Source organism: Cibotium barometz, chromosome 35 (assembly GCF_041138505.1).
Source record: "Cibotium barometz isolate CiBa-2024 chromosome 35, ASM4113850v1, whole genome shotgun sequence".
In the NCBI taxonomy this organism is placed as follows: domain Eukaryota; kingdom Viridiplantae; phylum Streptophyta; class Polypodiopsida; order Cyatheales; family Cibotiaceae; genus Cibotium; species Cibotium barometz.
The window spans coordinates 46,307,827-46,379,915 of record NC_141080.1 but is presented as its reverse complement, the minus strand read 5'-3'; positions in this window follow the sequence as shown (position 1 = coordinate 46,379,915).

The window sequence follows — 72,089 nt, the reverse complement described above, 5'->3', positions numbered from 1 at the left end:
GGCACATACAGAGTTAGGTACAATTGAAAATTCATGAGCTTTGCTCGATTTCAGGTTCTTCACTCACAAGGAAGATACCTGTTCTTCTAGGGGTTTACATCGCGAGATCCTTCACAAGGTACTATATTAAAGACCCTATGGGCTTCATCCATATACACATGCTTGCTCACGGAAGCCATGTAGTGTCTTTTCAACGGACTATAACTCTTGACTCCGATCTTCGATTAGGGCAATCAAATATCTACAGAAAACAAATAATTCAAATTTGCAATTAGAGTATAGAACTGGATTCTCTATCAAAAGATATTGCAGTTCAGGGAAACTTTTTCGGGCGTTTCCACTTGTCTTCAAGGTTCTACTTTGATAGGTAATTCTTGGGTACCTGAATTGAAGATGGCCTGCCTTAGGAGAAGGCTAATCAATGGTCTTTCACCCCACCAGCCCTAGATTGATTTTGATAAGTGGTTTGGTCGGTAGAGTCAACACAAAACCCCTCGGATAGAGGTTTCTTAGTACTTTAAGACCAGTACCATGCAAATGAGCATGCAATTTGAGATCTTTAGATAATGGATTTGACAATTACAGATGCCACGAGGTTAGAATGGCAGCAATAGTTTGTGAAATCTATAAATCTAGCACCTACGGCTGAGATTTTGAGCTCTCTATGGCTCGCACTTTCTTTCTTTAAAAGAAAAGCTATGGAGTTTTGGTCTCTTCCTTTGAAAGACCATAGCAATCTAAGCTTCTTTTCTAAGATATTAGATAAGAATGAAGGGATATATACACCTCAAGCTCTAGGATTACCTTGAGGCTACTTGCTGCCTTCTTACAATTTTCCCTGTGTAGAGACCCTGACAAAATCAGCAAATTGTTTCGGCCATAACTCTCTGATTAAGACTTTGAATATGGTCATATAACCAATTAAAATAATCGGAAGATATCTGTTCTACAAGCCAGCGCACGTAGAATAGGCAAAAACGTCTGTATATAGCAATAAACGCGCTATCTTTAGAAACGCATTGCTTTTCCATATTTTTAGTATGCATAGACTCTAAATATATAAAATTACTCTAAATATGACCTCTTATCACCTAAATTCAAATTTCTATTTTTGGAGATACTTATCTCTTAATAGAACTATTCTTATCTTCTTATTTCTTTTAGGATTTTTGGAGCTAATATTTTTATTCTAACACTTTCCTAATGTTTCTAGCCTTATTGTCTCACTCTTCTCTAAGTGCACTCTCTTTCCTTCTTGAAATCTATATTAAAAGAGACGCACACATACGTGGCTTCTTGGGAGGGACCTTACAATCTCCCCCACTTAAAAGATTCGATATGTCCTCATCTCACGAGCTGGGGTAGTATCTAAGTAAATCCTCCTGTCTCTTTGAAAGTATTTTTCCCACTAGGTAGAAATCTTCTTTTAGGCACTTTACATATTTCCCTGTTTGCTTTTCAACCAAAACTCTGAAATTCTGAAAGTGAGTGAACACCTCACTCTTCTCCTTCATGAAATATACCCACACTTTCCTTGTGTGGTCATCAATGAATGCCACATAATACCTGCAGCCTTCCATAGACATGGTCTTCGTAGGACCCCATACATCTGAATGCACAATATCTAGTGCATTTCTGCTCACATATCTGTTACGTGGAAATACATGCTTTGTTTGTTTTCCAAATTGGCATGCTTCACATATTCTCTGCATACCTTCCACTTTAAATTTTGGCAGCCCTGTCACAATTCCTTTTGTCTGCATAGACTTCATTCTCTGCACATTCACATGTCCAATTCTTTTATGCCATATATCTGTGTCTGCAACAATTCCTGAACCATTTGCAAACATTGCAGCACTCATTTCATGCATGTCTACATTCAACGTAAACATTCTGCCCACTCTGTTACCTTTTGCAACCAACTTGCACTTGTCTTTAAAGTCTTCAACATAACAACCATCAGGGTTAAACAAAACCTGCAAACCCTGCTCAATCATTTGGCCAACTGAAACCAGATTTTTTGTTATGTTCGGAATGTGAAGTACATCTGCAAGATACTTCACTTTGCCATCCTGCATAGACAATGGCACATCTCCAACATGGGCAATTGGATGAGCAGTGTCATCCCCTGTTTCTACAAAACCTGGTCTTTCCGGGTTTTTCATCTCCTTGAACCACTCCCCATGACTTGTCATGTGGTTTGAAGCACCTGAATCCACATACCATACATCATCTTTTTGTGCTGCATCAACATTTTTAGACATGGCATTCACAACATGCTGCATAACAAACAACCTTTCATTATCCTCATTATTTCTGCTTGAGGATGCATAGTTGTTTTGCTGCACTTTCCCATTTTGCATGTCAGCCTACTTCTTATAACATTTTGCCTCACATGTCCATGCTTACCACAATAATAGCATTCACGTGCATCATTATACTGCCTTTGCCAATTTCCATGGCCTCTTTGACTCCCCCTGCCTCTGAATTTGCCTCTTCCACCTGCGTGTTGTTGTTGTTGTTGTTGTTATTGTGTATTCTGGGACTGTTGTTGTTGCTGCTACTGGCCATAATTCTGATTACCTGTTCGGCCACCTCCTTGACCGCATCCACGACCTCCTCTACCTCGTCCTCTTCTTGATGAACTTGTGTAGAAGGCCTGTTGCTCTGAACTGTTTTTGTTTTGTGAAGACTGTTGGTCTTCACCCAAGCTCTTCTCTTCTATAATCAGCATAGACACCAAATTTGTAAAGTTGGGAATGTTTTTCCGAGTCTGAATAGACGTCTTGAACGCCTTGTGTATTGTGGCCCGAGACCACGTAGATAGACCTCCACCTTATCATCATCATCTACTGACACACCAATAGATGCAAGGGATTCCACAATACCCTTTATCTTCAACGCATAGTCATTCACAGACATGCTCTTTTTCTCCACAGTATGAAGTTCATTCTTCAACTGTATCTTACGTGCCTTGGTATTTGTTTCATAAAGCTTTACCAAGGTGTCCCACGCCTCCTTGGGGGACTTGGCATCCTGAATGTGCCCAATCATGGTGTCCTGTATACTAATGGAGAGCCAATACATAACTTTCCTGGCTCCTTGGTTCCATTCTTTAAACTCTTTCACATCTGTAGCAGTCAGATTTATGTCCGGTATCTCCGGTGCCTCTTTATGCTCACCTTCTATGTAGTCCCAATAGCCCTTTCCCATCAGGAAATTCATCAACCTGAACCTCCAAGCATGGAAGTTATTCTTATCTAGCTTCTCAGCCACCATTAGGGGAAGGTTGAGGTCTATAGGGGCCCTTTAAGATGCCATGTGATTAAAAGGTTATTAAGCAAAAGGGCCAATCATGTGATGCCATGTATACAAAAATGTTGGGTGATTAAAGGTGGTCAAAAGATTCTCTAGAAGATGCCTTTTTGTACTTTTCATTCCCAAAAAGTGGAGGGGAAAGTTTTTGAAATTTCGGACATCCATAACTTCTACATATGAGCTCAAAATTTGTCGGAGATTAGAGATCCAGAATCTACTCACTGAGCTCTTTCCATAGATATGTCACATGATATGGTTTTTCCCACTCAATTATAAATTCAATTTTGGCGAGAAACTTTGAAATTCAAACTTCTAGCCATTTGAAGAATAAGAAGGTATCTAAAGTCAAAGAAACTTAACATTTTAACAAAAAGTCATTAAAATCATAATATGGCAGCTTAAAGGGCCCCTATAGACCTCAATCTTCCCCTAATGAATCTGGGTTATCCCATCATTTGACATCTTGCCAAACACACAATTTTACCAGAAACAACACTCTGGTTTTTCCTGCACAAACTGCTGTATTTTCTGCAGCGGTATCGTAGTACTCTCAAATGTCACCAAATGTCACAACCAGTGATTTACATGTGCATACATACACCCAATGGCAATTGTTGACCTCTTTGCAGCACCCACAGTGTCTGCACAGTCAATCTGTCTTCCTGCAGTTCTTAAAACAGAGTTCTGCAGAAAATCGATGACTTACCCGTAGTGCTCGAAATCGCCTGCTTTCTAAAAAACGGAGGTCCAGACGCGCCTGAAACACATTTTCGGCCCAGGAAAAAATCTGTCCGATAGGAAAAAATCTGTCCGATAGGACAGTAAAGTTGCCCTGTAGCTTTACTCCCGCGAAGAAAGCTCCTCAATTAGAGATCGTTTGCCGGTGCCTCCCGTAGAGCTCCCGAGACAAGGGTGTAGTCACCAACACAAATAGGGAAGAGTAGTTGAAGCTCTTACCCTCGTACCGCTTCCTGTGGTTCTCTTGCTTGCAACTCAGTCCTTAGCACAAACCAGGCTCTGATACCATGAAAAGATGCAGGGAGGAAGAGAGCTTGAGCTCTTGCAAGCACACACACACTCACAAAACCCTAATAGAGTACACACAAGGTGAGAGGCTGAAAATCTTCTTCTTCTTCACTCAACACTCAACACAACACATATACAAAGATAAGAGTACACATAATATGAAAGGTACTCAACCAATACATACACGGGTTCTCTATAGTGTGAACCCAACTAAATGAGCTGGCGCTATAACTATGCCAGTCTCTAGAATGGCTGTCACACAGCCTGTCATCCCACTGGCCGCATATCACCCAAGATCTCACCAACCATGCCAGTGGTGTAAGTGTGGGGCCTATCCCCCAGGCGGGTCATCAGTGTCCACCGCCTCACTAGACGAGCTCGATATCTCAACATCAGAGACTCGGTGTGGTACCTAATAATGATAGCATTGAAGAGGCATTCTCTTTAATAGTAAAGTTGATGTCTCGACCTCTCTACCTAGCTGGTATACTTGTTTGACTCTGCCTCTTGCATCGACTACATCGTAGTCCGGATAAAGCTTTGTGGATTCCTCAGCGACATGTAAGGCACTTTCCAAGTCAACCTCATGTTTTAGACACTCAATACGTTACTCAAAACTTATTTGATTTAATGGTGTGATCCTCGAGGGTGGAGGTTGAGGTCCCAAAACTAGTGGAGGTGGTTGAGAGTAGTCTCTAGTCAAAATCTAGTTATTGTAGTGTAGTAGTGCATTTTGGGAGTGTAGATAGTGTTTGCATATGTATTGTTGACATTGGGTGTATGTACATGTACTTTGGTCAGATCTGGTGACCTACAAGTCATGTTGAAGTACTGTTGTAGCAACAATTATACAAAAGAGTCTGTTGTGTTACAGGTTGTATACAAAAATTATCTGTTTGCAGGTTTTTGATTGTTGTAGACAAACAGGTTTGACAAACTCAATCAGATTGTTAGTGAAAAGCTGAACAAGAATAACTTCCATGCCTGGAAGTTCAAAATGATCAATTTCCTAATGGGTAAAGGATTTTGGGACTATATCGAAGAAGACAATAAGGAGCCTCCAGAGTTGTCTGAAGAGAATGCCACTCCAATAGATATAAAGGTAAATGGATTGGAATCAGGGTGCAAGGAAAGTCATGTGTTGGCTTTTAATCAGTGTTATAGATACAATGATAGGACACATATATGATGCCAACACTCCAGCAGTTGCATGATAGAATCTAGTGCAGATGTTCCAGATCAACACAAAGGCAATGAAATTATAGCTAAAGCAAGAGCTACTTTCACATGGAAAGAAAAGCATGTCTATAAATGAGTATGCTTTAAATATCAAGGGAATCATTGAATCCCTTTTGTCCATCAATGCATCATGGGTTAGATGATGATTTGGTGAGTGTCTGTTTGAATGGGCTTGGCAAAGAGTACAAGCCATTTTGTGTTTTTCAAGCTGGGGTCAGAGACGACCATGCTCGTCTCTGAGACTCGAGTAGAGAAACGCTTTGGACGAGTCCAAGCCCATTTTGTGTTTTTCAAGTTGGGGTCAGAGACGACCATTGGCAAAGAGTACAAGCCATTTTGTGTTTTTCAAGCTGGGTCAGAGATGACCATGCTCGTCTCTGAGACTCGAGTAGAGAAACGCTTTGGATGAGTACAAGCCATTCAAGGCTTCCATTGTAGTTAGAGAGAATACTCCCTACTTTTGGGACTTGGTGTCTATGCTGATAATAGAAGAAAAGTATCTAGGTGTGAGGGATCTTCTTCAAAAATCAAGAACACATCAGAATAGGCCTTTTACTCTAAGTTAGGTATAGGTAGAGGTAGAGGTCCACCGGTCAAGGCCAAGGAAATTAGAATTCTAGACAATAATAGTCCAATGATTTGTAATAGCAAGTATACACAGGTGGAAGAGACCAGTCTAGAGGGAGAGGAGCCAAAGAGGCTGAGATGGTTGGAAAAGAAATCATAGTGCAAATAGCATAGAGTGCTATTATTGTGAAAAACTAGGGCACATGGCAAAGGACTGCTATAAAAAGCAAAATGATATTAAAAGTGGAAAGTTATAGCAAGGCAACTATGCATCATCTAGTAAACAGGGTGGTGATGAAAAAAGTGAGCGGCTGTTTGTGATGGAACACATGCTCATCAGTTCCACAAATAGGAGATGTGTTAGGATCTCAAGATATATGGTACGTGGATTTTGGTGCCTCTAACCACATGACCAGTCATGGTGAGTGGTTTAGAGACATGCAGAAAATAGAAAAACTAAGTTGTGTAGAAACAAGTGATGATACTATGCATCCCATTGCACACGTTGGTAAAGTGTCATTGTCTATGTAGGATGAAAAAATGAAGTACTTTTGGCAGATGTACTTCATGTTTCAAATATTACAAAGAACCTGGTTTCTATTGGATAGATGGTTGAGCAGGGTTTGCAAGTGAGGTTTAATCCTTAAGGATATTTTGTGGAAGACTTCAAAAATTAGTGTCGCTTGGTTGTAAAGGGTAATAGAAATGGTAGGATGTTTACTTTGGTTGTGATCATGCCTGAGGTAAAGGCAACCAAGTTATGTAGAAATAGGTGATGATATTGCACATCCCATTGTCTATGTTGGTAAAGTGCCATTGTCTATGCAGGATGGCAAAATGAAGTAAATTTGGCAGATATACTTCATGTTCCAAATATTACAAAGAACCTGGTTTCTATTGGATAGATGGTTGAGAAGGTTGAACTATAAGTGAGGTTTAATCCTTAAGGATGTTTTGTGGAAGACTTCAAAAATCAGTGTCACTTGGTTGCAAAGGATAATAGAAATGGCAAGATGTTTACTTTGGATGTGAACATGCCCGAGGTAAAGGCAACCATGTTTCATGGAACATCACATACACGTAGGCTTTGCTACTATCAATTAGAGCTAGGTGTTGGCTAAATAAGACAGAACTACACACTCAATGTGGTTAGAGAGGACAGGGGGGACATCATAAGTTGGCCCAAATTAATCATTACTGATACCACAAACTAAAAATACATTGAATCTAGTGTTATCCACAATGGCTCTCACTCTCTCTCTCTCTCTCACTCACTCTCTCTCTCTCATATCATGAAAATTTACATTATTCAAACTTTATGTAGAAATTATGTATAAAAAACCCACTTGTATTAATAAAAAGGATTTACATTGATTGTCAAACACAATATCTATGATAAATTTTCAAGCTAACTCATAATGTTCTTGAGACGCCTAGCTACAGTCTTGCACCTCTTCTTGCTAAGTGGAAGGGTCCTTTGACAATATGGCATTGACGCCACGTGCAAGAACTTTAGAAGAGTAACCCCCTTGGAAGGCAGCGTATGCTATAGCCTTGTTGATGAGCACTATCTTGTCAGCGTTTCTTGGAATTGTTGACAAGCATAGGACCTTGCTAAGTACTTTGAGGGCTAACATGTAGAAGCTTGCCATGGGGCTGAATGCATTATGCACAACAACAAGGTGTTGAGGTGCAAAACGACCCATGTAATGGGCCAATGCACCATCTCTTCCAAAACTCTCACGTGTGCCACCTTTACATTGAGCCCAAGCATCTACAGAGACTATATGCTGCACACAAGAAAGAGGATTATGGAATTCTACTAGTATTATCAATTATATTTATTAGATTCATACATAATTTATCTTACCGTGTGTTTGAAATCAGAGCTAACCACCTCAGGCTTGCAAATTTTAATGGAGGGCTTGTGTTCCTCCAACAACACTATTGTAGCGTCCTCAGCCTCTCTCGTCGGTGCCAATTGTTCTTGAGCTTTTCTAAACTCCTCTTCAGTCATCACAAGGCTTTGATCAGCCTCTAAAATTGATGATTTCAGGATCATCACACCCGACTCATACACACCACCCTGCACCGGAACAAGTCCTTGTTGCAAAGCCTCCGAGCCCTTGTTGTCGATGGGAAATTCATCATTCATAGCTAACAAGGAGAGGCACTCGGCTTGGTTGAGCTTATAGACCTTTTCTGGGTCATGTTCGTACCTAAGTATGCTCTCATAGCTTCGCCCCTGACTAATCTTCTCAAGAAGAATATCCCGTTTCAATGGTCTGCCAGGTGTCTGAGCACTTTTGATAAGTTGAAGACCACCTTGGTAACCAATCCTGTTCGGAAATTGCCAGATTTCTCTCTACCCTTTGAGATAGTAACTGATGCCAGTGTTTTATGCATAGAAAGATGCATAAAGGATTTATTTTTATTTCAAAAGTGTTATTCTCATTAAAGTTGATGCATAAAGAATCTTTATATCAAAATTAGAATTCTCTTAAATTCTATGAATAGATGTGATGAGATGTGATGTGAAGCAGATAGATGTGAATGAATGGAGTGATGGGATGTGATGTGAATAGATGTAATGAGATGTGATGTGAATCAGATAGATGTGAATGAATGGATGGATGGATGTGATGTGAATAGAGGTGATGAGATGTAAGGTGAATAGTTATGATGAGATGTGATGTGAATCAGATAGATGTGAATGAATGGATGGATGGGATGTGATGTCAATAGATGTAATGAGATGTGATGTGAATGAATGGATGTGAATGTATATGTGAAGAATGGATGTGAATGCGTATGTGAAGAATGGAAGTGAATGTGTATATGAAGAATGGATGTGAATGTGTATGTGAAGAATGGATGTGGATGTGTATGTGAACGAATGGATGTGGATGTATGTGAAAGAATGGATGTGGATGTGTATGTGAAAGAATGTGATGTGACAAGAATGTATGTGGATGTGAAGTGATAGATATGAATGTATGGATAGATGTGAGTAGTCGTACATGTGAACGATTGGATGGATGTGGATGAATGAGATGAGATGCGTATGAATGAGATATGATGTGGATAGAAGTGATGTGATATAATGTGGATAGAATATATGTGATGGGATGGTTATGAGAATGAATGTGGTGGAGATGAATGAATGAATGTGATGGATATGAATGAATGTGATGTGATGGATGTAAATGGATGTGATGTAAATGAATGTGATGGATATGAATAGATGTGATGTGATGTGAATGGGAATACATATGAAATAAATGAGGATTGATGTGGAACAATGTGGGAAGACGAGAGTTCGTTACAGAAATTTGGTCCTTAGTCCACTCGTCATCTTATGTGAGTATTTACTCATTTTTGGGGGGTTTTTCTTTATTTCTTCACTTTATCTCCTCCTCCCTACATTTGGATTAATCTGATTTCCCCTCAGAATCTTAATCTAAAATTTTCAAAAAATATGGACCCTTAAGCTAAGATCTTTTTAGCATATTATAATTTATTTTAATGTACCTTAGGAAATTCTTTTTAAACTTCTGTTTTGGGAGAATTTTTTTTAATAAAAAAGGATATTTTTCCATCCAAAGATATCTAAAAATTGAGTTACCTCTCTCTAGAATATTTTCTCTCTCTAGGCCAAAACAACTAGAAACAAGATCTTTTATTATTCTGAAAAGGGGATTGATTACAGGGGAAGATACTGGACATCTTGAGGGGTTGGGGAGGAATCTTACATTCTCTCCCACTTGAAAAACGCGAGATGTCCTCATCTTGCAAATTGGGGGTAATCCCGCATGAGTTCCGCTTCTTTCTCCTAGGTGAAGTCTTCAAAAGGATAGAACTTCCATTTGACTAAGAATTCTCTCAGAATTCTGTTCTCCTGAGAACCTTTTCCAAACATCAAGGATTTCTTTAGGTTGGAGTTCCATCAGCCCTTGGGTTGAAGAAGTTAAGAGTTCATTATTAAGCACATGATTTGGGCTCGGTACATACTTCTTAAGTAGGCTGACATGAAATACATTATGTACTTTGAGATGAGGAGGCAGAAGAAGTTCATAGGCTAAATCACCTACTTTCTTTGTAATCAAATATGGCCCACAATATTTGGGGGATAACTTCTTGTACTTCCCAAGAGATAAAGAACTTCTTTTGGGGCGTACACGAATGAAGACCATATCTGCTTCTTCAAACTTTTTGTCTGACCTCTTCTTATCTGCATACTACTTCTACCTATCCTGGGCAGCTCTTAAATCTTTGCGGATTGACTGTATATGCTGCTCCATGTCATCAAGCATCTGTCTGGACATCTCGACCCTAATCAATGAGTCGGACCAAGTTAATGGTGTTAGGCAATCTTGTCCATTACAGAGCTTTGAAAGGGCTCATCCCGATGCTTCGGTGATAAGAGGCATTGTAGGCAAACTCGACTAGGTGCAGATAGCTTAGCCACTTCTTGGGTTCTTTGCCCCGCAGAAGCAGGACCGAAGTATATCTTCAATTACTTGGTTCACCCTTTCTGTTTGACCATCGGTCTCGAGGTGGTAAGCTGTGTAGAGATCCAAGAAAGTTCCTACTGCTTCAAAAAATGCAGTCTAGAATCTTGATGTGAACTTTGGATCTTGGTCACTTACTATTCTCCTGGGTAGGCCATGCAATCTGAAGATTCCCTTGAGGAACAATCTGGCCACATCCACTGCAGTGTAGGTTTCTTTTACTGGAATCAGATGGGCAACTTTGGTTAGTCTATCAACTACCAAAAAGATGAAGTTATAACCTGATTGCACTGAAGGTAGTCTAGTAATAAAATCCATATTGATACATTACCACTTCATGTGGGGGATGTCTAATGGATGTAACTTCCATGTTAATTTTACTCTTTCTGCTTTGACTTTCTGACAATTCAAGCATTGACGTACATGATTAAGTACATCTCTTTTTAGTCCAGGCCAAAAGAAGCTTTTCTTTACAGACATGTAGGTCTTGATGAAACCTGGATGTCCTGCAATCAGGCCAATCAGGCTGTCATGGGCTTCATTCAGAATTTGACCTTTAGTTTTCTCGTCATTGGGAATGCATAGCCTGCAATTATAATACATAACTCCATCATCCAGGTCGTACTCTTGAGCTCAGTTCAACTCCTGATGAGTTTTGCTTTCCTGCATAAGTAGGGTAGCAATAGGGCCAAAGAATCTATCCTCTATGATCTTCTCTCTTGCTTCATTTATCAATGGATTTGACACCACTGTGATTGTTGCAAGCAAGGATGCTTTTCTGCTGAGGGCATCTGCTACCACATTTTCTTTGCCTGGGTGGTACTTGATTTCAAAATCAAATTCCTGTAGGGTCTGCATCCATATATATGTTAAGCCTTGATGAAAAGTCTTCCGCCTTCTCTTCATCATTAAGAATTTCAACCTTTCTTTATCCTAAAACGAGTAACAAATAAATTGAGTTAAACTTTTCCTATTGATTACTCTTTAGAAGTGACAAAATAATTAGATTAGAGTGCTTTATTTCATCTTGGGATAAATTTTAAAGTAAATTTAGAATGTAAAATTTGAGAAATGGTCAGCCATACAAAGGAGGTTATGGCAAAATTTTCTTAAATTTTATGGAAATAGGTTTTATCTTTATGTTATTTAAAAAGAATAATCCCCACCGTTTGTGCATTCTAAAAGAAATTCTTTTAATTTAAAAGTGTTTTTCTTATTTTATGCATAAATAGATGTATAAAAGAATTTTCTTTTATTATAAAAGTGTTATTTTCATTAGATTCAATTTCTATGCATAGAAAGATGCATATTGGATATTTTTTTATTATAAAAGTGTTATTTTCATTAGATTCAAATTCTGCATAGAAAGATACATATTGGATATTTTTTATTATAAAAGTGTTATTTTCATTAGATTTCAATTATATGCATATTGGATATTTGTTTTATTATAAAAGTGTTATTTTTATTAGATTCAATTTGTATACATAGAAAGATGCATATTGGATTTTTTTTAATTATAAAAGTGTTATTTTCATTAGATTCAATTTCTATGCATAGAAAGATGCATATTGGATATTTTTTTATTATAAAAGTGTTATTTTCATTAGATTCAATTTCTATGCATAGAAAGATGCATATTGGATATTTTTTTATTATAAAAGTATTATTTTCATTAGATTTAATTTCTATGCATAGAAAGATGCATATTGGGTATTTTTTTATTATAAAAGTGTTATTTTCATTAGATTTAATTTCTATTCATGGAAAGATGCATAAAAGAAATTATTTTATTATATAAGTGTTATTTTCATTAGATTTAATTTCTATGCATGGAAAGATGCATAAAAGAAATTATTTTATTATAAAAGTGTTATTTTCATTAGATTTAATTTCTATGCATGGAAAGATGTATAAAAGAAATTATTTTATTATAAAAGTGTTATTTTCATTAGATTTAATTTCTATGCATGGAAAGATGCATAAAAGAAATTTTTTTATTATAAAAGTGTTATTTCCATTAGATTTAATTTCTATGCATAGAAAGATGCATAAAAGAAATTTTTTTATTATAAAAGTGTTATTTTCATTAGATTTAATTTCTATGCATGGAAAGATGCATAAAAGGAAATTTTTTATTATAAAAGTGTTATTTTCATTAGATTTAATTTCTATGCATGGAAAGATGCATAAAAGAAATTTTTTCTATTATAAAAGTGTTATTTTCATTAGATTTAATTTCTATGTATGAAAAGACGCATAAAAGAAATTTTTTATTATAAAAGTGTTCTTTTTATTGAATTCAATTTCTATGCATGGAAGGATGCATAACAGATCTTCTTTTTATTTTTAAAGTGTTATTCCTATTAAATTGATTTTATGCTAAATAGATGCATAAAAGGATTTTCTTTTATATAAAAGTGTTATTTCCATTGAAGTTGGATTTTATGCATAAATAGATGCATAAAGAATTTTTATATCAAAATTAGAGTTCTCTTTAATTCTATGTTTACTTTCTATGAGTATTTGATAAATAAATAAGTAAATAATCTAAGAGAGAAATTTCTATCATTTTATATTCACTTGGATTGTAATGGAGAATTCAAAAAATCTATCGAAGTCGGAATTTCAGATAAATGATTAAATTATTCCTCATAAGTTTCTACGAGTATTTGATAAATAAATAAGTAAATACTCTAAGAGAGAAATTTCTATCATTTTATATTCACTTGGATTGTAATGGAGAATTCAAAAAATCTATCGAAGTCGGAATTTCAGATAAATGATTAAATTATTCCTCATAAGAATGATTAGTTTAGAAATCAGTTAAGTGAATATTCAATGAATGAATTTCAGTAAAATAGTAAATGAAATATCCCCCCCCTTTTCGAGAAAGATAGTTTAGGAAGAACCTGATCAAACTCGAAACCTGAATCAGACTATGACCAAGACCAAACTCTTTCGTCAGTTTCAAGGAAAGACGATGTGACCAGTTCAGAAAAATTCAATCAAATCTCCCACCAAATCTGAAACTAAGTTGAGACCCTTTGAATTGATCTGAGGATCAAGGTTATAGAATTCGAGGAATTCTGTTTTGGAATTCACACCTATGATCAAGAAGTTTTGGCGACGCGGATTAAAGATATACTCATTGTATTCAAAAGAAAATCAAAACTGAAAACTTGCATAGAAACCCTGTTTTCTTAAAGGACTGACTTACGCCAGAATGCTAGAGGGAGCATTTGGTATATGTGTTTTTCTAAGGGAAGTTCGGTTGCAAACAGCTGGCGAGGAGTGTTCAAGGATAGCTCACACGGCAAAGCCTGCCCAAGTCTTTTGACCAGCCTTGGTACGGTTAAAATGGTGCGCTTTCCAGTACGATGGACAAGGGCCGACGAAGCAGTCCCTTAGTGAAGTGCCAGGACACCTAAGGAGGATCCTGGAGGGTTCTGATCAGGCGATGCACGGGCTTGCGGTGCCAAGGATACCCATGCGTATGTCGAGGAAGATATTGTATGATGGACCAATGTTTATTGTAATCTGTTTTACTAGATCTCGTTGCTGACCAGCTGGTCTCAACGGAGAGTCCAGAGTGATACTGTTTTTGTTGAGAATCAAGGATTGGATGGAAATTTTGAGTTATGACATCTGTAACCAATAATTGTTTGTCAATGGATTGTTTTATAAGTTAAAGTTTAAAGAGGAGTGTGTGCATATCTGTATTCTAAAAAAGCAAAAGTTAAGAAAGGCATTCAGTTATGGGTGGGTGAGTACTTGTCTGGCTCTACTAATTCTAGTGGTTGGGCAGTGGCTACCCATGGGCCGGATGGGGTTAGGCTGGAATCAGTAGAGTTTTAATAATAAAATTGATTAATAGGAATATGCTTAGAACTCGAGTAGTTAAATAAAAGCTTGAAGACTTCTTAAATGAATAGATCAACCGCTGTGCCTGATTCAATTAGGAAAAAAGCGTTGATTTCTTCAAGTTAAGTCTGTAATAGTTTTCCTTCTATCTGGTTTAATCAAATGAAGGTTAGTTTAGTCTCTTGACCCCGTTAGAAAATTTGTTTGGAAATTCAAAAAGGTGTAATCATCCGCATTTTTCGAGCAATGGAAATTTTCTCGGTTTCGGTTTCGGAATGACCACAAGATTAGTCTCGTGCCCGGACATTCGAGGGCGAGGCCCCGAGTGGGAAACCCTGCCCCGTGCAAGAGGAATCTACTTCCGCTGCTACCAATCGAAAATTTTGGTGCGCAAAGGGGGTAGTGGGATCTCACAGCTTGTATCAGAGCGCTGTTGTAAACTTATGAAACAGCAGCAGAAATTGCTTGAATTTTTAAAGTAAATCTAGGAAATAATATTTTCACTTGCTAAGATTATGTTTGAAATAAATTCATAAATTGAAAACATAAATTGAATTGGATTTTTAGATGGATAGCCCAAATGTGTCTAGCATTCTTGGACTTTCCCAGAGTCAGGGTATGATTGCCTTTGCCTTCGATCATCTCATCAACTCTGCTACAACCTGAGAAAGCAAAGCGAGGCTCGCTCGTCACATTGAGGATCTATACTTCCCTGATCCTGTAGAGCGACGTCAGCACATGTGGTTCTCTGGAGGGCGATGTATTAACGTCAATACCAATCAGCTTCAAAGACTCTGGCAAAATATCTCTCTAGCCATGATCTTGAAAAGGCTAGGAGTTGTTCATTATGTCCAACTCTTTAATTATTCGCCCCAAAATTTAAGAAATTCTTACTGAGTTTTTAGACTTTTGAGTCGCTTTATTCCTAGAAGTGGAATTACGGCACCCTTATTAGTGATGGATCGTGTATATCATAGCATGTCTCCATCGCAATATCGCCTACTTATGCATACACGATTGAGGCAGTGACTTTTGGAGCTAAGATGCTCTGTATATATCAAAAACTTTTGATAATAAATGATGTTTTGCAAAAGATTCCAAATTGATTTTGTAGTTGTGAATATTGGTTAATAAAATTATCAGAGTGAATCTTGTTTTTAAGAATTATGATGGGGGTTTAAGAAAAAAATCTCAAAAATTAAATAATCATAAATCTGATGCCAAAGTTAAGCTGACAAAAATCTCGTTTTGTCAGAATCATGAGGCGCGTGGCCCCTGCTAGGCAACCGGATCCTCTTACCGACATGATGAAGAGTTAGATCCGGACGTTCTAAAGCCCTGCACTGATCCCAACTTAGTCTATTTAAGGGTGAAGGGAAACAGTTAGGAGATGTTGAAATTTGAGCATAATGATGAGCTATGGTGGATCAAACACTAGAATCAACATCATTAACAAAGTGATTAAGAAATAATTAAGATGTAATTAGTGGGTAATTAGCAAATAGATTAATGTAGGCATGGATACTCAAAAACCAGCAAATTCTCATTAGGGCAATGCCTCAATTTATAGAGTTTACATCAAGCATCAAATCCCACTAATTTCTCCATGATTCACTCCACCTCTTTTCCCTGATTCTCTCCACCTCTTCACTTTTCCTAGAATATCTCCACACTTCCTAAATCTTCTCATGCTACCCTTTATTCTCTCCCAGTAGATTCTTCTCACCTTTTCATAGGTTCTTTCACATTTACTCATCCTCTTTTACAGCCTCTAACCAAGGGCTTGTTCCCGCACACACCCTATTCACTTGTATTTTCAACACCTCCCCTCAAGTGAATACTCCCAGTACACCTAGACCCTATACCAAGTTTGCCTCCCCTTACTTGGTAGTCCGCGACCAGTGTCTACTCCTCCCCTCAAGTTATCTCAGCACACTTGGACCCTGTATCAAGTTTCTTTCTTACTTGACAGTCCGCGACCAGTGCCTCAAGTCTCTAAACTCCATAGTCCTTGACACTCTCTCTCTCTATGTGTCCAAGGCTACTATAAGTGCCCGTGACCTTGACTAAAGTGCTCACACATTCATCTACCACATGGCCTACATCATCGGTGGCTCAGAGGTGGTTTTACTTTATTGGGGCAGGTTACATTGGGTTGTGGGGTCTCTCTCTCTCTCTCTCTCTCAGAGATTTTCACATGGCTCCTCACTCTTTGGAGCCTCACATCTTCTCTTTTCTTCAGTCTTCTTGTCGTGGCAGCTTCTCTCCATGCGTCCGTCTCTTCTTTCAGTCTTCTTGGGGCAGCTTCTCTTCTTGTGGCAGCTTCTCTTCTCGTGTCCATATCTTCCTTTAGATCTTCTTGGTGTGGATCCTCTTCTTGGAAAGAGATATTCTTCTTCTTTTATGGCTGGGGCCATGAGCTCGTCCGTCAGGTCATTTTGCTCCATGTGAGCAACATGTTTCAATGTTTTGCTGACAGTTCCTTTGGGATTTTTATGTTTATCTTGTATCATTATGCAATGCAAACCCAAATTTATGCGGGAGGTCTTACCTCTTGCCTTATTCTGGACAAGGGCAGTGTCTGTTCCCATTTTTACACTGATGCAATGTGCCCAATACATAATGCGTATAGCATTCATTCTCATGCACATTCCAAATGCAACTCTGGCTGTGAATAATCTTGAATTTGAGTGAGATTTATAGGCATTAACCAAGGGTTAAATGCAAAATGATGATTTTCACAAATTTATCAGCACAATTTTCCCAGAAATTACATTAAATCAAGGGTAACCAATTTGTACGGGATGGTTGGAGTATCAAACCAACTCCGAATTGCAATCTGAAGTTATAGGGATCTGTATCCTAATGGTTAATTTGAACCCTCAATTACACCAAAATACAGTGATTAGCACTGATTAATCACTGATCTGTATCCTAATGGTTAATTTGAACCCTCAATTACACCAAAATACAGTGATTAGCAAATTAATGCTCTATTTTATGTGCAAAAAATAGAGTATGCGGGGAGTCCAGATTTGGTGCCTTCCACTTCAAATGAGCTCAAATGCTTTCAAAGGCATCAATAGCAATGAGTCTAGTAGAGGATTAAGCCAAGAAACACAAGATTTGACCAAATATTGAAAGCTTAATCTCTGTTTTACCAAAGTCACCTGCATATTTGATGAAGAGCGTGGATCTCACTGTAGACTGGATGAAATTGAATTCTGTCTTCACTAGCTTGTAGAGCATGCTTGAAAACACCTTGGGCTAGGAGGAATTGAATCAATTTGATTTGAGCAAGGAGAAATTTGTAGTTTACTCAAAAAAAATGCACCGGCCAAAATGTCGATTTCTCCCGAGTTTCTTCGCGGTTTGCTGCGTCGTCTAGATGAGCATGAAGCCAAGGATGTTAGCTACCATATGGTAGAAGCTTGTGCCCTAATTCTATGTGTGCAAGGTGCTAGAGATCCTCCACTGGCTGGGGGTGAAGGGGAGAAGTGAAAACTCACTAAAATTTTGATTATTTGCTAATTTTCTACTAATCTTAATTAATTAACTAATGGGCTCATAAATCTGATGGATTCTAGGCATGGCTCTGATACCATGTTGAAATTTGAGCATAATGATGAGCTATGGTGGATCAAACACTAGAATCAACATCATTAATAAAGTGATTAAGAAATAATCAAGACATAATTAGTGGGTAATTAGCAAATAGATTAATGTAGGCATGGATACTCAAAAACTAGCAAATTCTCATTAGGGCAATGCCTCAATTTATAGAGTTTACATCAAGCATCAAATCCCACTGATTTCTCCATGATTCACTCCACCTCTTTTCCCTGATTCTCTCCACCTCTTCACTTTTCCCAGAATATCTCCACACTTCCTAAATCTTCTCATGCTACCCTTTATTCTCTCCCAGTAGATTCTTCTCACCTTTTCATAGGTTCTTTCACATTTACTCATCCTCTTTTATAGCCTCTAACCAAGGGCTTGTTCCCGCACACACCCTATTCACTTGTATTTTCAACAGGAGAAACAGTGGAAAAATGGATTGAGGGCATGGAAGAGTACTTTGATGTAACTGGTTACAATAAGAGGAGCAAGATGGCTCTCGCCAAATTAAGGATTGTGGAAATGGCCAGGGTCGCATGGTGGAACCATTGCGAGACAAACCGTCTCGACAGAAATACCCAGACCTAGTCAGATCTTAAAGCATACCTCAGAAAAATTTCTATCCTCCGGGCTTCCTGGAAACCAAAATGAATGAGTTCTTGGAATTGAAGCAGGATAGCCGGACAATTGAAGAGTAACATCAGGCATTTGCCCTTCTCCTCAAATATTCTCCACTTTTGGATGAAGAGCAGCTGATGGCCAGAGTCATTCGAGGAATGAACGAGCAGCTGATGGCCAGAGTCATTTGCCCTTCTCCTCAAATATTCTCCACTTTTGGATGAAGAGCAGCTGATGGCCAGAGTCATTCGAGGAATGAACGAGCCATTGGATACTTTAGTGAAAATTTCCAAACTAGTCTCAATGGCAAAAGCTGTCAGAATGGCAAAGGACTTTGCCAAGGCATTTGTTGTCAAGGTCCCGCCAAAGCCTGCACCCTCAAGCTTTAAAAGGTTCCAGACCCTGGGAAGTGCTTCAAACTTTCCACCCCCAAAGAGGTAGCAAGGCCCCAGTCAGAATCAAGATGCTGGCAGATTCAAAAGTGAAGGAAGACCCTTCCCTCAGAACCCTTTCTCACGACCCCCACCTTTTTCAAGGACTTAGAGGGAGGAGCTTAGAAGTGAAAACATATGTTTTGGATGTCAGGGTTTCGGACACCATCTTAAAGACTGCCCGACTCCTGCCATGTCAAAAGGGCAGGGAAGTCAAGGACCTAGAATGCAGAGACCAGCCCCTTCCTATCAGTCAAATCAGGGTCCATCGTGTCAAAATCTGAGCAATCCCAGGAGGAATCAAGCTCAGCCATCTTCCTGTGTGAGAGTAATCTTAGAACTTCCTCCCAAAACTAGGGTAACCAAAGAGAAAGAGTTCCGCCCCAGTCTGTAGCAGCCAGAGTGGTTAGAATAGCAGAAGTAGTGGAAGAGGAAAGAGGCCAGATTTATGTCGCAATTGAAAACCAAGGGCCAAACCGTCCATTCTCAATCATCCATGCTCCAGCTGAGTGTAAGGGTAAGTCATTCAAACTTTTGATTGATTCAGGCAGTACTCATTCATTTATTTCCCCTGGACGCTTGCATAAGCTAGTCTTAGATCAAAAATCAGGGAAACCTATGCAAGTTAAATTGGCCAGTGGGTGGGAAGATCATTTTCACTCACCATGAGACAGATCGTATTCAGTTGAATCTAGATGGGAATATAACTAATCCAACCTTTGGAAGTTTTTGACGAGATCCTTGAAATGGATTGGCTCCACAAAATCAAGCCGACATTCACTGTCACAATGGGACCATTTCCTTCCGTGATCTTCACGGAAACAAAGTTCAAGGAACCGAAAATTCAGGATCCCCAAGTTTGCAGCTACTGAAAGGACTTAGAAAGAAACAACTCATTTTTGTTGTCAAAATGAATCCAGTAGACACAAAGTTAAAAGCTAAAGAACCAAAATGGTTAAGTGAATATGATGATTTATTCCCAGCAGAGCTAACCGAGATGCCTCCAATTCAGGAAGTAGATCATGTGATAGAATTGACCCCCTCAGCAAGTAGCCCAACGCACGTACAAAATGCCAGTCCTTGAAGCCATTAAACTCAAGGAACAGCTTAGGCAATTGTTTAAACAAGGGTTTGTAAGACCCAGTGTTTCACCTTGGGGAGCACCAGTTCTCTTTCAGAAAAAGAAGTATCCTCTCCCCAAAATTGATGAGCTTCTGGATAGGCTTACTGTAGCCTAGATCTTCACAAAGATAGATCTCAAATCAGGGTATTATCAGATCAGGATTAATGAGCAAGATATCCCAAAGACAGCCATTGAATACTCGTTATGGGCACTATGAATTTACAGTCATGCCGTTTGGATTGATAAATTCCCCAGCTACATTCAATCGCCTAATGTAGGACATTCTCAGAGAATACTTGAATGATTTTGTTCTTGTTTTCTTTGATGATATTCTGATTTACTCAAAGAATGCAGTTGACCATGAAGCTCACGTCCAAAAATTTCTTGAGATTCTAAGGAAGCACCAACTCTTTGTTGCTAAAAAGAGCAAATGCACTTTCTCTGTCGACCATGTTGAATACTTGGGCTTTCTGGTATCCAAAGATGGGATTTCTCTAGATTTCGCAAAAGTCCAAGCAATCATAGATTGGCCTCGACCAAAGACATTGAAAGAAGTCAGAGGATTCTCGGGACTAATTGGTTGGTATAGAATTTTTATACCTAAGTATGCTCTCATAGCTTCCCCCCTGACTAATCTTCTCAAGAAGAATATCCCGTTTCAATGGTCTGCCACGTGTTAGAGCGCTTTTGATAAGCTGAAGACCACGTTGGTAACCAATCCCGTTCTGAAATTGCCAGATTTCTCTCTACCCTTTGACTGATGCGAGTGGTTTTTCCCCCTAGGAGGTGCACTCATGTAGGAAGGTCATGCAGTGAGTGGCCTGTGAATCCCGAAAACTCAGAACGCATGAGAGAAATTATGCTATCCATGACCTAGAGCTTCTTTCAGTAGTATATGCCTTGAAGTTGTGGAGACATTACCTACTGGGTCAAAGATTCACTTTTATGATAGATCATCGGAGCTTAAAGTGGATCTTCACTCAGAAGGATCTCAACATGCACCAAAGAAGGTGGATGCAGGAATTTGAGTTTGAAATCAAGTATCGCCAAGGCAAAGAAATTGTGGATGCAAGAATTTGAGTTTGGATGTAGACCCTACAGGAATTTGAGTTTGAAATTAAGTATCGCCCAGGCAAAGAAAATGTGGTAGCAGATGCCCTCAACAGAAAAGCCTCCTTGCTTGCAATCACAGTGGTGTCAAATCCATTGATTAATGAAGCAAGAGAGAAGATTATGCAGGATAGATTCTTTGGCCCTATTGCTACCCTACTTATGTAGGAAAGCAAAACTCCTCAGGAGTTGAACCAAGTTCAAGGGTACAACTTAGATGATGGAATTATGTATTATATTAGCAGGCTATGCATTCCCAATGATGAGGGAACTAAAGGTCAAATTTTGAATGAAGCCCATGATGACAGCCTGATTACAGGACATCCAGGTCTTATCAAGACCTACATATCTATAAAGAAAAGCTTCTTTTGGCTTGGACTAAAAAGAGATGTACTTAATCATGTACGTCAATGCCTGAATTGTCAAAAAGTCAAAGCAGAAAGAGTAAAAATGCCTGGGAAGTTACATCCATTAGACATCCCAAAATGAAGTGGGAATGTATCAGTATGGATTTTATTACTAGACTACCTTCAGTGTAATCAAGTTACAACTCCATCTTTGTGGTAGTTGATAGACTACCCAAAGTTGCCCATCTGATTCTAGTAAAAGAAACCTACACTGTAGTGGATGTGGCCGGATTGTTCCTCAAGGAAATCTTCAGATTGCATGGCCTACCCAGGAGAATAGTAAGTGACTCTGCGATCCAAAGTTCACATCAAGATTCTAAACTGCATTTTTCGAAGCAGTAGGAACTTTCTTGAATCTCAGCACAGCTTACCACCCCGAGACCGATGGTCAAACAGAAAGGTGAAACCAAGTAATCGAAGACATACTTCAGTCATGCTGTGGCAAGGAACCCAAGAAGTGGCTAAGCTATCTACACCTAGTTAAGTTTGCCTACAATTCCTCTTATCATCGAAGCATCGGGATGAGCCCTTTCAAAGCTCTGTATGGACAAGACTGTTGAAAGAACGGTAGAGGAGAAGGAGACACACACACAAGAGCAAACCCTAATGTATATTGCAAACCCTAACCATAGAGGGAAGCCATGTCCACTCTCACACAAAGCATAATGCACTAATCCATAATCCACACAACACACAATGAGTTGTGTCCACACTCTACTAACCCTAGCTAATGTCCACACACTATGACCAGCTGGACACGCGGTCATTTATGTCTCACACATGTTCCTACCTAATCTGCCAGCTCATAGCATAGCTGGCTCACACTGACATATCGAGCTTGAATCTCAACAGCCCCTCTCAAGCTCATGATGTACTGCCGATGAAGATGTAGATGAGCTTGGGATATCAAGACTCTCAACACTCCCCCTCAAGCTCATCCCATGTACTCCCAACATAGTTCGGAAGTACTCAAACTTCTCCCTGCTAAGTGGCTTCGTAAAGATGTCTGCCACCTGCTCATCAGTCTTCACATAGTGAAGATCAACTGTACCATCCAGCACCTTTTCTCTGACAAAGTGATAATGGACCTCTATGTGTTTGGTCCTCGCATGAAACACTGGATTCTTTGCCAACTGCATACTGCTCATGTTGTCACAATGTATGACAACTTTGCCATCAAGAGGCTCACATAAATCTGCCAAGAGACTCTTTAACCATATAGCCTCACAAGTAGCAATGGCTGCACCTCTGTACTCAGCCTCTGTACTGGATAAAGCAACTGTAGGTTGCTTTTTGCTACTCCAACTCACCACGGCACTTCCAAGTGTAAAAGCATATCCACTAGTAGATCTCCTGTCATATGCGCTACCTGCCCAATCAGCATCTGTGTAGCCATGTATGTCCAAGCTTTTACCACTCTCATAAAATAAACCATAATGTGCTGTGGTCTTCACATATCTCATGATGCGTCTCACTGCATCCAAATGTGGTTTCCTGGGGCTCTGCATAAACTGACTGACTAGCCCCACCGCATAACTCAAATCCGGGCGTGTGATAGTCATGTATATGAGACTACCAACCATCTTCCTGTACATGGAAGGATCATCCAATTCCTCGCCATAATCAGCCCGCAACTTTACATTTTGCTCCAATGGTGTACTCATAGGCTTACACCCTGTCATGCCATACTTTGCCAAATATCCAATGCATATTGGCGTTGTACTAACCAAGTACCTGCATGATCTTTCACCACTTCAATGCCAAGGAAATATCTCAACTCACCAAGATCTTTCATGTCAAATTGCCCACTCAAAGCTTTCTTGACATGCATCACATCTGCACCATGATCACCTGTGATAATCAAGTCATCCACATAGATGACTAGTAAAACAATCCCATGCTGTGTCTTCTTCACATACAGTGAAGAATCTGCTGTAGAAGTCTGAAAACCAAGTGAGATAAGATATCTGCTCATCTTATCACTCCAAGCACGTGGTGCTTGCTTCAGACCATACAATGCCTTTTTCAACCTGCATACGTGAGTGGGATATCTAGGGTGTACATACCCTTCTGGCTATGCCATGTATACTTCCTCTTGTAGATCTCCATTCAGAAATGCATTCTTAACATCCATCTGATGCTTTTTCCAGCCATTAGCTGCAGCCATAGCAATGACTGCTCTCACTGTGCCCATCTTAGCCACTAGGCTAAACGTCTCATCATAATCCAATCCTTGGGTCTGTGCATAACCCTTTGCTACCAATCTTGCCTTATGTCTTTCAATAGAACCATCAGATTTGCACTTCACTTTGTAAACCCATTTACATCCAATAACATTCTTGTCCTTTGGTAGTGCAACCAAGTCCCATGTATCATTATGGACCAATGCGTCCATCTCCACATCCATTGCTTTTTCCCATACATGCTCTCCAATAGCCTCTTTATAGCATGTAGGTTCCACATGCTTCACCATAGATGTCATGTATGCATAGTGCATAGCAAAATCTCTGTATGTCAACCTGTCAACAGGATATTTGACCCTTTGGGATCTCCGCAATGCATGCGGGTCACTCTGTACACCTGTGACTCTAGCATGTGGTGGCACATATCTGTCCTGTCTAGCACCAGGTGTGCGTAAAACAGGTATGCCAAGCTCCTCATCCAAACTTTCAGAACTGGATGACTCATATCCTGTGATTCCAATTCCTTCGACTTTCTTTTTGCCTTTGTCCATAGCACTACTGCCAGTGCTTACACTCTCATGCCTCAAACGTCCTGACCATGGACGTACACTGCTGCTCTCAGCTTCTGCTGCTGGCCCAGACATAGTAGTAGAGCTAGAACTTGCTTGTGATGGCAAGTTCACATGTACATCAGCCTCAAGTGACTCAATAACACCTTCATCTTTTGCTTTATACCAACTAGCAAGCTCATCAAACACCACATCACGTGAGATGACCACTTGTCTAGTTTGTGGATTATAACACTTGTAGGCTTTTCGATCCTGTGCATATCCCACAAATACACATTTCTCTGCTTTAGGATCCAACTTCCTTCTTCTTTCATCAGGCACATGCACATAAGCTATGCATCCAAAAACTTTAAGATGTCCAATGTCTGGCCTGTAACCTGTGAGCCGCATCTCTGGCGTGCTTCCATGAATGGCTGCTGTAGGTGTTTTGTTCAATATGTATACTGCAGTAGCACATGCTTTTGCCCAATAGTAATCTGGCATGCTCTTTTCATTAAGCATTGCCCTTGCCACTTCACATATAACTCTATTCTTTCTCTCAGCCACACCATTCTGCTGAGGTGTATACCTGCATGTCAATTGTCTCCTTATCCCATGCTTCCTCAAGAAATGCTCAAAGGCTTTTGAGGTGTATTCACCACCTCCATCTGTCCTCAGACATTTAATTCAACAGCCATACTGCTTTTCTGCAAAAGCTTTGAAATCCATGAATTTTTCCAACACTTCACTCTTCTCTTTCAGAAAGTATATCCATGTCATCCTGCTAAAGTCATCAATGAATGTGACATAGTATAGACTGCCTTTGATAGATGGGTTTTGTGCAGGACCCCATACATCACTGTGTACTATCTCAAGTGGCCTGTTACTCATATTTCCTTCTCTAGGAAATCTCAATCTTGCCTGCTTCCCAAACTGACAGGCTTCACAAACATGCATATGTCCATCATATTTGAACCTAGGCAATCCATTAACAATGCCTCTTGTTTGCATGTTCTTTAATCTCTGTATATTTACATGGCCAATCCTCTTGTGCCACATATCAATATCCTGTACCACATTCCTGCTCTTTGAGAACATGGCTGATTTTAGCTCTGGAATTCCAGCATCCAGCTTAAACAGTCTTCCTTCTTTCTTGCCTTTAGCAATCACTCTACATCCATGTTTAAAGTCTTCAACGAAGCATCCATGCTCATTGAATCTAACCTGTAATCCCTGTTCTACCATTTGACCAACTGAGGCCAAGCTTTTAGTGATCGAAGGCACATACAGCACATCTGACATAGACTTTGTCTGACCATTATGCATGACCAATGGTACACTTCCAACATGTGTAATGACATGCTGGGTATCATCACCTGTTTCCACATAGCCTTTGACATCCATTGGCTTCATGTGCTCAAACCATTCACCATGGCATGTCATATGATTTGATGCTCCTGAGTCCATATACCATGTATCATCATTCTCAGCATTTGTGGTCATAGAACCCACAACATGCTTCATGGCAAACAAATGATTTGCAGTTCCATCATTGCTACTTGATGCATAGTTGCCATGTTTGGGACATCATAGCATAGCGGAGGCTACACTCCAACCCACACACTTGTCAATCCGTGAATGCAACCCGGTTAGCGCATAGAGGCTATCCCGAATGGGAGAAGATGAGTTAACCACACACTAATGACCTCTAGTCCTACTCAATCCTTCTCAACACTCAAGCAATCAATCTAACACAATCAACACATCAATCTAACATTATCAAAGCATCAAGATTAGGCTACACTTAAGCACAAAGATACAACTTATGCAAAGAACCTAACATGCAAAGAGCTATCACACAAGCCTCAACTACACATCAATTCATGCACAAGCTTCATCACATGCACAACTCACAAATCAAAACATCATTAAGAAATCTAGATTAGCAAGTGTGTAGACAAAAACCTCATATCATTAAAAATGTAGAGAATAGAAAGTACATGATTGAAACAAGAATGGAGATGGAGAGCCTTGGGAGAGCACTTGAGAAGGAGCTATGGAGCAAGCTCTCTCTATGAGCCTCTCAACCAAATGACCAAAGAGTGTTCTCTCTAGCTCTCAAAAGAGCTACCTTTTATACAAAAATTCTAGAACTCTCAAAAGTTCCCATGTGGGATTATTGTCAAGCCCCCTCCCACATTCATCTACAACTTTGAACTCTTTTCAAGAGCCCTAAGTGTCTTTTTTGTTGCATCCTTGTATTGATCTTCATTTGCATGCAACACTCCCCCCTTCCTATTTTGCGCACGTCCTCGAGCGCGGTAGTAGCAAGAGCTGCAACAAAAAAACAATTGATACGAGTAAAGTCCTTTATTGAAAAGAAAAGAAAAGAAAAGAAAAATCAGCAATGATGACTTCACACGTGAGCATATAAGTGCAGGGCTGATTAAAGTTTTAATGAGTACTAAAATAGGTGAGTAAAGACTAGTCAAAGTGAGACTTAAGTAGTAGATAATGCTATGCAAAGGCAAGTGTGCTTTGTACACCACCGGTTATGACCGTAGTCTCAATGTCCTACCAGTATGTAAGTTACTCCTAAATGGCATACCTACTCCTAAATATGAGCAAAGGTGATTGGAACTCTCATTTTTTTTTTTTTTGATATGTGTGTAGAAGTTGATGAAGATTAAGGTTCTATCCCAAAGAGACCCAAGCAATGGCTAAGAGATCTCCGCCAAGAGAATCTAAAGACCGCTAAGTATCTCAAGGGCGACAGACCCTTTTTCTTTCTTTTATGACCTAAGGAGTACCCCATGAAGATGAGGGCATCGGTCTCAAGGGCCCATAGTGTACCCCAGAGTCCTACCAACATCTATCAAGGCGATAGATTCCTCAAAGTTCTTCTTCTGAAGTTCTTAGACATCAGTGTTCACCCCATGGAAACCAAGGCATCGGCCCCAAGGTGCTAAGACAACCTCAGGTCCTACCAAGCATTTCACATGGCGGTAGACACTTCATGTCTCAATTCACTTTGTATATATATATTTTTTTAGGGTATATTCTCATAAATTTTTATGACTCCTAGCACCTAGCTCATATCTAAGAGGTAACTACCACTAGGGATAACTAATATACCTTGAAAACATAAGTACTTGGCATACTCCATTGGTATATATCCTACACTGTCTTTAGATAGAAATATCTTTTACTAAGTCTTCTAAGACTCTAGAATTCACTCACCATATTTTAACAACTAATCAAAAACTGAAACCAGCCAACATTGTGTGAACATGCAAACCATATATTCGAAAGATAAGAGCACATAAAGAAATAAAGATTAAGATCTGAATACACCTGTTGTAGTGCCCTTTTGATGTTGTTCATTTGCATTGATGAATTGCTGATTTTGGTGCAGATTGCTCCTCCTTGATCTTTGTAGGCGTAGCATGTCTCCCCCCTTCCTAATTTGTTTGCACGATAGGTGGACTATTGGGGCGTGTTTGATGCTTTTGTTTTTTACGGAGATCTCTGCAAAATTTTTATTAACAAACACGAAAAGAAAAGAAAAAATAAAATTTGCCATTGGTGCCAAACACCGAATATAGCCGAGGGGAAAAACCCAGTGGGAGAAAAGTGCCCTGGCTTGTCGATCTTATTGCGGAGTCGTTGAACTTACCCTTGCGCTGGTGGTGGATCCGTGTCCTCGTCTGCTGGAAAGATGGTATCAATTTCCTCAGGATGCAGAGACAACCCCTCACAAAAACCTGCCGCTGGAGAAGGTGGTAGAGGAAGGAGTGCTTCCTCACTAAAGTATGGCATTGGTTCTATGGGAAGGTTAATCAGACAGTTTCGATTTTGGAACTGCGCAATGTAGGTACTCATATTGATCCAATATTGACATGTGGAGGCTTGGGGAAGGAGGGCTTGCAAGATCGGTGGTTGCAAGTCATTTAGGCTTGTATCCCTCCATTGTTGTGCTTGAACCTCCTCAGGTAATCTACGCTGATGTGGTCCTCTCTCTGGTATTCTCACATTAAGAAGATTATGGCGTTGGGGTGTAACTCCCACAATTTGCTTCATTAAGCCCGTGCCATATCGTCTAAAGTAAGAGCGGCATATCCAACAAATATGTGAAGCTTCTTCTAATACAAGCCGTGCACACTCTTGACAATGTGGAAATGGGTGATGCTGTTGATAGAATAATGTGACAAAGTGATGCCCACAGCAACTTTCACCTAAGGGAGCATAGAAGTACCTAGAATGTGTTTGAAATGGAGGAGCACTATAACCCCCGCGATGATCTGGTCGAGTACTATCGGGGTCAATGCATGGTGGACATGTATCACGCCAAATATCCATTAGGAGTTATCTGGACGTAGAACAATGAAATTTAGAACACTCATATCCATCATGATAATTCCAATCAAAAACAAGATTATCTCAAAGAAAACACATCTTCTAAAGGCATAAGGAACTACATTATTCAAACATTGATTTACCAAAAAGCTTTAATTGTAGTGTTAATGCCTTATCTTTAGTTTTTGGTATATCCTTTTTAAGAGGTGGACACTTTAGCAATTGTCTTGGAATTTGAGCAAGATAAGAGGTTTTAGGCATTCAAATGCTAGAATCTATGCTCAAATGAGACACATTTGGACTCGTCGTAGGTACACAAGTTGATAGTTGAATTGTGTTACAAGGAGAAATCGGAACAACCGGTGTTTCAATACATGTTTTAGGAAGATCAACACAAGTAGATTTGTAGGTGCTATCACAGCCACCTTTTCTTTCTTGAAGAGTTTGCGTTGATTTCTTTTGCACCCACTGATATGGACAATCAAGGGTGGCTTTTGGAATCTTTCTGAAACACTCTTTTACCTTTGCCAAAGCTTGGCATTTTGGAAGCCAAATTGCTGTTGCACCCTCATAATAGCCTTGTGCTTTGAGCACATGTTTTGGGACCCATCGATTAACAATCCGAGGTTTGGGCTTGGAAATGATGTGCTTCTTAAGAGTCTTAGCAACTGGACTAGATGGTACAAGTTTGTACGTATCTTTGGGTAGCCACATTGATAATTCCTTCTTACCTGGCCTTCTTTGAGCAGCAACTAGAGTAGTTGGAACATGCCAGCCATGGCCCTCACTTGAGTACTCATCAATTATCCACATCATTTGTGTTGGAATTCCAACAGCAGATTTTGATTGTGGGTTGGGTAAGGTAGAAACATTACCCCTTTGACACGATAAAGCTCGTGGTGTAGCAGATCCCAAGATGCAATCAGAATCAATTTGCAACTTGTATTGTCTATTCTTCCAATCTAATGAGCAATTGGTAGCACTTAACCACGATCTACCGAGAACAACCTCTACTACTGCCTTGGACTTACGTGCCACATAAAAGGACACTGACATCTGGTGATCCTGAATGGTCATCATAATGACACATTTTCCCTCTATAGGGTTATCTTCTCCAGAGAAGCTTCGTAGGTCCACAGGAATTTGCACAAGTGGTGGTTGACCCAAGACTATCCAGGTGTCAAACAAGAGAACATTATAATCTGCACCAGAGTCAATTAAGGCAGAGACAAAGTAGGTAGTCTCATGAAGATGAAGTCCCACTTGAATATTGAATGGTTCGACATACGGCTCATCAGTAGCCAACTGTATGGCTAACATAGAAGCTTTGCGACGCTCCTTGGCTTTTGCAACTCTAGCTTTAGCCTCCTCTTGAGCCTGACGTTTAAGTAGGTCAAGTGCTTTTTTCCGTGTTTGTGCAGCATGCATCTGTTGAAGCATGGCTTCAGTTAATGGTTCATTGTATTTCTTGAGACGACTTCCATTAATGAAGTTAGGCATTTGCTCACCTTCTAGTGTCTCTAAACGCACTGCACCACTTGGGGTAAGCTCATTAATCACAAACGGTCCTAAGCCACATTTTTTGAGCTTTCTCTTATGCTTCTTAAGTGTGTATAAGAGCACCAGGTCTCCTTTTTTGAATCGGCCAGTTGTTACATTTCTATCATACCATTGCTTTTGTCTCCTCTTCTCAGCATACATCCCCATTACCGCCAAAATAAGCGGGTCTCATCAAGCTTTTCCAATTTGTCAACGCGTTGTGAAAGCTCATGACCAGTCCAATCCAGTTGTTTAGCTACTCGTAGAGTAGGTACAAGAAATTCAATGGGAAGAATTGCGTCTAGCCCAAAAGCAAGTTCAAATGGGGTTGTGCCCACAGATGTTTTATAGGCTGTCCTATATGCCCAGAGAACTGAGTGCAACTTTTGCTCCCAATCAGTCCTATGTCCCTCAACAATCTTTGTGAGTGCTGTGCAGAGAATCTTGTTAGTACTCTCTGCTTGTCCATTGGTCTGGGGATGATAGGGTGCAGAACGCTTGTGAATTACCATAAATTCTTGAAGCAAAAATTCTATGACTTCATTTACAAAGTGTACACCTTGATCACTAACGATCTCAATAGGTAAGCCATAGCGTGTAAACACGTACTCATACAAGAACTTGGCTGTGGTTCTGGCATCATTTTTGACTGTTGCCTTTGCCTCTACCCATTTGGTCAAATACTCGGTTGCGACTATAATATATTCTGCATGCGTGTTACGAGCTAGAGGTTTAATGGGACCGACAAAATCAATACCCCATTTTGCAAAAGCACGTGTGCTCAACATAGGCCGCAATGGCATATTGTCCTTTGTGATGGGAGGTTTAGTCCTTTGACAATCGTCACAACGTTTCACATATTCTTCGGCATCCATTTGTAAGGTTGGCCACCAAAGCCCAGACCACCTAATCAACTTTGCTGTGGTATTGCCAGAAAAGTGTCCACCTCCAACACCTGCATGTGCATGAGTTAAGATTTTCAGATAGTCAGCTTCACATACACACATGCGTAAGTTGCCATCCTTGCCCCTCTTGTAGAGTTGGCCCTCTATTAGCATATAGTTTGCCGCCTCAATTTTAATAGCCTGCTTTCGATGTTTAGGAATTGTTTGATCCAAATGACCATGCTGAAGATAGTCCACAATATACTTACTCCAACTTGGTGTAGTTGAAATTTGGAACAATGTGACATTATGAATTGGCTTCTGTATTTTACATGAAGCACAGTTATGAACAAATGTTTCAGCATCTGCATGCATGGTAGGCCACCATTGCCCATCTTGAGATATACGTCGCACACAAGTGGTAGCTGATGCATGGATTCCATCTATACCCGCATGTGCCCATTCCAAGATCTCCTCATATTGGTCGGGGTTAGGTATAAGCCTCAACACTCCATCATTACCCTGATGATATAATCTCCCTGAGATTAGCTTGAATGGTCGCCATAGGTCCACATTAGGACCCGCTAGTTGTATTTGCCCACTTGTCAAAATTTCTAAAATGGATTCAGACTATCTAGGAGCTGTCTCTACAAGGAAAAGTGTTGAATCTAACATATCATCATCCACACCCACAAGAGCTTCGCCAGAGGTGATTCGAGACAAATGATCTGCTCTTAGATGAGTTGTTCCTTTTCGAACTGCAACTTCAAAATCAAACTCAAGAAGGATGATAAACCACCTTACTATCCTTCCAGTTGCACATGGCTTATTCACCAAATATAGCAATGCTTGATGGTCCACAAAAAATATGAATTTGTTTGCCAAAAGGTAATGGCGAAACTTTTTCACTGCATATATCATGGACAATCCTTCTCTTTCTGTTGTGGTGTAATTCCTCTCAGCATTGTTCAACTGTCGACTAGCATATGAGATTGGGAAATCCTTATTGTGTTCTCCCGATTGAGCCAAAATACATCCAATCGCAAAGTTTGAAGCATCAATATGGACATGAAAGATTTGGTTCCAATCTGGTGCCCGTAAAATGGGTGCAGTCACTAATGCTTGCTTCAACTTTTCAAAGGATTCCTCACACTCATCAGTCCAATTAAACTTTACAAGAAGAGCATATAACGGTCTGGCTAGGACAGCATACATGTAGATGAATCTACGGTAATAGCCACAATGTCCCATGAAAGTTTGTACCCCTTTAGGGTTGATAGGCCGAGGTAATGAGACAATGACATCAATTTTATCCATATCTGTTGAAATCCCGTTGCGAGAAACAATATGGCCCAAAATTTTCCCTTGTCTTACCATGAATTTGCACTTGTCAGGATTCAAGCATATACGATAAAGTTGACACTTTTGAAACACAAGTCTCAGGTGTTCTATATGATCATCACGCTCTTGTGAGTGAACACATAAATCATCCATGAAAATCTCAAGAAATTGCCTAAGGTACTCCTTGAATACATGACTCATTAACCGCTGAAAGGTTGCTGGTGCATTTGTTAGACCAAATGGCATAACACGATAGGCAAAGATGCCATCTTCAGTAGCAAAGGCTGTCTTGTGTTGATCCTTTGGATCAATTGACACTTGGTTGTACCCGGAGAATCCATCCAAGAAACTATATGCCTTTTTCCCTGCAACTCGTTCCAGAACATGATCCGTGATTGGAAGTGGGTAATGATCACGCACAGTAGCTGCATTTACCTTCTTGAGGTTTACACATACTCGAAGTTTTCCATTTTTCTTGGGCACCACTACAATAGGGGAGACCCATTCAGTGTGTTCAATCTCATAGATAAATTCTGCCTCTAAGAGCTTGTCTATTTCTTCCTTTATCTTCCGTGCAAAGTTTTCATTGTAAGTATAAGGACGTTGCTTGGAGGGTTTTGCATCCTCTCGCAATGGTATTGTATGTTGACATATGCTTGGATCAACTCCTTTGAGGTCTTTATAACTCCAAGCAAAAACATCGCGATACTCCTTTATTGTTTGTATTAATAACTTCTCCTCATCTAAGGATAAGTCTGTGGCAATCCACACATAGCGAGGCTCTTCTCCTGGCTTAGCAATATCAATCTTTTTTGCATCCTCTGGACCATCGTATGAAATTCCTGGCACGCTTGGTTTTTGACGCATGGGCTGTTGAAGAACAATCTTCTGATCTTGAAGAGTGTACTGTGTGAAATTGGGAGGAACATTTAAACCTTGTTCTTGTCCACTTGAGTCTTCACTCATTGAAGACCATGCGGTTTTGAGCTCTCCTTTGCTATCTTGCATCAGATTTTTTTGTTCAACTGTTGTCTTTGCACTTCCCACACTCTTTTTAGACTTGAGTTGTGGTTTTTGTTTCTTCGTCTTTTTACGATTTTTGCTAACAGTTGTTAGCTTTTCCCCTGCTTGGAATCCATCTGATCGTTTGACTTGGTCTTTGATACTGTCTTGTGCTTGGACATAGTATAGATATCCGTTCTTTCCTAAGAAGTGAGGTGGTGGTCGAGAGTTTTCACTCTTAGAATCCTCCTTTTCTTTTTGGAGTCTCTCACGTTGTTCCCGCTCATCTTTTCTACTGATTTTCTTATGGCTCTTACAACATTTACGTTTAGGTCGGCTTCGAGGGATCTCTACCTGAATCTCCCTTCCTCTCAAGAGTAGGCGTGCCTTTCCTAACTCTTCCTCAGGGATTGTATCTTCATTATCAAAATCAGAGTCCCAGCCATCTTCCTTATCAGCATCATTAGCAGATTCGAGTGTCAAGTCCTCTACTGAGACTTCCTCGACATGCATAGCTGTTGTGGATGTATCCCTATAGTACAAATCATCTAGAAGAGCACATGTTTGTACCATTTGTATAGGAATAATATCATATCCATCTGAGTCACAAAATTGAATTGGCTTCGGTAAAGCACATGTCGATAATGTTGCAAGGACATGACTCCATTCTAATGGATCAATTAAATGCTCAGGGAAGGGTTGTGGAATGTATGCCTCATCTGATACACTTCGATTTCCCTTAAGTCTCTCAGTGTTGAAATCCCTACATGAGGCTCCGCACATCCATAGATCTTCTCGCCCCTTTGATAATGTAACTCTTGAGCCCTCAGATGAAGCAGAATCAAACTCATCTATTGGAGACCTTGTTACATCACGATATGAGTGATTCCTTAGGTTGACCCTTGTGATGACAGAATCATGTCGGAGGTACAAGTAATTGTATCCCCAATCTTGAATCATTTGAAATTGTCGCATGAATGGTCTACCCAATATCACTTCGTAGTTTGGATGCTTTCCAAAATCCACTACTGCAAAGGTATGCTCATATTCAATCCCACATGTGGTGACCAATATGTTCTCGAGCAGCCCAAGGGGATGTTCTAAGCTTCCATCTGCTAGCTACAAGCGCATCCTGGTACTCCTAATAGCTGGTTTGCCCCATTTTTCCCAAATGGACCTTGTCACAATGCCCACTCCTGCGCCACTATCAAGTATTGCAGTTGAAGATACTTTTCGCACTTCTAATGGAAGGGTAGCATTTCCCTGATCGTCTTCACAAAATTTTCCTACTTTGTTGATAGGAACTGGCATTACATGCTTTGTTTCAGAGTGTATAGTACACTCATGGGAGTGGTGACCCTTTTGTAGCAATACCTGCTCTGACAAACATGTGGCAATATCATTCCACAACTCAGGTCGAATTTTTATCAAATCAAGCAAAGGTAAAGTACAAGCCACTGGTGCTGACAAAATAGCTTGCACTATACTCATATCTTTCTCCTTTGTCAACCTTTTATGCATGGAGGGTATCCTCAAGGTTTGAGAACAATTCTCATATTCTCCCAGATATGATGGTAAGGTTTTCATTGTATGCTTACTTCTAGGAGAAATAATTGTTTGAACTTCCTCCTGGATGCTCAGGTGTCTAAATTTGTTTTCCGTGCCCCTGGTAAAATCCACCTCAGAGAATGGAGGCGAATTAACAGAAGACATGTTCTCATTAATTTTCTCAGTTATTGCGGCCCACATTTCATTTGCCATGTCCTCATTAGCATCAATAACTTCATCATTGCATGGGAAGACAAGGCTAGGTGGTGGCAGAATGTCATCTTTCAATGGAGTGTCAATTGGTGCAGACCTTTCGCTCTGAGCTTGTGAAATGAGCTCACTTTTCATTTCCCGACTTGATGACACTTCTGGTATGGTTTCTAATGTTGGCTTAAGAGAGGTTGGGCCCCGAGGAATAGGTGGTGGTGGTCCCTCAAGTATGGACTGAGCTTCCCTAATGAGTTGCTGATGTACAGCTAGATTGATCTTCTCCTCACGAGGGTTTGGGTATTCTTGAAGCTTCGTGGGTAGCTCAGATAAAGCTGCAATGCGACTTCTATGAGCATCAATGATGGCCTCTAGAGTCTCATTTACTTTATCCACAAAAACAAAACCCCCAGAACTATCCTCAGTCGTACTAGCCTCATCTTGTTTAGCACTAGGCCCAGGTTGAGGTTGATGTTCCTCATGCACTTCTTGGGAAGTAAAAGTTTTATCCCTCATGTTTTGTTTAGAGGTTTCCTGAGAACTAGTGGATGTACTTTTAGTTTGTTTGTTTCGGTTCTTCTTCCTCCTAGTGGTCTTTTTTCTACTGGACTGTAGGGTTTTGTCCACTAGATTTGTCTTTGCATCCCTAGTTCGAGGTGTCTCATCAGTTTGTATTTCAGCGTTTCTTGTCTGTGATCGAGTCATGACTCTAAGTCGCACGACATCCTCATTCTCAGATGAAGGTGGCGATGGAACTGTGCCTACAAGGTTGAGTGAAACCTTTGGTTGAGAGGTGCCTTCCTCATGTGGTTTCAGCAGACAGTCTTTTGGGAAGTGTTCTACACAACACCCTAGACAATATCTTTCAATCGGTGGAAACTGTTGTACTGTTGTATTTGACCGAGATGCTTGCCTTGAGCGATGTGGACAATCACGAGCCCAATGGGGTTCTCCGCACTCATAACAGGGGCCCATTGGTTTGGCCTCTACTTTCCTTGGCTGCCATTGACCTGAGGGGCCTGGAGTCCTAGGTTGGTAGCCGCCTAGCAACATTAAAGAGTTTTGTTCCCCTGGTTGAACGTCCAGTGCTGGGCTTGGGTATGCGGGACTTTCAAAGAGATTATCTTTGGATGAATATGATACATATTCTTCTTCCACATAGCCTGGGTTTACCAAGTCTCTACACATATTTGAATTATCATAGTCCACAACCCTCACAGGAGCAGTCCCTGGAGCAGGAGGTTGAGCACCAAGTACAGGTCGTGCTTGCTCTTGTGCCATCGGTGGCTTACGTTCAAAACTAGTATACTGTTGATACATTTGTGGAGCCACTCCACCCCTCGGCTGCTCACGTTCCTGTCTCATTCTCGCAATGCGAGTACAATCCTGTGTGGTGTGAGTAAAGTTCCATGCACAGGCTTGGCACCACTTCTTTGTGGGTTGGTTTGTGACTAGAGGAGAAAAGGTATTACAGTCCTCTGTTTTATGGTCACCGCCACATGCTCCACAAAGATGAGGACCTGTAGGAAGCACACTCCTCATTCTCTGCTGCTGTTGTTGTGGCTGCATGGGTGGATGATAGGTTTGTCCTAATCTCCTTAGCACTAGGTTGGCTATCTGGTCAGGATTTACTAGCGCGCTAGACCCTGAACTTTGGTCATCACCCCACTGATTTCTAGGTTTCACCTCAGGGCCAGAACCATCTTGGAACTTGAAGTTATCGGTGAAATCCATAGCATCATGGCAACACTCATTGAAACTTGTATGCTTCTTTGCATAGAGATGTGTATGCAGTGTTGAATTTTTGAGGCCTTTTAAGAAGAGAGAAATTAATCGACTTTGGGCGGGCTTCTCATCTTCTGGGCAACGATTAATGTACTGCTTCATTCTATTTACACAGTCTCTAACACTCTCATTCTCGCCTTGCTTGAAAGAGTAGATGTGTGCTACCGTGTCATGTTGAATTCCCATCAAGGAAAAAGCAGCAATGAATCTCTCTTCCAAAACTCGTAAAGAAGTTTTGTCTGAAGCTTCTAATGCCTGAAACCAAGCAAGGGCTTTTCCTTCAAGGGTGAGTCCAAACCCTTCTATTTGAGTATGCTTATCAGCAACTTGCTCAGCTCGAACTGCTTGCCTAAAAGCTGCTACATGATCGTATGGATCTCCCGACCCTTCATACTTCTTAACCAATTTCTGAAGAGTTGATGGCCTTACTTGTCGTGAATACTCATCATAGGGCCTACGGCCTCTCACTCTCAGTGGAAATTGTTCCTCTCTTTGGAAAGATGGTCCACATGTTTCCAAAATTGGTGTGGGTACCCTATTACCAGCCTCACCAAACCCTTCCAAAGATCTTGTCACCCTCATTTCAGGAGGTGCATTTATGGGAGGCCGAGTTGGCTCCCCTATCCTCCGATTGTTATAGTGAGAAAGATGTTGGTGTGGTGTGACCTGAGGTCGCACATTTGGTGTAGGACGATATCTTGGTGCTAGAGTTGGGCTACTAGCAGTGGTCCACTTAGATGTTGAAGGTCCCTCTCTAGTGAACTCTCGTAGGGGAGGAGCAACAGTTTCTCCAAGAAAGGCTGTCTCTCCTGGTTTGGCTGTATTTGTTGATAACACTTCCATAAATAATGGTTGTCCTTTCCACGTGAGTTCCCGAATCTCCTTCCAATCTAAGGTTCGGTATTCATTGGCCCATTTATCAATTATTCTGTTCATGTGTCCTGCAAGCTTCTCAACTACCACCACATGAGCTAGAGGAAGATCTAGCTGTGGCAATTTAGTCGTGGCATAATATCCCTCTAACGAGTCCTTATAGACCTCTTGAAGTGGGTCATCCTGTAAGACCTTTGTCACAGGAATTTGTCGTACAAACTCCCATTGGCTTTCCGCCCCCTGATCCATTTTACTCTTGCCTTTCCTATCCCTTTCCAAATTTAGATCTACAAGAAGTAAATCATCTATGGTGGATGGCTTTGAGGACTGGGCATTGGATGGTCCAGGCATGTCCGGCTCAATGAGCCAGTCATCTCTAGACTCCCTTGCTCGGGAAAGTTCTGATAAGTCTAAGAACTCGGTTTTAGAGAGCTCCCCTAATTTGTCTACCTTTTCTGGATGGTAGGTGACTTCGTAGCGAACCCCATCTCCACCCATATACATGTTACCCTGGTCATTGACTAGAGGTGCTCTATCAAGTTCTGAGAAAATGTCTGCGATCTTAACAAGATACCATTGTTGTGGATCCCTAAAGATCTCAGCTCCTTGAGCATTTGTGTAGACATATTGGAGTCTCACATTAAGTGTTAACCCCATGGTGTCAGCTTCAAATGGATTAAAGGATCTTGAGGGTGTCCTATTTGGGGCTATGGGATGACTATTTGTCGGCCCTAGATTGTCCATGGACAATGAACTAGTTGTTCTAGAGGAAAGGGTATCGGATTGAGATTCAGAAAGGGTTTCAGCAATATCTGCCAAGTTTCCTACCGATTGGGTCCCACTTTCTTGCGTAGGTACTCTAGAAGGTGCCCTAGGCCCTATGGCAGAATCTACACGACGTCCCGACCGCAAGTGCATAAGGTCAAAATTTTGTTTTGGTTTTTTTATGTGTTTTAATTTTGTTTTGTTTTTGTTTGTTTTGGTTTTGGTTTTTGTGTTTTGTTTTTTTGATAAAATATATATATATATATATGTATATATATATATATATTTTACCCTACCTAACCACTAAAGGCAACTAAAAATGGGTCTGTGTGGCATAACTATCTATCCTATTTTTTTTATTTGTTTTTTAAATGTTTTTTTAATGATTTTATGATTTTATGATTTTTACTTTTTTTTAACACAAAAATTATGAATCACACTAAAAAAATACTAATTATGCACAAAGTTACAAAAATTTAAAAAATGCAAGTTAAACTAGTTATGCAAAAAATTAAAGAATGAAGAATTACAAAAAAAGTAGACTCCTAAAAAATACTCAATTTTTATAAATTTTTTAATTTTCTTTTGTTTTTTCTCCTTTTGTTTTTTTCTCCTTTTGTTTTGTTTTGTTTTTGTTTTTGTCTGTTTTTGTTTTTGTGTTTTTTTTTAACTTATAAATTTTGTGCCAAATATAAAAAATATGAATTTACTAATTATGCATCATTTACAAAAATAAAAAATAAAAAATGCACACTACTTTACTTATGCAAAAATTTAAATAAGAAACAATGGATTCAAAAAAAAATTTAATTTAATTGTTTTTTTTAATTTTTTAATTACTATTCTTTTTTTTTCTTTTTTTTCTTTTTTAATCTCTTTTCTTTTTTTTAAAAATCTCTTTTTTTCCTCTTTTTTTTTTAAATAAAAAATATTATTTTTTTAATTTAAAAATAAAAAAACATGAAAATTTAATAAAAACAAAAAAAAAATAAAAAAAAATGAAAATTCCACCTACCTTATCCACCGCTCGCCGCTCTCCGGAAGTGTCGCTGCATCCACGTGCTTTGCCTTCTCCCCGTTTGCTGCTGCAGCCAGCTGCTCGTCGGCCCCCACCTTCTTCTACAGAGTTGATGCCTTTAATGCTTCACCTGCCGGCCACTTCACCGTCTTCTTCAGTTCGCAGCGTGCTTCCTCCTTACCGCAGCCACCGCAGCCACCGCTTCCACGCCTTCGATTTCTCTTCGACTTCTGCTGTGGCCCGCCACCACCGCCTTCGCTCTTGGCTTCCCTTTCGCCACCCTCTGCTTCCGCCTCCTTGCACAGTCACCTCTCGCCGGCAGCTCTTCCTCTTTTTTTTCGTTTTTTTTTTTTGGCTCTCGCTTATGCCAATGCAGCCGGCCGCCTTCTCTTCGACAGCCTCCTCGCTTGCTGCAGTCCGCGGCTCTCTCCAGCAGCCGCCGCTCCGCGCCTCCACGCGCTTTGCTTGCGGCCAACCTTCCACTGCTGCGGGCAACAGCCACTTCTCCACGCTTCACGCCTCTCCTCTTCGATGACCTACAGCCTTTCCGCTTCTGCCGGCTGCCCAGCAGCTGCCGCCTACAGCGTTCTTCCAACTGCCGGCTGCCCAGCAGCTGCCTGCCTTCACTCTCTGCAGTCGCCTTCTCTGCGTGGTTTCGCCAGCCGCCTCAGCTTCGCTCTCTGCAGTCGCCTGACCCCGCCAGCCAGCTGAAGCACCAGCCGCCGCCTTAGCCTCCTTGCAGCCACGTCAGTCGTATAAAAGAGAATATATATATATATATATATATATATATATATTCTTTTTTTTTTAAAAAGCCGCCTCTATTCTCCTTTCGAACTGCTACGCTTCTCCAATGTTATATATATATATATATATATATATATATTTATTTATTTTTTTTCTTTGCTGCAGAAGCCTCCCCAATGTATATATATAAATATAAATATATATATATATATATATCTATATATATTAAGCCGCCTCCAATGTATATTTCCTCCTCGCTATACACCGGCCGCCCAACCTCTACAAGGTATATATATATGAATAAATATATATATATATATATATATATATCTACTTATTTTTCTTTGCTGCGCTTATGGAGATGCCTCCCTACACGATAACAACACAACAAAACACTAAAAGAAAGGCCGCCTCCAACACTTCCTATCTACCACTCGCCAACCCCGTCAAAGATGTAAAAACAGAATGTGCATAAATCTGACTAATGGCGGGATTTCTCTACCGCATTGGGGTTTTAATTAATTTTGTTTTTTTTTTTTGCTTCTAATCAAAAACCGAAAACACACAAGGCGCCCTTGAGATCACACACTCAATGCCCTTGCAAACTCTACTCTAATCTATCCTAATCCACGATTTTGCAATCAATGGAGCACTTAGTAAGAAGTAATGGTTAACACCCTTCACTAACTTAGGTGTGCGTTCCCCGGCAGCGGCGCCATTGTTTGGGACATCATAGCATAGCGGAGGCTACACTCCAACCCACACACTTGTCAATCCGTGAATGCAACCCGGTTAGCGCATAGAGGCTATCCCGAATGGGAGAAGATGAGTTAACCACACACTAATGACCTCTAGTCCTACTCAATCCTTCTCAACACTCAAGCAATCAATCTAACACAATCAACACATCAATCTAACATTATCAAAGCATCAAGATTAGGCTACACTTAAGCACAAAGATACAACTTATGCAAAGAACCTAACATGCAAAGAGCTATCACACAAGCCTCAACTACACATCAATTCATGCACAAGCTTCATCACATGCACAACTCACAAATCAAAACATCATTAAGAAATCTAGATTAGCAAGTGTGTAGACAAAAACCTCATATCATTGAAAATGTAGAGAATAGAAAGTACATGATTGAAACAAGAATGGAGATGGAGAGCCTTGGGAGAGCACTTGAGAAGGAGCTATGGAGCAAGCTCTCTCTATGAGCCTCTCAACCAAATGACCAAAGAGTGTTCTCTCTAGCTCTCAAAAGAGCTACCTTTTATACAAAAATTCTAGAACTCTCAAAAGTTCCCATGTGGGATTATTGTCAAGCCCCCTCCCACATTCATCTACAACTTTGAACTCTTTTCAAGAGCCCTAAGTGTCTTTTTTGTTGCATCCTTGTATTGATCTTCATTTGCATGCAACATGCCACCATGTTGTGCATAGTTTCCACCATAATGACCACCACGTTGTGCTCTTCCCCCTCTCAAATCATTCTGTTTGCGAAAGCAATCTCTCGCCATATGACCATATTTGCCACAATAATGGCATTCCACATCTTGCATAGAATTTTGTTGGCCTTGCCAACGTCCTCGACCACGGGGGGTACCTCTGCCTCGCTGAGGTGCATAACCACGACCACCTCGAGCACCATAAGAAGGCTGAAAATTCTGTTGTGGAGGCCTATCCTGCCATCCACGACCATTACCACCACGTCCTCGTGATGCGAATCTCCCCCTGCCTCTAAAACCTCTCTGCGAGTAAAATGCCTGATTTCTGCCATCATCATGGCTAGTAGATGCATCCAGAAATGAATCACTGAGCTTGATTTCCTCAACCAACAAGAGGGAAACCAACTCATCGAAGTCAGGTAGACCTGTACTCCTCACTGAGATAGATGTATCAAAGGATTTGTATTCCTTGCCAAGACCACGCAAGGTAATATCCACCAAATCATCATCAGGCATGGGGGCATTTATTGTGGCCAATGCATCTGCAAACTTCTTGATTTCTTGCACATAATCATGTATGCTCCTTTTATTCCTTTTCACATTGTGTATCTGCTGTCGCAATTGAGACTTGCGAGCACTCGTATCTGTATCAAACATCTTGACCAAAGTATCCCATGCATCTTTGGGATTCTCAGCATCCTGAATGTGTATGAGCATAGCATCAGAAATGCATATAGACAAATAATGTAGCACTTTGAATGCTCTCTCTGACCACTGCTTATGAGCAATAAGCTGCTGCTGTGTAGGTTGCCGAGGTAGCTCAGGCTCAGGCTCAGCACCTGTAATGAGATTCCAAAATCCTTTTCCTTTCAAGAAACTCTTTATCCTGTACTTCCATGCTTGGAAGTTCTTCCTATCCAGCTTTTCACCAACAATCTGAACTGGATTGTCCGACATCTTGCTCAATGCATACACCTTCCGCACACTTCAAATTTGTAAATGAGCCTTCCTCAGCTCAACCACACTCCAATTAATGTTCCAGATACTCCAAGATAGCCAACAAACTCCAAATTTGATGTAGGAAATCAACCTGTAATCATCAAGATGAACTGTCTCACGCAGTGCGGGATACCCTGAATTGACACGCCTTCCAAGGCTCCAAATCGCAATGTAATGGTGCAATCAAGTATAGGCAACTTGCATTGGCACCTAATGAACCTCAATGTTGAGTATCAACTCCATTTGACATGTGTAATTATCAATTTTTGAAAACCCCTTTTTCTGTTTTTGGAAAAAAACCAAAAAAACCAGTAATGATTTGGCTCTAATTCCTTCAATATTTCACCAAATTGAGCAACCAGGCATTCATTGGCTTAGCAATAGTGTCCATCAAGTCCATGTACGAGGAATTTGTCCAATTGTAAAACACCAAAGATTAATTGCTCGATTAAAATGCTCTGTTTCTCTGCAACCAGTGGACAGCCTGTTTTAATCAGCTCATTCCCAGCTCAATTAAGCATCATTGACCAAACAAATCACATAGCCCTCTTCTCCAAGATGTAAAGCATCCAATTGCTAAGAAAGTTGTGGAAGATCACAAGTACCCAATGAGAAATTGAACTCCTCGACTCCATAATGACGTGTTTGGGGCGTTCACTAGCTACATGGACACATACATGGCTGAATATTGTGTCAACTTTGAAGACGAGGAGGGGACTTGGGTGCCTGTGGATCTTATCAAGCATACCTACAAAGCCGACAAAAATTTCAGGTTCAGGCTTGCAAGATTCCTCAAAGGCCTTAGTAGCACATATCTAAGGGAGGAGGAAGAAGATAACCTGGTAGGTCTTGGAATGGGCAACATCGGCACAAGTTTTTTGAGGTGGGACATGACTCTTGCTCTCCTGATCTTGGAGGGAACAGAGAAAAGCAAGGGAAAGAGGAAGGCCACTCCTCCAAAGAAAGCCACACCTTATCTCTTGATCAAGGAAGCTGACCCAAAGGAGGAGATTGTCACCCCAATGCAAGAAGCATCTCTTGCACTTGTGACTATGGCGGAAGAGCTGCAAGCTGAGGCTGTGAAACGGGACATCGAAGGGGACGATGTCATGGATGAAGTTCGAGAGCTCGAAGTGCGAACTCTACACCCCATCATAGTAGAAGGTGTAGAGTTCTTATTTTTGGATGACATCGCCCATGTCCTTGGGCTGCACCAGGATGAAACTCTCTCAGTCATTACTATGTATGCGGGCATGCGAGACACACAACAACCGTCCAAAGATGATGACATCCGCATTGACTTCAGTTTCGCAGATGTCACAAAGGTGCTTGCGCTCCCGGGAAATCATGCCTCAATAGAGTCCCTTGTGGCAGAGACTCTTGTACAAATATCCCAGTGCAAGGATTTCTACGAGAGTGTGCTAGAAACTAGCTTTGCCCCTCACAAGCCGCTTGCCATTTCGGATTCCGTCAGCCTCGAGAGCATCAATATTAGTGATGCAGACCTTGCGGATCATGATGATGCCACTGAGGTAGTACACCCAATTTCTTCCCTTCTTAATTTGTAATTTTTTGAAGTCAACTCATTCTTCTATCTACTTTGTAGACTGCAAGAGAAAATGGACTGGTTCACAAGCCGAAAGGGTGGAGCACGAAAGGAGGTGGAGGGGAAAGATGCTGCGCTATGGCACTACATCCCGAGCTTCAATGCCGAGATGCTTCGCGTGATTCACAACGACTTTTCAAATGATGCGCAAGCTGAATTTTTAGAAGTGCAGAGCCCTAAGCGCCATCCTGTCTGAAGCCCCTATAGCCCAAAATGCCCATAAATGTATTCTTGTAAATAGGGAAGCAGCTATCTATAGCTTTGGTGATAAAAGTGCAGGGCCTTTCCTAGGATTTTGTGGCCTTAGCCTTGGACAAGGCATCATTGATGCCAAAGAGATAGCCGAACGCATTGGTGACAAACCATCAGTAAAGACTCTCACCCACGAGGCTTTCACCAAGCTCATCAAGCGAGTTGGCTAGATCCAATGTACTCATTTGCCTTTTGTGAAAATAAACAATTAATGACATCAAGATGTTTTTCGAGCTGATTTTAAGTTTTATCTTCTTGATGTGTTTATATGTTGTTGTCGTGTCCTGTCATGATGTTTCAATCAATTTTTGTGAACGCTCGTCTGCCACCACCCGTCTGACTTTGGCTCGACTCGACGGGCCGATTTCTCCTGCGTATGGCCCCAAAAGGGTAGATCAGATGTGCGGGGTGCGCCGGGGCCGACGGGGGGGCCGGTGGTCGCGCTGTGGAACCTGTGCGCCACGGAGCGACTGTAGCCTGTTTGACCAGGGCCGAGGGGGGGGGCCGGTGGTCGCGCCGTGGAACCTGTGCGCCACGGAGCGACTGTAGCCTGTTTGACCTGGTCAAACAGGCTACAGTCGCTCCGTGGCGCACAGGTTCCACGGCGCGACCACCGACCCACCTGGTCAAACAGGCTACAGTTGCTCAGTGGTGGCGCACAGGTTCCACGGCGCGACCACCGGCCCCCCCCGTCGGCCCCGGCGCACCCCGCACATCTGATCTACCCTTTTGGGGCCATACGCAGGAGAAATCGGCCCGTCGAGTCGAGCCAAAGTCGGACGGGTGGTGGCAGACGAGCATTCACATGAGGTTGAATGTATGTAGCGACAACAATTACATGCAAAAGACTACAATTACCTTGACAAGACGACAATCACTTGCAATAGAAAAAACTTTTTTGAAAATAGACATGGTTTTTCATTAATCAAATTGAGATTACAAAACACGGATTTGTTGCATTACAAAGGCTTCTCCTATCTAGTGAAAGAGAGCGTCCTCTCCACGGATACCACGAAGATCAGATGGCTTCAAAGTGACACGTTTTGCATGCACCATGCACAAAACCCCGTCTTGGAAAAGCGAAACCAAAATATCCTCGGCACCTTGTTGCAGAGTGCCTAGTGCCGCCGCTTGCACACGATTGACATCCCGGGCGCTGGTCGTGGATAATCTCTTTGACGAGATGCCCAAAAGGTGCCTTCGGAATAATTGGTGTGCAGGTCTTCTGATATTTGCAAATTTCTCTAAGGGCAACTGTCCCTGGTCTCCACCTTTGCTTCTTCTGCGTTGTTGGGGGCGGTGGTGCTTGCGCGTGGTGAGTCCAAGCTGGCGTGTCATTTTTGAACTTTTGTCGCTGCTCTTGGAAGTTATCGGAAGGCGGAAGGGGGTTCTGTGCGTTTAGGAAAGGTTTTCCTCTTCTTAGCCTTTGCAGGTGTTGGAGTTTTCTTTGCCTTTGCGTAGATGGAGTCTTCTGAGCTGCTCTCTGCTCTGCCTCCTTCCTTACTCGCTCCTCTTCATCTTTCCTTTCTTTTTCCTCACGAAGCCTCCGTGTGTTTGCTGCCCTGGCTTCTCGTTCAAGTTTCTGTCTCTTATTTTCTACTTCCTCAGCTGAGAGTTTTCTCTTTCCTTTACCAAGTGCACGAGCTAAGACTCTGTCTAGCATTGCATTGAGAATCCTATTACTCGGCAGGTGCTCCCTTTCTACTGTGTCTTCATTTCTCCTCTTTGTATATTCTGCTCGAAGACCTTGTATAGCCGCTTCCAAAATTGTGTCATCTTTGTATCTGGCCATTCGCAGGTCAGCAACAAATCCGTGAGCTTTTCTGTTAAGCCAATCCTCCTCCGCAGCAAAGAATGCTAATCTTCTCTCGTTGCTTGCGGCGGCCTGAGCTTCTTCTACAGCCTTCTTATCTGCCTCCGCCTTCCTAACTGCCTCGTCTTCTTCTGCCTTCTTGGCAGCCTCATCCTCCTGTGCTTTCTTTGCTGCCTCGTCCTCCTCCTGTGTTCTGACGGTCTCTTCGGCTTCTTTTCTTGCTCTCTCAGCTGCCTCCATGTCCTCTGCTTCTTTCTGTAATCTCTCTGCTTCTTGGCGTTCTTGGGCTTCTTGGGCCTCTCGCTCAAGCCTCACACGCTCAGCTTCCAGATCCATTTGGGCTTGTGGGTAAATGTTTGGGATTTCAGTTCTATGTGCCACCGATAAGGGCCCAAGGTCTTTGAAAATGTCATCCTGCGTATTGGAGGGATTTGGGGGCTCCATGTGCATGAGATATTAGTGCACGAGCGAGAGAGAGAGAGAGAGAGAGAGAGAGAGAGAGAGAGAGCGTGAGAGAGTCAAGGGGAGAGGAAGAGAGAGAGCTCACAAGTCAAGACTTTTAAAAATGACCATAAAACTCACTGATATTTATAGGGGGCCAAAATTATAAAAAAGTCAATTTACAATGAACGCGCCAAAAAGTGGCGAACAAGAATTATTGGGTGGGTAACCACACGCGGCCATTTCTTAGTCGACCACTGTGCCATTGCCTCGCTCTTTCACGTCCCATTGACGCATTGCACCCTTCTCTTTCGCCTTGCACCTACCACCTTCATGATTTTGCGCCTCAAAGACAAATTTCCGGCTCGCTTTTGGGCCTTTCTCCCAGTAAGTGCACAGTAAAACCAATTGAACATTTCCTGAAACGCATTGCTGTGAACCTTGCCACCGCCATGACCCTTGTTCTTAAAATAGGCCGCCTTGGCTTGGTAATGTGATCGTTCCATGCCTTGGTTGCTCCAGAGTGCAAGAGACCCATATTCATCTAGAAAGAAGGAACTGTGCGCATAGAGAATATGCATGTAGTGTGTTATATGAGTTTCCCCCCAAGCATCGATCATTTCTTCTGTGAATCTGTCAATTGAAGTCTTGAATGTAGCTATCTCTGCTTCATCAAGATACGGGCGCTCAAGAAGCCTCATCATCTCATCACAAGCTTCCCACACATATGCACGCTTCAATCCTAGTGTCGCCTCATTACCTCGATAGGTTGTTACATCACAAATCTGCTTCCATAATTCAAAATGTGTATGGCTTTGAGCCTCACCATAGTTTGAGAGCAGGTGTCTTGCTTTTGCGCCACCCATACATATCTTATTAGGGTTATCTTGGGTACTTGATGGGTTTTTGCGATCCTTAGAGAGGGTGACAGCACCTGCGTGAAGCCCCACGGATGATAAAACGACTTCAAGCTCTTGGATGCCCTGTTCTTGCCGTGACTCTGGCTCCATGTTCCAAGCATAATTGATGTGGAGCATCAACAATTTGTCCAGAATTCTAAGTCTTGCATGCAAGGTACACACATGTACTCGCGACAGTGGAATTGAAAGAATAGGGTTCCAAGTAGCATCCTCCTCTGCGTGAGATGGTGCCTTGCTTTGATTGCAGCTCATAATTCCATTGAGCCAGACGTGCATACCCTTTCCTTTTTTGTAATTGATTTGAGCCCTTTGCACTTGCCTGCTTACGACCTTTCACCTTGGTTGCTTGTTTGGCCTTCCCCACTATGACACTTGGCATCCTTGGTGGATGACAACAAAAGATGCATGGAAACAAAGTGTTGGCACCGCTTTTAGTTCCCACAACATGCATTTGAGGGTCTTGAGATCACCACCAAGGTGCCACTGTATTTCAAAGTGACCAGTGCCAGGCACATGCAAGACTTCACCATTTGATTGCCTGTGTATCACTCCTTGAATACCTGTACGGGTGAAGTACCACCTCAGACTGTCATGGTCCTCGTGCGGAAGGGTCCATGCCGCCTGCCACCATATGTTCTTCTCAGACTGCACTCCGAAGTAATCTTGCTTGCGTCGCTTTGTGTGCAAGTTATTCTCCGCATCACCTGTTTCATCTTCGCCGTCTAAGCTCTTTCGCTTCAATGCCCTGCTCATGAGTGTCAGACTTGTGGTTCCACCCTTTGGCCCTTTACAACCTAACATTCATCCAATTTGAGGACAAATATAGCCTTTCCATCCGTCTCCTCTAATGTCATATCATAAAACTGAATCATAGCTCGTTGAAGCGCCTCCACCTCGACGTAAGCATTGTTAAACTTGTTGTAAGCAAAATCTTTTGAATTTGACATTGGCATGCTACCATCCACCCATCTGTAGCCGCCTAGCAAGTCGGCAATATTGTTGTTTGCTGACTTCCTTGCCATAACTATACTGTATGGTGTTGGAAGTATAGATCGTGTCATTCCTTTGCCTCGTAGACGTGCTGTGATGCAAGTATACAAAGCCCTGTATCCCTTATCACTGATACCTGCTGTGTCGCACACAGCGAGCATGTCAACGGGACTGACAATCTGCTTGAATTCCTTAAGAAAATACTTTTGAATCCTGTCACGCAACGCACCATTTACTGGATTGGTTATCATATTGATTACTTTCTGCTCTAGAATAATGTGCTCAAGGATAGACTCCTCAGTATTGGAACAACCTAATATTGCTTTAGCACATTCCCTGGACATCACATAGTTCAGAGTCAATGACATAACTATATGAAAAAGGAATGTAATGCTAGTTTTGAAGCTGTGATTACCTTGTTTGACGCACACGTCGCTTGCGAGCCCCCCCATCTTTGGAAAGAAGACTCAGAGGCTTGCGCTTTCGCTGCCTTGCATTATATCCCACGGGGAGGTGAGTGAAATGATCGACACGTCGGCGAAGGTTCCGAGTTGAGTTTCGAAGACGGAGATAGTTCTCTATAGCTCGATCCCTGCTTTCCACACCTTTATCAAGCTTCATCTTTTGCTCTGCATCCTCCTTCTCTAGTCCTTGACTCGAACCAGCATATGTTCCTTTGTGGCCATGAAAGTTGATGCACATTCTTCCTTTTCTGCCTTGCATAATTTTAGAAGCTTCCTGAGGTGATTTTGATTTGAGAGTTCTTGCAAGTACAAAGAATAGAGCCTCTGACAGTACCCTAAGAAACCATTATAACCATCACCCAAGAAGCGTACGACCTGCGTGATATTACGAAAAGGGGGAGGTGCACCAGTCTGTGGATCAAGGGGATAAATGCTTCCATCAGTCCAAAGATCAATGGCTTTTGCACGTTGAAGTCGGAGCACCTCAGCAGGAATACATCCCTTCGTTTGATTACTTCGCATTGTGGCATACTCCTCGTCTAAGTCCACGTGCAAGCGAAACTTTGATTGCTTGTTGGTGATGTCCCGTAGAGCCATTGTACCTAGCAAATGGAGATGGAGATGTAGATGGATACAGAGATGGAAATGTGGATGGTGATGGAGATGATGGAGATGGAGGATGGAGGTGGAGGATGGAAATGTGGATGGTGATGGAGATGGTGATGGAGATGGAGGTGGAGGAGATGCAGATGGATACAGAGATGGAGGTGGAGGAGATGCAGATGGATACAGAGATGGAAATGGAGGCCTTGAGGAGATAGATATGGAGAGCTTGCTAGTGATGGAGATGGAGAGCTTCAGCTTGCAAGGATGTGTAGATCTGTACCTTCACAGGAGGGGATGGTGAGCTCTTCCATGAGAGCTGGTGGAGAGGATGATAGATATGGAGAGCTTGCTAGTGATGGAGATGGAGAGCTTCAGCTTGCAAGGATGTGTAGATCTGTATCTTCACAAGAGGGGATGGTGAGCTCTTCCATGAGAGCTGGTGGAGAGGATGATGGAGTAGGAGGTCCAGATCTGTAGGCCATGGCTCCTAGAGAGAGAAAAAGAAGCCCTTACCCAAGTAAAACACCCTAAACGCGTTTTAGAGAGAGTGTGTAGAGAGAGAGTGGGATCTGCAGCACCTCCAAAAAGGGAGGGAACAAAGTGACGAAAATTTTCAAACATTCTTTGTGAAAGGTACTTCACTACAAGACAAAAAGGCAGTTAGGTCCATATTCCTTCCCAAGGACAGAAGATCTAATGATTAGATCACCTTTCGGCCTATTTTCTTTTTTGTAGAAAAGGAAAAATGCATTTTCAAGCCTAGGCCACTAGCTTGGTCAAAGCTTGATTAGCATTTTAAGCATTTCACTAAGTGTCCAAATAAAAGGGCCCAAGAAGACCCCAAACAAGTCCTAAAGGAATGCCTTTCTTAACTTTTGCTTTCGAATACAGATACGCACACACTCCTCTTTAAAACTTTAACATATAAAATAATCCATTGGCAAACAATTATTGGTTTAAGATGTCATAACTCAAAAATTCCATCCAGTCTCTTGTTTCTCCGTTGAGACCAACTGGTCAACGAGATCCAGTAATAGATTACAAAAATCATTTCGTCAATCATACATATCTTCCACAACATATGCATGGGTGTCATAGGCACCGTGAGCCCGTGCATCTCCTGGTCAAAACACTCCAGAATCCTCCCCTTAGGTGTCCTGGCACTTCACTCAGGGACCGCTTCGTCGGCCCTCGCCCATCGTACCGGGGAAGCGCACCATTTTTCAACCATACCAAGGCTGGTCAAGACCTGGGCAGGCTTTGCCGCATGAGCTGTCCTTTGAACACTCCCTGCCAGCTGTTGCAACCAAACTTCCCTTAGAAAAACATATACTAAATGCTCCCTCCAGCATTCTGGCGTAAGACAGTCCTTTAAGAAAACAGGGTTTCTAAGCAAGTTTTCAGTTTGATTTTCTTTTGAATACAAGGAGTATTTCTTGAATCAGTATCCCCAAAACTTCTTGATCGGAATTCAGAATTTCATACTAGAATTCCTCAAATTCTATAACCTTGATCCACAGATCAATTCGAGAAGGACCTCAAACTTAGTTTTAGATTTGGTGGGAGTTTTAAGTGTATTTTTCTAAACTGGTCACACTTTCTTTCCTCAAAACTTGACGAAAGTGTTTGGTCTTAGTCATAGTCTGATTCAAGGTTCGAGTCGGATATAATTTTTCCTGAACTATCTTTCTCAAAAAGATTCGGTAATTCAGTTACTATTTTACTGATTTTTTTTCTTTGAATATTCACTTAACTGATTTCTTAATTAGTTACGAATTCCAATGAGGAATAAATTAATCATTTATCTGAATATTTTTATCGCGATAGATTTCTTGAATTTTCTTTTTTTATAATCCATGTGAATATAAAACGATAGAAATTTATCTCTTAGAGTATTTAATTATTCATTTATCAAATACTCATAGAATTTAAACATAGAATTTAAGAGAATTCTAATTCTCATATAAAAATTCTTTATGCATCTATTTATGCATATTAATCAACTTCAATGGGAATAACACTTTTATAAAAAAGAATCCTTTTATGCATCTATTTTAATAAGAATAACACTTTTATAATAAAAGAATTCTTTTATGCATCTTTCTATGCATAGAAATTAGTTTTAATAAGAATAACACTTTTGTAATTAAAAAAAATCCTTTATGCATCTTTCTATGCATAGAAATCAATTTTAATAAGAATAACACTGTTATAATAAAAAATTTCCTTTATGCATCTTTCTATGCATAGAAATCAAATTTAATAATTAATATCAGTTTTTTCACAAAATTCTAGAAAATTTTACCATAATCTTCTTTGTATGGCTGACCGTTTCTCATTTTTATCTTTCTTCACTTAGCTTAATTAACCCAATTTAGAATTATAGAAGTCTAATCTACACAATTTTCTAAATTCAAGAGAGTAAACAATAAGAAGAGTTTAATTAATCACTTAGTTAATCTCTCTAGGATTAAGAAAGGTTGGTAGTAAAGAAGAGAAGGGGGTGGCCTTTTCATCAAAGGCATAGCATTTGAATTTAATTCAATCATTTGCAAAACATAAAAATCAAGAAAATCATAGATTTTTTATTAAAATTCGTAAACAAAGTAAGAAAATTAGCTTACATGGATCTTGTAAGCTCTCCTTTGGCTTGAGGGATTGAGGGTTCTACTCTTGTTTGAAGCAATGGCCACCAATTCACTTTGGAGAGGATTAGGCCAAAAACAATTGAATTATTAAAAAATTCAATGTAGATGGCTCACGACAACAGGAGTAGAGTAACAGTGCATTAACACCATTAAGCTTTTACAAAAGGGAGAGACTTCTATTTATAGGAAAAAGTGTGCCTCTAACCAAGAAAACTGACTCTAGAATTTTCCAGATCAGTTTGGTCAATTTTTGACCATTTTTGGGTCAGCTCAGCTTACTTTTTGGGATCTAGATTTGAAACAGGAGAGAGGAGAGATGAAAATATCTCATTTTATTGATTAAAAATTGGGGGTAATGATGAGAAAAAGGTGCCTACTTCATGAGGGAGATCCCCACACTGAGGTGTCAAAATTCAGTTTTTTAATTCTTTTCTTTGGTTCTTAGTCCACTCGGATAGACTGAAACTTTGTTTAGAGACATTTTCACGATATGTCTCATTAGTTTGCATATTACAAATTATTAAGATTATAACTCCATTAAGGTTTGAATAGTTGACGTGTGAATGCCATCTATTGGATGCTTTACACTAGGACAATCATCCAAGATCTTGAACCCATCTCAAACAAACATGGGTCTGGGATGTGTAATTCCTAGAGGATCATGCTCTTAGAGGTGTTAATCCCAAGATACTAGATGTGTAATTTTCAGAAAACTAATCATCTCAGACGTGTTAATCCTAATAATCTTTGGATGTGTCAATCCCAAGGCACCAGATGTGTAATTCTCAAAAAATGAAGATCTCAGATATATTAATCCAGAGTGCCTTTAGATTTGGCGCTATGACAAGTATTTGATAGTTTGAACTTTTAATAGATACAATGAAAGAAGCAAGCTCACCCTTGCTCGCATCTAAAAATCGTAAGAAATGCCAAATAAGTTGGAAGCATTGTTGTCAATCTAACCACTAGAACCAGAATCAGTTTATGGGATGCCATGCAATTACACCTTCGTGAAAGGTTTTGTCCTCCAGGATTTCCAGAGGATAAAATGAATGAATTTTTGGAGCTAACCCTAAAAGGAAAGACCCTAAAAGAATACCACCAGCCAGACTTTTGTTAAACTTCTCCAACTTGCTGTAGAGATGGATGAGGTAACTCTTCTCCATCCATTCATTTGGAAGCTTAATCTACCTTTGAATAACCTCATCAAGAATGTAACACCATCCTCTATTTTAGAAGCCATAATTATAGCTAGAGACTATGATAAAGTTTTTTTAAAAATTTTATATATAAAGTGTCGAGTAGGACATGAGTCCTTCCATGTTAATCAAGAAGAGGTCCCCTATTTCAAGAGGAACGTCAAGCCCACCCTTGGCAACAAGGAATCATGAGCTAGAGCAAAAATTAGGTCAAGAAATAGGGATAACAAGGTTAAAGATAATCGAATTCAACAAGTATTTCTATGAGTAAATAGAAGAGGATTGGTGCAAGATTCATGTGAAGTAATGTGCATGATGAATAGAGGTATTCTACAAGACGATACTAAGATTATGAAATTACTATCATAGGTTAGATTATGTAAAGGATCTATTCCCTTACGTTTTTCCACGACAATTTGTTAAGTACCATATTACATGGGGGTATAGAATAAGGAATTCGAAGGTTCATAGCATTTGAGAGGTATATGGATGCATGAACTTAAGATAATAAGGCCAATTAACTTTAGAATAATAGACATTTTGGAGGCAAAACAAAACAAGCCAAACACATGAAATAAGGGACTTGGAATAATGTTTAAGGTCAAATGGAGGAGGAGAGTACTTCTCTAGACAATGAATTATCTAAATTTTTGAAGAAGAATGGTATTCGGAGACAGTTTACATGTAGATACACTCCGCAGCAAAATGGAGTTGCTGAGCGAAAAAACAAGCACATTGTTGAGATTCTAGACCTACTTTCTTTGTAATCAGATATGGCCTACAGTATCTGGGGGATAACTTCTTGTACTTCCCAAGAGATAAAGAACTTCTTTTGGGGCATACATGAATGAAGACCATATCTTCTTCTTCAAACTTTCTGTCTGACCTCTTCTTATCTACATACTGCTTCTGTCTATCCTGGGCAGCTCTTAAATCTTTGCGGATTGATTGCATCTGCTGCTCCATGTTGTCAAGCATGTGTCTAGACATCTCGACCCTAATCAATGGGTCGGACCAGGTTAATGGTGTTAGGTAGTCTTTGTTGAGATTCAAGCTCGATATGTCAGTGTGAGCCAGCTATGCTATGAGCTGGCAGATTAGGTAGGAACATGTGTGAGACATAAATGACCGCGTGTCCAGCTGGTCATAGTGTGTGGACATTAGCTAGGGTTAGTAGAGTGTGGACACAACTCATTGTGTGTTGTGTGGATTATGGATTAGTGCATTATGCTTTGTGTGAGAGTGGACATGGCTTCCCTCTATGGTTAGGGTTTGCAATATACATTAGGGTTTGCTCCTGTGTGTGTGTCTCCTTCTCCTCTACCGTTCTTTCAACATGGTATCAGAGCCTTGTGCTGTTTATTAGGGTTTATGAGTGAGTGAGTGAAGAGGGAGAAGAAGAAGCTGTGAAAAAGAAGCTGTGAAGCTGCCATTGGAGCTGTGAAGCTTGGAGCACACCAAATACTATCAGATCTGAAAGCTAGGCCTATCGGGTAAGGTCCTCTAAACATCCTTGAGTGGATTGCAGGTGAAACAGGCAAAGGCAAAGCATTTTAGAGCAAATCAAAGCAAGGCAAAATTCTGTTTTTTTAAGCTTTCCATTAAAGCTTGGGGAACATTGATGTATGGTGAAAATACAAGTGATTCTGGCAAAAGACATATGCATTTGTCAAAGAGGGATGTATTAGCAACCCATGTGCAAGCCTTGAACAACTTTTGGAGCAATTTGGATGTATTTGATTGAGTGAAAATTCTGGTTTTTTGAGCTCACACAAAACAAAGAAAAGCAAGTCAAAAATTGAAGCATTTGGAGCACATTTTTGGTAAAAATCAAAGCTTTGGTGGATTGCACATGTGCCTAGGTGTGTTGGGCACTCAATATCATCATCAATTAGCAATTTAATTACTCCCAAAGAGCCCTACAGCAGGCGGCGCAGCCCATACAGAGGAAACAGGGCAGAAATCTGGTTGTTGCTTTCCAAGGTGGTACCGAACGACCATCTTCTCCGACACCACCATGCACTTTATCTTGTCACCCTGATGTTGAATAACCTTCAAATCCCACGAAGGTGGCAGAAAGGCACTCATTACTGTGCCTCCCTTTGCAATCCACATTGTAGGAGTCCGGTGAACATCAGCCTCCTTGAACAAAAACACATACAAATGTAAAGGCATGAAGAACGTGAGAGTCGCACGATGTGACCCATAGGTGCACTTCATTGCATTGCACACATCAATCTCAATCTGATGTCTGGTTAGTGCAACCAAAGTATTGTCGGGCTTTGGCCAATCATGGTCCGTGAGAATTGGTGTAGGGAGCCTCCGTAGAGTCCCAGAACCATCTCTTGACGTGGGTACAATATACTCTACATGAAAGAAGAAAACTGAGCACTCTAAAAGCTCTGATGCCGAACAACCAGTATATAGTAGCTTGCCGATTTCAAAGTGGTGCGCCTCAAAGGTTCCAGAAAGGGCCTCTAAAGGATCCCATTCCACAAATGTCAACGGAAAGATGTCTGCACAGAACATTACAAGAACACACTTGAAAAAATCAAGCTTCCGTAACATGAAATGATATTAGCATGTCTCAGTGCAGCCCATAAAACAAGAAGCACAAATAAAACTTACAATTTGCAGGAAAGCGTTTGTGATTGGCATTGTCAACACGGAGTTGCGATGCGTTGTAGACGTGTTGGATCATCACCTGCTTGCTTCCGTCAACCCCCTGCTTCTTGAGATCCACTATGCGACCCTTCCAATGGTGTGACTTTAACCCTATGTATCTGCGAGAGACTTTGTGGTCTCCCCTTGTGCTTGGACGCATCATCACCCACATTCCTTTTGCAAAGGTGCTTGTAACCCACAAGCCAGTGTCGTCTTGTTCGTTGCTGCTGCTAAAGGACTCCACCCTTGAACGAGGTCGGCGACTCATTGTGCTTGGCTAACCGATTAAGCTAAATGCTATGAAGTTGTAGGTGTGTGAGAAGATCTTTGCAACCTAATGCTACCAGAGCATATAAGCTGGCAAGAGGAGTCAAGAATGTGTATAAGCTAGCAAGAGGAGAGTGAAGAATGTGTGCAAGCAAGAGAGGATGGACTTGATGGGGAAAAAAGTGGACTGTTTTCCAAGCTTTCCATAGCCAAGATCTCTGCAACCTAATGCTAGCAGAGCATATAAGCTGGCAAGAGGAGTCAAGAATGTGTATAAGCTAGCAAGAGGAGAGTGAAGAATGTGTGCAAGCAAGAGAGGATGGACTTGATGGGGGAAAAAGTGGACTGTTTTCCAAGCTTTCCATAGCCAAGAAGGCACAGAAAGATAGATCTAACTTTAGGAGGGAAGGGGAAGGCAGAATGGGGAGGGAGGAGGCCAAAAAAAAGACTCTTTTAGTTAGAGAGAGACTCAAAACCAAATTGCTAGTTTTAGAGAGAGGAAGAGGGAGTGGGGAGAGGGAAAAGTAGCTTTAAATAAGGGATAATGATGGGGGGGCATTTTTGGCCCTAGCCCACTTTTTGAGGTGGGGTCATTTATGCCAGTTTAAGCTGCCTTTATTAAATAAAGGTGGAAATTTTGATTTTATTGAAAGATTTTACATTTTTTAGCCCAATTTCTTTTAAAAAAATGGTATGATTCAAGTTTGACCCCTACATATTAGGGGCAGGGAAACCCAACATTTTTCTCCACATGGCCTTCTCCCATTGCACCACTCCTTAATGACTGTCATTAGGCTTGGGGAAAATTAAAGGGCCCAAGAAGACCCCAAACAAGTCCTAATGCAATTATGGGTGGGTGAGTCATTGTCTGGTTCTACCGATTCCAGTGGTTAACCCATGGGCCAGATGGGCTGGAATCAGTGGAGTTTTAATAATTAAATTGAAATCATAGGAATACGCTTAGAATTCGAGTAGTTAAATAAAAACCTGAAGAATTTCTCAAATGAGTAGATCAATGGCTATGCCTGACTTCGGTTAGGAAAAAAGCGTTGATTTCCTCAAATGATTAGATCAACAACTGTGCCTGATTTTGGTTAGGAAAAAAGCATTGATTTCTTCAAACTAAGTCAGTGATAGTTTTCCTTCTATCTAGTTTCATCAAGTGAAGGATAGTTTAGTCTCTTGAACGTGTTAGAAAATTCATTAAGAAAATCAAAAAGGTGGAATCATCCCCGTTTTCCGAGCAAGGGACATTTTCTTGGTTCGGTTTCGGAATGACCACCACCAAGATACTCTCGTGTCTAGACATTCAAGGGCGAGGGCCCAAGTGGGAAACCCTGCCCCCCACGCAAGAGGAAGCTACTTCTGCTGCTGCTGCTAGCAATCGAGAATCCGGTGTGCGAAGGGGGTAGAGGGGTCTCACAGTTGTTTTTTTTTTGGGAAAAACGATCCTTCTATTAGTTAATGAGAAAACGCCATATGGCTACAAAGCTCACCTCGCAAGGAGGGATAAAAAACACAATGAACACCTGAGCTCCCCCCCGTGGCTGGCCGCTCTCTGGGGGAGGCTACCTAGTAGTACATGAGGGAGGTGAGAAAAGCCAAACTGGCGGCCTATAGTGCCAAGTGACATCCTCGTCCCTCGCGGTGAGGAAAGGGCCAGGCTGCCAAGTGCGGAGGAAAGCCATGCGGCGCCCTCTCATGCGATCCGCCGTGGAGTTTCCCCCAGTGTCCTCTCAAGGTGTGAATGATGTCCACCCAGAGGGCCTGTATGACCTCCGCCGATGGAATCGCCTGGTGGTCAATGGCCTCCCTGCATCGGGCTCTCCATATGTGCCAAGCCGTCATGCTGCTGATCATCTCCCATCTCTGTCCGACCCCCTCCTGAGAGGCTGCCGAAGAGAAGTCTGGCGTCGGAACCACCGCCATCGCCCTGTCAGAGACCTGGATGGTCACACTGCCAGGGACGTCCTCATATCCAAGTGCAGGGCCGCTGCCCCTGGCCCAAGCCACCGCACCCCACGTCACCAACATCTCACCTGGTGAGCCTGCAAAAACCATCCTGAGAGCGCGCTGCCAGACCTGCTGTGCCTGTGGGCAATCCCATAAGCAGTGCCGCTGTGTCTCCTGTGCATGGCCGCACCGAGGGCAGGACGCTGGGTGTCTGCCAAAAGCCAGCCAAGCCCCCACAGCCAATCCTCTATGTGCTGTGAGCCAGAGAAAAAGCGTCACCTTCCGGGGCCGAAAACTGGCCCAAAGGCGCTGCCAAAAGTCCCTAAGAAAGGCGGGGGAGAGCCCCTGTCGCCGCCAATGCTCGGCCGCTGCCGGGGTGCTCGCTATCCTGTGTCTCTGAATCCGTCGCCCCAGCCTCGCTGTGTATTGGAAAAAGGGGATGGCAGGGCTGGTAGGGGCCGAGTAGGGATCTTGCCAAAACCACTCACCTCTGGGTCCCAGTGAAGGCGAATAAGAGGCCTGCTGTCCCAAGCCCATAATCTCCAAGAACAGTCCTCCCCTATCAAGGCCGGTGAGGGGTCTACATGCCACTGCCTCTGATGGAAGCCGACCACCCGTACCCTCTGAAGAATGCAACCCTGGAGCCCATCCAAATCTAGTCGTGTCCTCTGAAGCTGGCCACCCTCTCCCACCTCGAAAGTGAGTGGGGTGACTCTCTCCGCTGTGCCGCAGACCGCTAGAAGGATCTCATGCCGAGTAAAGACACCCATCCACTGTGGAGGTGGAGGGTCCTGTACTGGGGTCCGCCACTCCCGGGGGATGGCTGCCTCAATGTCCTGTCTCATCAACTCTCTGCCCCTCATCCCACTGAGCCTCCTCTCCTGAGCCTCTGGAGGCAGCTCCTGAAAGCATATCCAGTCATCTAGGGACTGGGCCGGGCCGGAGCTCAACGGGCCCCACGACACGTGAGACCGCGAGCCAACCATATGGCCACTGGGAAGTCGAATCAAGGGGTTCCAGATCAATGGCTGCCTCAGGCGCTCCTCATCGGTGCCCGGGGGAGTCTGGAAGAGGGACGGCCTCAGATGCGCCCAGGCCCTCAGAAGGCTGGCTGCAAAACGCTCCTCGAAGCCGAGGCCCACTCCTTTGGATCGCTACTCCGTAAAGATCCACCTGATGCTAGGGGTCCAGGGGCCGCTAAGAGAAGGAGTGCGGCTGAGCATCCTGGAAACAAGAAACTCCTTCCACGGCTCATCGCCTGGCAGGAGACCACGAACTACCAACTTGCCAAGCAAAGCTCGGCTTTGGCAAATAGGATCTACAATGCCCAGGCCGCCTCTCTCCCTCGGCTGAGTGATCACAGCCCATGCCACCTTGGCCCTGGCGGGTCGCCCGTCGCCTCCGGACCAAAGAAAGTTCCTGATGAGCCTCTGCACCTGGCCAATGCACGCCCGAGAGAAGGCCCAGCAAGAAGTGATGTACCACATGGTAGCGAGCAGAACCTGGTTGGCCACAACTACTCGGCCAGCCAGAGATAAACGAGCGGTACTCCAATACAGAAGCTTCTTCCGAATGCTCAGAAGAAGGGGGGCTATCTGCTGCTCCGGAGATATATCAATGCCCACATAGCATCCCAAATAACGCACTGTAGTGCCGGGGGGCAGCCACCACTGAAAACCATCAACTGGCCTCCAAGTCGGGGGGGGCATAGAACTGACCCACAGCCCACACGACTTGTGCCAGTTGATCAAAGCGCCCGAAGCTCTGCAAAACCTGTCCATGGCTGAGGCGAAGCGGCGGAGGTTCTCCTCACCTCCCTGAAGATAGACAGCAGTGTCATCCGCAAACTCCGAGTCTAGGAGCTCCTCCGAGGTGCGGATGGGAAGCTGAAGGCCCCTCAAACCTATATCCTGTGCCGTCAAGAAGGTGCTCATGGCCTCCGCCACAAAAAGAAAAAGAAAGGGCGCCAAGGGGCACCCCTGCCGCACGGAGCGCGAGAGCTGGAATCTCTCTCCGCACACGCCCTGTATCAGCACCTGGCTATGAGCCGAAGTGTAGAGTGCAGAGACCCCACGGATCCACCAATGAGGGGGGAAGCCCATCCTCTCCATAGTGCCTTCCAGGAAGGCCCAGTCCACCCGATCATATGCCTTCTCGAAGTCGAGAAGGAGCACCGCCAGATCCTCCTGCCGAAATCTAGCCAAAGCCGTAGCCTCCCAGAAAGGGAAAATGTTATCCAGAATGCTCCTATCCTGGATGAAGCCTGTCTGCGTGGAGTGGATGATGTCCGGAAGGTGAGGCTGAAGCCGCCTGCTGATCGCCTTAGCTAGGACCTTGTAGGCCATGCCTAGCAAGGTGATCGGTCTCCACTGTCTAATCTCCAGTCTATCTCCTCCCTCTTTGGGGATCAAGTGAATCAACCCCTCTGTCATGCTATCTGGCATGACTCCCGTCTCCATAATCTCCTGGAGTGCCAATCTGAAGCCCCTATGAAGGAGGCCCCAGTACCTCTGGAAGAAAGCCACTGAGAGACCGTCCTCTCTTGGGCATTTGCCCCGAGGTAATGCCTGAAGAGCCTCCTCCAGTTCCATATCCGAGAAGGGGGAGAGAAGGGAGTGCTGCAAATGGGCCGGCACAACCGGTCTCGTGAAGCTCCAGACTGCCTCCCTAGCCTCTCTCACCCTGTCGTCTGCTGGCTCAGCAGAGAGAAGATCCCTGTAAAAATCTGTGGCTATCGCCCGAACCCTGGGTGGATCCACCACAACCTGGCCATCAGCCTGGCGAAGCCGCCTGAGACCCTCTCGTCGGAAGCGAGGCCCAGTCGCCTCAAAGAAATCCCGAGTCACTCTGTCTCCAAAAAGAAGCCCGAGCATGGAATCAGAACTCCACCCGCGATGGATCTGATCTCAGTGCGAGATGTCTCCATCTGCTCTGAGATCCAAGGGCTCAGGGGATCTCTCTCCTGGAGTCTCTGGAGGGACGCTAGACTCCTCCGAAGGCTCCTCTCCTGCTCTCTAAAGGCCTCCAGACGGTCCAAGGCAGCCAGTCTGAGCATCCGACTGATCTCCTGCAAGCCACTGGCAAGATCACTGGCTGCCGATCCTCTCCTGAACTGCAGCTCCTGCCAGACCTGCTCAACTCTGATCGCGATCTCAGGCTCCTCTATGAGACAATCTGGAATCCGGACGCTCTGGCCCCGCTCTCCTCTCGTAGGGTCCTCAATCTGGAGAAGCACTGGAAAGTGGTCTGAGAACAAGGAGCCTGCAAGTATGCCCACAGTGCCACCTCTATCACAAGCCCACTCATCAATGTAGAACCTATCGATGCGGGAGAGGTTAACTCCTGTGGCCCGTCTATCCGAGCGCGAGAAAGATAGACTCCCCTGCAACCGGCCAAACTCCGGGAGAGTCCACGGATCCTGGCCTCTCACCTGTAGCACAAGCTCCTCCCAGGCAGCGAGCTCTGGCCCATGAATGGTCTCCTGGCTGCCCCCCATCCTGTCCTCTGCATCCTCCAGCATGTTGCAATCCCCTCCTAGGCACCAGTGGTCTGGCAAGGGGAGGGACTGCCTAATGGTGCTCCAGAACTCGGCTCGCCCGGGCGCCCCGTTAGGGGCGTAGAAGTTGAGGAAGCCAATGCGATCTTCCCCAACCCGAAGGATGATCCACTGCGCTCGACCCTGAACCAGGGTGCCAGAGTCCACAACCTCGGATAGAAGCTGCTCGCTGACTGAGATGCATACTCCGCCCTGGTTCCCCTGGGGGCCATATGCCGGGGACCAAAAGGTGTGACTCCTGCCTGGCAAGATCTTCCCGCAGGTGCGGGTACGCCCGGCAGAAAGGTGGTGCTCCTGGATGAAGAGGATATCTATGGGTCCTCCAACGAGAGCCCTCTGGATCTCCTGGCGAAGTCTGCCCCGACCAATGTAGCAGCGATGTCCACCGAGACCCTGGATGTTCCATGAGAGGATCCTCATGGATGAGCAGTGGCAAGTGAAGCAGCCGCCACTGGCTCACCCCTCTCAGCCGGCCCAGATGATCTGCCCTCCACTCTGTGAGTCTTGGGCGCCGGCTTGGAGGGAGAATAGTCACTGTCTGTCCGGGTGCGGAGTCTCTCCAGAAAGAGGGTGACCTGTGTCTGTGTCCAACCCCACTCCGCCTTCGCCCTGTCCAGAGCATAGGCGTGAGACCAATCCTCAGCATACAGATATCGAAAGGTAGGCTGCACCCTCGGGGCGGCATGGAGGAGAATCAGTAGCACCGCCTCAACTGATGTGTGGACCGGATCCACCCGCCAATCTCCTATACCAAACAGGCTCATGCGGGCTGAGTGTAGTCGGGTCTGCAATAAGTCCGTGAGCCCCAAGTCACTGAAGTGGTGAGAAAACTCCAGTATCTGGTCACGCAGAACTTCCTCTACAGAGTTGCAATCCCATGCTGTGTCTGGGGCAACGCTGAGAGGAAAGGAGAAGGCCACCATGCTGCTCACCACTGAGGGAGAACGAGAGGGATGGCACACCACGCACACTTGCAAGGGCGCGACCAGTGTCTCGAATGGGCCAACATCCAACTGGAGGCACCTGAAAAAACTGTAATCCACTGGTAGCCCCATCACTCACGGCAGGGGAGGCTGGTGGAGAGAACTCTGTGGTGGGCGAAGCTAGGATCGCCATCTCCACCGGCCCGGAGTGTCGGTGAAACAGCCGCTGGACTGAACTCTGGCCTACCCAGCTGCGCTGCCCCGGGGCAGTGGGTGGTCTGGCGAAGTATCCTGGAGAGGCCGAAGGAGGGATGGGGGCTCGCGGCGAGGAGGGGGGAGAGCGAGGGGAGGATGGAAAGGCATCTGCCAGAGGATAGGTGTCAGGGGGGGCCGCCGGAGGAGGAGGGAGGGGGGGGGGCGGGGGGGGGAGAAGGGGGGGAGGAGAGAGTGCTCTCCGGGTGGGGGGGAGGGGAGCCTGGGGTCGCAGAGTGTGGCCGGGGATCCTCAGGAACCTGTTCCAAGGAGGGGGCAGGGTCCCCCACGGGGGGAGGTGGGAGTGGGGTCTCCATGTGGGAGGCTCCACCAACGGCCTCAACAACGGGCACTGAGTCTGAATCCTCATCCATCGGGGTGGGACCTGCAGGCCGCGTATCCCTGACTGGAGCATAAATGCAGGTAGGTGCCTGTACGCCAGCCGGAGTCGCCTGTCCACCAGCCTGTCCGCCAGCTTGTGCTGCCTGCTGGCGTCTGCGACGGTCCCTGCGGGCCGGGCGTTTCCGCCGGCGAACCTCCTGCCAGCCGCCAGCCTCCTGGGTCTGCGCGGCGTTCTCCGCCGGAGCCTGCTCGTCCGATGGTGGCGCTTGCTGTGGCGAGCCAGGGATGTCCAATCTCGGAGGTGGATGGCCACCTCTCGGGTCTCCTGCAGGGGGTCCAGAGGCAGCATAGCGTGAAGGATGAACCCCCTTGCGGGGACATGCGCGTGCGAGATGGCCCATCTCCCAACATGCGAAACACTGGCCGGGGAGGCCCGAGTACTCCACGCGCTGTATCAGATGTCCTCCAGAAAGACAAGGGAGGAGGATCGTCTTCGGGAGGGACTCCGGTGACGGAACCACAACACGAATGGCCGGGAGTCCTGCTGCCCGAGCAACCACTGAGGCCGCGGTCTGTGGCACATCCACCACTTGCCCGAAAGCCCTACCTATGGACGGCAAGAGGGGCAAGTACTCCCTTCGGAGACCTGGAAAGCAGACGGTGATGGGGAATCCAATCGCGCCTGCCAGTGGGTCAGACGATGGGTCGAAACCGTGGGTCCATCGTGCCAAGAACGCCCGAGAGGAGCGTAGGGCAATGGGGCTCCGAGCCAGCACCCTCTGAGCTGCTGATGGGGACTCGAACTCCACCTGGTAGTAGCCGCGGCCTAAAAAATCCACGCTGACGATTCTTGCAGTCTCGCCGATGAGGCTGCCCTGCAGTAGGTCGCGTAGCTCTCTCCGCATTGGGTGGCTACCCACCACCTTGCAAACCAAGGAAGAGGCCTCCAAAGAAGAAACGGAGGACGCGAGAAGCTGCTGCTCTGCATCTGAGAAGTCTAGTCGAAGACCTGTATCGGTCGGGGCTGACGGAGAGGCTGCCATGGAGTCCTCCTGGGGGAAAAGACCAGGTACTGGCTGAATCGACGAGACGAACCCAAGAAAAAACCTCTCCACTTCGCGGAAGTTGCCGAAAAGGAAAAAAAGGGGACGGGGGGCTGAGGCAGGGAGAAAGGGAGAAGCAGGGACGGAGGGCTGAGAGGCCGACGACGCGAGGAGGGGGGGAAGAAAGGAAGGAGGCGGAAAAAAGGGGGGGAGGCGGAGGAAGGAGGGCGAGGGGGGGCTGCGCAGAGAAGGCGAAGGGGGGAAGAGGAGGGCGGCGCGGAAAAGGGAGGCAGGGAGGGCAAGCGGCGCAGGCGGGGGGGCTGAGGGGGGCAGGCGGGATGAAAGCGGCGGGGGAGGGGAGGGGCTGCGGAGACAGGCGGGTGAAGGAGAGGGGGGAGGAGGCGGCGGCGACAGCGATGGGGGAGGCGCAGGGGGCAGCGGGCTCTCTCTCAGTTGGGGAAATGGGAGTTTGAACCAGGGATCTCTGGATTAGGAGCCTCGAGGGGTCTCACAGTTGGTATCAGAGCACTGTTGTAAACTTACGAAATAGCAACAAAAATTGCCTAAAATTTTAAAGTAAATCTGGGAAATAATATTTTCACCTGTTAAGATTATGTTTGAAGTGAACTTCATAAATTAAAAACTCATAAATTGAACTAGATTTTTAGATGGATACCCCAAATCTGTCTAGAATTCTTGGACTCTCCCAGAGTCAGGATATGATCGCTTTTACCTTTGAAAATCTCATCAACTCCGCTACAACCCGAGAAAGCTGAGTGAGACTCGCTCATCACTTTGAGGATCTATACTTTCCTGATCCAGTAGAGCGACATCAACATATGTGGTTCTTTGGAAGGTGAAGTATTTGCGTCAATACCAATCAACGATAAAGACTCAGACAGAATATCTCGCTAGCCATGATCTTGATAAGGCTAGGAGTTATTCATTATGTACAACTCTATAATCACTCACCCTGGAATTTTAGAATTTCTTGTCATATTTGTAGACTTGCTGCTTTATTCCTAGGAGAAGAATTACAACACCATTATCAGTGAGATGAATCATGTATATCATAGCATGTCTCCATCGTAGTATTGCCTTTTTATGCATACACGATTGAGGTGGTGACTTTTGGAGAGCCGAGACGCTCTATGTATATATCAAAACTTTTGATCATAAAAGATGTTTTGCAAAAGATTCCAAATTGTTTTCATGGTTGTGAATATTGGTTAATAAAATTATGAGAGTGAATCTTGTTTTCAAGAATTATGATGGAATATTTATTTGTTTAAGAAATAAATCTCAAAAATTAAATAGTCATAAATTTGATGACAAAAATATTATTTTATCAGAATCATGAGGTGCGCGGGCCGTGGCAGCTGGATCCTCTTATCGATGACATAAAGTCAAGTTGACAAAAATATTATTTTGTCAGAACCATGAGGTGCGCGGGCCGTGGCAGTTGGATCCTCTTACCGATGATGAAGACTTATATCCAGACATTTGTAAAGCCTAGCACCGATCCCAACCTGGTCCCTTCAAGGGTGAAGGGGAACAATTAGGAGAAGTAGTGGAAAAATGGATCAAGGCAATGGAAGAGTATTTTGATGTAACCGGTTATAACGAGAAGAGCAAGATGGCTCTCACCAGATTGAAAATTGTGGAAACGGCTAGGGTCGCATGGAGGAACCATTGCGAGGTAAACGGCTAGGGTCACATGGAGGAACCATTGCGAGATAAACCATCTCAACCAAAATACCCAGACCTGGTCAGATCTTAAAGCTTACCTCAGGAAGAGGTTGTGTCCTCCCTCCAGGCTTCCTGAAAACCAAAATGAATGAGTTCTTGGAATTGAAGCAGGATAGCCGACGATTGAAGAATACCATTAGGCATTTGCCCTTCTCCTCAAATATTCTCCTCTTTTAGATGAAGAGAAGCTGATGGTGGCCAAATTCTTTCGAGGGATGAACGAGCCATTGGACACTTTAGTGAAAAATGCCAAACCAATCTCAATGGTAGAAGCTGTCAGAATGGCAAAGGACTTTGCCAAAGCATTTGTTGTTAAGGTCTCACCAAAGCTTGCACCCTCAAACTTTAAAAGGTTCCAAACCCCGAGAAGTGCTTCAAACTTTCCACTCCCAAAGAGGTAGCAAGGCCCTAATCAAAATCAAGATGCTAGGAAATTCAGAAGTGAAGGAAGACCCTTCCCTCTGAACACTTTCTCAGGAGCCCCACCTCTTTCAAGGACTCAGAGGGATGAGCTTAGAAGTGAGAACAGGTGTTTTGGTTGTCAAGGTTTTGGTCACCAGCTTAAAGACTGCCCGACTCCTGCCATGTCAAGAGGACAAGGAAGTCAAGGACCCAGAGTGCAGAGACCAGCCCCTTCGTATATCAGTCAAATCAAGGTCCGTCTCCCCAAAATCAGGGCAATCCCAGGAGGACTCCAGCTCAACCATTTGCCTCTATTCAGAGAAATCTCAGAACTCTCTCCTAGAATTGGGGTAACCAAAGAGAGAGTTTCCACCCAATCTGCAGAAGCAGCCAGAGTAGTTACGATAGCAGAAGTAGTGAAAGAGGAAAGAGGTCAGATTTATGCCGCGATTGAAAACCAAGGGCCAAATCGTCAATTCTCTTTCATCCATGCTCCAGCTGAGTATAAGGGTAAGCCATTTAAGCTTTTGATTGATTCAGGCAGTACTCATTCATTTATTTCCCCAGGATGCTTGCGTAAGCTAGTCTTAGAACAAAAATCAAGGAAACCTATGCAAGTAATTCTAAATGAAGCCCATGATAGCCTTATAGCAGGACATCCAGGTTTCATCAAGACCTACATGTCTGTAAAGAAAAGCTTCCTTTGGCCTGGACTAAAAAAAAGGATGTACTTAATCATGTACGTCAATGCCTGATATGTCAAAAAAGTTAAAGCTGAGAGAGTAAAAATCCCTGGGAAGTTACATCCATTAGACATTCCCCAGATGAAGTGGAAATGTATCAGTATGGATTTTATTACTAGACTACCTTCAGTGCAACCAGGTTAAAACTCCATCTTCGTGGTAGTTGACAGACTAACCAAAGTTGCCCATCTGATTCCAGTAAAAGAAACCTACACTGCAGTGGATGTGGCTAGAGTGTTCCTCAAGGAAATCTTTAGATTGCATGGCCTACCTAGGATAATAGTAAGTGATCGAGATCCCAAATTCACGTCAAGATTTTGGACTGCATTCTTTGAAGCAGTAGGAACTTTCTTGGATCTTAGCACAACTTACCACCCCAAGACCGATGGTCAATCAGAAAGGGTGAACCAAGTAATCAAAGATATACTTTGGTCATGCTGTGTGGCAGGAACTTAAGCAGTGGCTAAGCTATCTGCACCTAGTCAAATTTGCCTACAATGCTTCTTATCACCAAAGTATCGGGATAAGCCCTTTCAAAGCTGTGTGTATGGACAAGACTCCCTAACACCATTAACTTGGTCCGACCCATTGATTAGGGTTGAGATGTCCAGGACAGATCCTTGACGACATGGAGCAGCAGATGCAGTCAATCTACAAGGATAAAAAATCAGTATGCAGATAAGAAGAGGTCAGGCAGAAAATTCGAAGAAGCAGATATGGTCTTCATTCGAGTATGCCCCAAAAGAAGTTCTCTATCTCTTGGGAAGTACAAGAAGTTATCCCCCAGATACTCGGGGCCATATTTGATTACAAAGAAAGTAGGTGACTTAGCCTATGAACTTCTTCTGCCTCCTCATCTCAAAGTACATAATGTATTTCACGTCAGCCTACTTAAGAAGTAAGTATTGAGCCCAAATCATGTGCTTAATAAAAATGAACTCTTAACTTCTACAACCCAAGGGCAAATGGAACTCCAACCTGAAGAAATCCTTGATGTTCGAGAGAAGGTTCTTAGGAACAAAATTCTAAGAGAATTATTAGTCAAATGGAAGTTCTATCCTTTTGAAGACGCCACCTGGGAGAAAGAAGCTGAACTGATGCGAGATTACCCCCAGTTTGCGAGATGAGGACATCTCACGTTTTCAAGTGGGAGAGGATGTAATACTCCTCCCCAGCCCCTCAAGATGTCCAGTTTCTTTCCCTATAATGAATCCCCTTTTCAGAATAATAAAAGATCTTGTTTCTACCTGTTTTGGCCTAGAGAGAGAAAATATTCTAGAGAGAGATAATTCAGTTTTTAGATATCTTTGGATGGAAAAATATCCCTTCTTATTAAAATAAATTCCCCCGAAAAAGAAGTTTAAAAAGAAATTCCTAAGGTGCATTAGAAATAAAGTATAATGTGCACAAAAGACCTTAGCCTAAGGGCCCCTATTTTTAGAAAATTTTGGATTAAGGTCCAAACAAAGGTTTGACAGGCTAATGAGATTAATCCAAATGTAGGGAGGAGATAAATTGAAGTATAAAAGAAAAACCCCCCCCAAAAATGAGTAAATACTCACATAAGATGAAGAGTGGACTAAGGACCAAAGAAAAGAATTAAAAAACTGAATTTTGACACCTCAGTGTGGGATCTCCCCTCATGAACTAGGTGCCTTTTTCTCATCATTACCTCCAATTTTTAATCAATAAAATGAGATATTTTCATCTCTCCTCTCTCCTGTTTCAAATCTAGATCTAAAAAGTAAGCTGAACTGACCCAAAAATGGTCAAAAATTAACCAAACTGATCTGGAAAATTCTAGAATCAGTTTGTTTGGTTAGAGGCTCACTTTTTCCTATAAATAGAAGCCTCCCCCTTTTGTAAAAGCTTAATGGTGTTTATGCACTGTTACTCTACTCCTGTCATGAGAGCCATCTACATTGAATTTTTTATTAATTCAATTGTTGTTGGCCTAATCCACTCCAAAGTGAATTGGTGGCCACTATTGCTTCAAACAAGAGTAGAACCCTCAATCCCTCAAGCCAAAGGAGAGCTTACAAGCTCCATGTAAGCTAATTTTCTTACTTTGTTTACGAATTTTAATAAAAAATCTATGGTTTTCTTGATTTTTATGTTTTGCAAATGATTGAATTAAATTCAAATGCTATGCCTTTGATGAAAAGGCCACCCCCTTCTCTTCTTTATTACTAACTTTTCTTAATCCTAGAAAGATTAACTAAGTGATTAATTAAACTCTTCTTATTGTTTACCCTCTTGAATTTAGAAAATTATGTAGATTAGAGTTCTATAATTCTAAATTCGATTAATTAAGCTAAGTGAAGAAAGATAAAAATGAGAAATGGTCAGCCATAGAAAGAAGGTTATAGTAAAGTTTTCTAGAGTTTTCTGAAAAAGAAGGTTTGTTTTTAAGTTATTTCAAAAGAGTAACTCCCACCATTTTTGCATCTAAAAGAAATATTCTAATTACTCCATGTACATATTCACCTATGCATGGATATCACTGATATTAATTATTAAATTTGATTTCTATGCAACAAAAGATGCATAAAGAAAATTTTTTATTATAAAAGTGTTATTCTTATTAAAATTGATTTCTATGTATAGAAAGATGCATAAAGGAATTTTTTTATTACAAAAGTGTTATTCTTATTAAAATTGATTTCTATGCATAAAAAGATGTATAAAGGAAAATTTTTTAATTACAAAAGTGTTATTCTTATTAAATTTGATTTCTATGCATAGAAAGATGCATAAAGGAATTTTTTTATTATAAAAGTGTTATTCTTATTAAAATTGATTTCTATGCATAGAAAGATGCATAAAAGAATTTTTTTATTACAAAAGTGTTATTCTTATTAAAATTGATTTCTATGGATAGAAAGATGCATAAAGGAATTCTTTTATTATAAAAGTGTTATTCTTATTAAAATTGATTTTTAATGCATAGGAAGCTGCATAAAAGTTTTTTTTAATACAAAAATGTTATTCTTATTAAAATTGATTATTATGCATAGAAAGATGCATAAAGGATTTTTTTCATTACAAAAGTGTTATTCTTATTAAATTTGATTTTTATACATAGAAAGATGCATAAAGGATTTTTTGAATTATAAAAGCGTTATTCTTATAAAATTTGATTTTTATGCATAAAGAAATTATTTTTATTTTTAAATTGTTATTCCTATTAAATTTGATTTTATGCATAAATAGATGCATAAAAGGATTTATTTAATAAAAGTGTTATTTCCATTGAAGTTGATATGCATAAATAGATGCATAAAGAATTTCTATATCAAAATTAGAATTCTCTTAAATTCTATGTTTAAATTTTATGAGTATTTGATAAATGAATAATTAAATACTCTAAGAGAGAAATTTCTATCGTTTTATATTCACACGGATTATAAAAAAAGAAAATGCAGGAAATCTATCGAGATCAAAATATTCAGATAAATGATTAATTTATTCCTTATTAGAATTTGTAACTAATTTAGAAATTAGTTAAGTGAATATTCAAAGAAAGAAATTCAGTAAAATAGTAACTAAATTGCTAAATCTTTTCGAGAAAGATAGTTCAGGAAAAATCTTATCCGACTCGAACCTTGAATCAGACTATGACCAAGACCAAACTCTTTCGTCACTTTCGAGGAAAGAAAGTGTGACCAGTTTAGAAAAATACACTCAAAACTCTCGCCAAATCTGAAACTAAGTTTGAGGTCCTTCGAATTGATCTATGGAATCAAGGTTATAGAATTCTGGTATGAAATTCTGAATTCCGATCAAAAAGTTCTGGGGATACTGATTCAAGAAATACTCCTTGTATTCAAAAGAAAATCAAACTGAAAACTTGCTTAGAAACCCTGTTTTCTTAAAGGACTGTCTTACGCTAGAATGCTGGAGGGAGCATTTGGTATATGTTTTTCTAAGGGAAGTTTGGTTGCACAGCTGGCAGGGAGTGTTCAAAGAGGACAGCTCATGCGGCAAAGCCTGCCCAGGTCTTGACCAGCCTCAGTATGGTTGAAAAATGGTACGCTTCCGGTACCATGGGCGAGGGCCGACGAAGCGGTCCCTGAGTGAAGTGCCAGGACACCTAAGGAGGATCCTGGAGGGTTCTGACCAGGAGATGCACGGGCTCATGGTATCTATGACACCCATGCGTATGTCGTGGAAGATA